The following is a 72,089-nucleotide window of genomic DNA, read 5'->3' on the forward strand; positions in this document are numbered from 1 at the left end:
AATACCTAATACAAAAAGCTGAACTTTCAAATTATTGATCTTTTTGAAGAAATATTAAGTTTAGGATTAGGTTCTAAGAATAAGAAGGGAGGGTGAGAATTTCATCCTCCAATAATTAGAGATGAACCAGAGGAGAAAGAACGGTTAGGAACAATCGTCTCTCTTGAAAATTTTAAATTTTTAGATAATTTAGATATTTCTTTTGTATTTTTCTTTTGATAATTTATTTTTATTTCCTAAAACTTTATAAGTTTATCTCTTTAAAATTTTATAAATTCACTTTCTAACATAAATTATTGTTTTCATCTTTGTGACTGTCATGAATAGCTTGAAAAATAGGCGAGTGTATTTTTTTCTCGACAAATAAATTTTTTATAATAAATTTAAGCAGCCATGAACAAATAGAATATATCGTCAAAAACCTCCTAAGTCTAAGAGGAGAAAAAGAGTACATCCTACCTAACAATGCAAGGAGGACCCAAAAATGAACTATACCAAATAAAATTTCATCCAAGTTGACCACACCTCAGTGAAACAAAAACTCTTTAGTATCAAGAGCCCCCACCAAAATGCAAAACATAAACCAAACAAACTACTCAACAGTCCACTGCAAAATAAATTCCAAAACTATTAAGAATCTATCGAAAATATCAATAAACTAAAAGGCAAACAGTAGCCAAAAGAGCAGATCACCAGAAATAGTAGCCAAAGAATTATCACCATGCTTTGAAAAAAGTAGATCTACGCAACCCATCGATTGCGAGGTCATCTGCAACTAAATTTGCGAGTGCATTCTCATGTACTCACGTTGTTTTCGTATCTAAAAGGGCATGAAATTAACCTCCCCTAAAGATAAAAGTGTTATAGACTATGCTTTGGACACCATGTGATGAAATAAGGCATGTCTAATATTACTTGATGGTCAATTTCAATGATTTAAGAATGCATTAATGTTCAAGATACAAAGATTATATGCTTGATATTAAGTAATGCCATTTTTCGGCTAACTTGATTTGTTAAGATCATCTTTTTCAGCTATATAAAAGCCTTGAGATGTCTTATCGTCTTAAAGCTTCTGGAGGGTCAAAACTGGTTGTTGTTGAAAGAAGTTTTCATGGAGGTATGCTACTGGTCGAAATCCTTTAAAGTGTCAGAAAGAACAATATGGGTGGACATGTTCGGTATTCCTCTATGTTGTTGGAACTATATAAGTTCTAAAAGAATAGCTGAGTCATAGGGATCACTAGTGGCGATGGGAGAAAATGTAGATCAATCTCAAGGGTGCAAAAAGGTGATCATGTTGATCTTTACAAATCAGTTGAAGGTAATTGAGGAAATAATCGATATTCAAGTGAGCAAAGATAGTTATGTTGTACGTGTTCATGAAGTTAATTCCTTAAGAGTCATACATGCCTCTCAGAAAAAGAACGCAGTCTGTAAAAATAATTCAGTGGAGGGAGTTAGCTCATCGGGGAGGTCACCGTTTTTGTACCAGATAGAGGTGACGGTGAACATAAGCGACAATCTCGTTGATTTTGATGAAGGCATTAATGCAGTTTTTGGGAAAATCTTAGAGAATATTTATGATGGTTCATATTCTAGAGAGGATTTTAGATCCTATGGGGAAAATTAGTGGGTTGTAGCTTAGAGAATAATTATGTCTTTCCAGTTTCCTATATTAATGTAGGCATTAGAAGAACTTAAATCTATGGGTTTTGTACAAGATGACTTAAACAGATTAGATGTTCAGCAAAAGAATGTAATGGGCCGGATTTGAAATGAAGTTCATAATAGTCCGATTATGGTGGAAGGGGATAGGGCTCGATCGATTAAGAAAAAAAAAACTTAACCATATTAGAGGAAAAACGATTCTCAGCAGGATGAGGAAATCGGGGTGTTTGAGTCTAATGAGTTCGAAGAAAGGTCTGAAGGGAGCTATGTTCTAGAGTTACCTGAGCTGCAAAATAGAAAAAAAACCCTGGCAAAATAAGAAAATTTGGATCTCTTATGCAATTTCAAAGAGCATCACTAATAGAATCAGAGAAGAAAAAAGTCGATCGAGCTTGAAAGAGAAACAAGAACGTGGTATATGACCTGGAACAATCGAAACTCGAAGATAAATTCAGTATTGGATTCAGATCTTCATGCAAGATGGTTTGAGGGGTATGAAAAAAGCTACAGAAGTAATTTCTCTGGGGAAGGCATTGGGTATTAGATTTAGTGGGAATAACCAGGAGGTGGAGAGACAGATTGCAGCTCTTGAGGTGGCTAACAAGTCTAAAAATAATCAAGGTATGATCGCATGTAAACAAGAGTCAATATGAGAACCATCTCATGGAACATTAGGGGTTGGAGGTCAGATGTGAAAGTTTGGGCGGTGAGGAAATTACTCAGAATGCAAAGTGTAGAGATGTTCCTACAAGAAACAAAGTTGGAATTTATAGATGAAGGTGTGGTAAGTAAAATGTGGTATGATGATGAATTTGATTGTTTAATATCAAATGCAGCGAGTAGGTCAGGATGCTTGGTTTCAATCCGGGATAAGAATAAATTCAAAAGGGAGAAGTGTCAAATGAACTCCAACTTCATTCTCGCGTCAAATGAACTCCAACTTCATTCTCGCTTCTAGAAAATGGTTGGTCGAAGGATTGATTTAGTTTGTATCAATATATATGCCCCTTACGATACTTATACCTAATTAACATTGTGGGAGGAGTTCCCCTAATCAACGTGATCAGGTGCAATAACGAGAGAAGAGGTTGTAAGAATTTGATGTCAGGTATGATCAAACTCAATTCATTTATAGATACATGTAATCTTATGAAAGTTCCCCTAGTTGGAAGCAGATTTACCTGGATTGGCCCGAATAACAGAAATAGTCTTGATAGATTTATAATGGCTAACTCTAGTGTGGATTGGGGGCCACACCCTTTCAAATTGATATATTCATGGCTATCTAAGGAAGAGTGTGTATCAATACGATATAAAAGGTGATGGAGAATGCTTGCATTTGTGTTGACAATCACCCAACAAAGCTAAAGAGAGTGAAGGTAGCTTTGAAAAGAAGGAATTTTTGTGTCTTGTGACGATTATAATAAAAGAGTAGAGGGTTTAATAAAGCACATCAATGATTTGAAAGATTTAGGGAACTCTAATAACATTAACTCAGTGAAGTTGGAGAACTTAAAAGGTGCAAAATACATCTATGGGATACTTTAAAAGCACAAGAAGATCTTTGAAGGCAAAAGGCGAGAATAACCTGGTTAAAAGAAGAGGACAGGAACTCGTACTTCTTTCACAAAGTAGTCAAATATCGAGAAAAAAGACGGTATTCCATAGGGTAAATCTAGGAGAAAAAGGCATTGATCACCCCCGTAGACTGAAGCAAAAAGTTTTCAGCTATTTTTCCAACCATTTCAGTAGTAAATTAAGGCGTTTGAATGTGATTTTTGAGTTGAGTTTCAATCTATTATTAGTGAATAAAGAGAAAGGTTTGGAGAAGCCTTTTTGAGTTTTGACGACTCGAGAGTCTCGGGTCCAGATGGTTTTAACATCACTTTCTAGAAAAAGTGCTGAAACATTGAAAAATCGATCTTTTTAAAGTCTTTAAGGATTTTTTCAGCAACGGGTAGATACAGGGTAACGTTAATTTGTCCTTCATCGCTCTTATCCCTGAATCAAAGAGTCCTAATGATATCTCTAAGTACATGTTGATCAGTTTGGTATACAAAATACTTGTAAAAGTATTATCATGAAGACTTAGAAGGTCGTGGTGAAGTTGCTTAGTGATACTCAATGTGCGTTTCTCAGCGGAAGCTAAATTTCTGATAGATTACTTTTTTTTTCTGTCACAAATTGTTTTTGACGTTTATATATAAAGTTATTTATAATTTATATTTAGTGACAATTTGTAGTCATTAAATAATACAAAATTTCGTTATTAATCATTTTTATCGTCACTAATAATATATAATTTTATCACAATATTTTACTAAAAAATTTAATTTTTATAATTATAAATACAAAATTGTAAAATTTAAATAAAGGTAAAACTTGTCATAAATTACAATAAAAAGACAAAACTTCACATAAATTACAATAAATCCCCATATTTTTACAAATCACAATAAATCCCCATATTTTTACAGATTACAATAAAACGAACTCCACCCTTATCCCTTCAAACAACAACCATAACATCTAACTCCCCACGCACAGCCAACATCAAGCCATAGATTTCTCGGACACCACCTCGCAGCCTTATCACAACAGGGTTTTTCACCCGCCAAATAAATTAAGCCTAAATGAAATTATTTTTTCTGAAATCTCAGTTTGTGGTGAAGTATCACCCGCCAAATAAGTAGCATATGAAGCCCACGTTGGATATACAAGCATGGAACTATAATATCCACCAAGAGGTATCATAAAATCCTGTGGTGGTAGCATCTGAAATGGTTATATCTCCATCTGAAACGGTTGCATAATGTAAACCGGTGTAGACGATGGTTGCTGTGATGGTTCTAGTGCTGTAGCTGAGGATGAATCGGAAGTGCTTGCTCTCCATCCACGAGTCAAGGAACGATGATGCTGTGATGGTGGACGATTTTCTCCACGTTAATGAATACTCCCACCTCGTGCTTACTCGGAAAGTAGGAACAACTTCCCATTCGTCTTGAGCCATTGATAATAGTTATCCGCAACCAAATAATGATCCACATAAATCGACTCCCTATGATGAATACGTCTACGTCGATCCTTCAAAATCATTACCCACTCGATATGTTTCATTAGCCAGTTAACTTCTTTTTTTCCCTGTCTATCGATGTTATGCAAATTGTCGAGATTCCTATGTGCTTTAGGAATAGATTTTACGAAACCAAATTGACAGAGCACGTAATCAGTGGGATGCCACTCGATAATAGCATAACATATCAGAGGGACCACCTCCATCCATACATCTAATGGGCCACTCAAGTGAGGTGGGATGCAATGCCTCGTTTCTTCAGTAGCATAAGGAGTCCATTGAAACTAAAAGAAATATATATAATTCTTATCAAAATAATAATTTAATTATATAACGATAATTAAAGGTTAGTAATCAAATTTAAATACATACCAGTGTACCGACCTTTTGATAAATGAGTAGCTGAATTTCTTCCAATTCGTCTGGTATAACACGATGATCTTTCCTTATACATGACCACCTATTCAGTGTAAAAAAATTCATTATATACTCAAAAAATTATTTATATACGAACTCATTATTGAAATTACCTCAACAATAAAGGGAAGACTAACAAGTTTTTCACGACCATACATAAAAAGGGCATGTGATACCACGCCCATGATTACAGAAGAAGGACTTATTCGCCGATACCATTTTTTTTATAATCAGTTGCTCGACACATTTCTTTATACATATATGCCAAAACTGCAAAACCTCAACTAAATGAGCCAACAACTCAAAAATTTGTGAGGTGACGCAATCACATACAATGAACTTAGTTGCGAGATTTATCGGGCATCAAGATCCCTCCTATGAGTTGTAATATGCAAGGTTGGGAAAATATTTTAACCTGTTCCTCGGAAAAATTATCGCTTAATTGCCAACAAATTTAGCCGACCATGATTACGGTATTCGACCACAGTTGAAATTAGGTGGGATACCTCCAAGATACTACTTGCACAAGGAATTCCAATCACCATCCGCCACACCAGAAATGACATCCCCATCTACCAGAAGCCCTAGATATAAGGAAACATCCTCCAGCGTAATAGTGCACTCCCCACACGGTAGATAGAATATGTGTGTCTCTGGTCTCCACCTCTCAACCAGTACAGAAATAAGGTTAGATTCAAGGTTACAATGCCCTTCAAATCTAGTTATGTAATTGATTACAGTCTCGGCTAAATACAGCCAGACATGATTCAATATCTCTAACTTAGCATTACAAATAAATTGATATAATATACGATAACTCCCCTAATTAAATAAATAGTTTCAATAGTAGTTTTCGTCTGAGTGACGTTTATTTTATATACGTTAATAATATTATATTATTAATATTATTATTTACAAAGCCCAAAGGCCTAAGTTACAAGCTCAAATTGTAGGCTCGGTTACAACCCAACTTGGGCTAGGTCCAGATTTGGTTTACAATTGATTCAGGCCCAGCAACCAGTTCCAGCCAATTCTAGCAGGCCTGCGAGAAGCCCATCAATAGTTAGGGTTTCCACCAGCTTCTTCAACACCGCCGCTCTTCATCAGCCGATCGATCCGAGGAAGATCCAAGGGCCAAAAATCATCCAGCAGGAACCCTAGGGTATCATTACCACCCTATGGCCTATTCCGGCCACCGCCTCCACTACTCCAACCAGACATTTCCACGACGATGCCACCTTTCCAGAGCTCTCTCGAAGATTCCAAAGGATAAACAAGAACCGCACAACTCACTACATAAGGTGAGTCACCACCGTAGGTCATGTGACTCACCGGATTTCCTCATCATTACAGAGAATCTCCATGGGCTATATAAACCCTGACCCTGTAAGGAAATGAGATATAAAGCAACAACAACAAACATAGAGAGAGCAAGCAACCAACCATAGAAACGAGAGACAAAGAGCATATCCACAGTAAACAACGAAAGAAAAAGGGAAGATGAGTCTTACCACCATTGTCGGAGCACCCACGCGCCTCTACGCGCAGCCGAGGGGTCGAACCACCGAAGGTATTTCCTTAGATCTACAAGATTATAGGGTTTTTTTAGAAGAAACTAAAGCCAAATTTGGCTTTAGGGTGCTCGGATATGCATTTTAGTAGAGTTTGTATTTTCTGACCACCGTGGGTGGTGGCCGCCGGTGGCGGAAAATGGCGGTGAACAGCTGCCGGTTGGTGACCAATCTTCCTCAGGCGAGGGTTTTTAGAGAGAATTGAGAGGATTATCTCATTTAGAGAGAGAAGAAGAAGAGAAAATGAGAGAGGTGAGGCCCTTTTGGGCCGAATATTAGGCATTTATACACTCTCTCGAACGACGTCGTTTTAGGGGAGGGTATCTTTGTAATTTATGCATGGGTAAACTACATCCGTAGCTACTCCAGATTTATAAACCTTTGGTTTTGGTCTCGAAATCAGGTTTTTCATACCTTTTAATTTTGTTTTCATATTTTACCTATTTTTATTTTAGTCATTAAATATATATATGTATATTTAGAATAAATGACATGCTTTGTCCCTTAAATATTATTAAATTCCATTTTAGTCTCGTATTAGTAAATTAGGGTAAATTACATAATTAGTACATTAGTTTAGTATTATTTTTAATTAGGTTAATTAATTTTATCATTTTGTGTTTTAATCATTAATTGATTATTATTATTAATATTTATACTTTAGAATTATTATTTTACATAATTTATAATTTAATCTATATAATTAATATTTTATAATAAGATTAATAATATTTATATTAGATATTTAGTAATTTTTTATAATAAGTCATTAAATTTAATTTTAAAAGTTTATCATTTATTGCAAAGACATTAATTAATAAATATCGGTACCAATTTTGGGCGTTATGGGGGTGCTAATCCTTCCCCATACGTAACCGACTCCCGAACTCATTTTTCTGGTAAGCAGACCCGAGTTGTATTATTTTAATATTATTCTTAGGAATTTTATTAGAATAATATGACATTTTGGTGACCAATCTCACCAAATTAAAAGATTGGTGGCGACTCTATAATTTAGTGTTTCATCTGATTCAAGGAAGATAAACACTTACTTTTTCGAGACTAGTTACACACTTTAAGGTGTACTATTTGCACTCTCCATCGATGGGCAGAGAAACGTCTCGATAGCTTGGCAACTCTGCTGGGGATTAAAAAAAAAACTTAGTCGAGCCACCAATTTATTAATTAGTTATCTTTACAGTAAATAATAAATTTGTTTTATGTTTGTTATAATTATTTTTATTATTTTAATAATTTTTGTTTTTATGTGTGTACAGATTTAATTTTGGGTCTTTAGAATAGAATAATAGGTTGTACATTATTTTATCCTTTTTATGCTTTTCCTCACCCACTGTGCACTGCATTTATGACATGAGCTAAAACCCCACTCTTATCATGTTTAAGTGAATGAGAAACTACTCCCTCGTGTGGTTTTCACCTCTGTATGGGATAGGGGACCATTCTTTGAGCTCACACCTTATGTTCCTCGTGTGGTTTTCACCTCCGTATGGACATAAGGAAGTGTGTTCATTCGAATTGAACATGATCCGAAAGTCTGTAATAGACCAGGATTGAGGGCTTGGCAGTCCAAGAGGACACCAACAAAGGAAAATTCGTTGACCCTTTTACACTAGAGCGAAAACCCAACATATAATAAAACCTATAACTGGAGTCTAGGTATAACCTAACCCAGATGAGTCTTGAAAGGTTAGCACATAAGGAAAAGTATGTTGAGTCTTTTATTTATTTAATATTATTTATATTCTGAATAAATGCATGCGAACTAGAAATCATGTGGTTAGGTGATTTTTCCAAACAAAGCATGGAACTAGAAAACATAAGGGTATGATGTATAGGATCTTTTCATTAGTTGGTACTAATCAATTTTCTTATTCTTATTCTGAAGATACCTATATTAATTGTTTTGTTTGAATTTTCATAATCATGGCATGATCAAGGGTGTGAATTCAATAGTGATTATCATAATCAAAGGTTTTCATTATGGACAAAGGGTTTCATGATCAAGTGAATTGCAAAGTAGCTAAAGAAGGGTATCTTGAGTGAGCTTTTAAAATAATGGAGGGGTATGCACATAAAAATCTTGGTAGATTAGCACCAAAAGCTTTTTATGGTAAGAGCATCAATAGAAGCAGTCACAAGGTAGAAAGTTTTTATAAAGCTCAAGCCCGTTTTTGGAAATACAAAAACAAGAAATTGAGCACATAGGTCGAAGCCATACTTAATGATTTTCGAAAAGTCAGTCAAACCTTTAAAGATGTTGGACTAGGAAATGTCCCAAAAGAATGGATAGCAGGAATCATTAAACTGAAGAGTGATACTGAGTATTGGAAAAGGATACATGAGGATCAAGCAAAGAAGTTTTTCTGTGACCTACAAATCGCTGAAGAAATATACAATGCAACCATCACCAATTTGGAAAAATGTCAAGCTGAAAACCATATATTGAAGAAGGATATAGCTAACATGGAAACTTCATATCTGATTCATCAATGAGAAATTAATGCTGAATTGCAAGCCAATATAACCCAGAACCACATATTGATAAAAATGGTGGGTGATTATGGAGATCTGGTACAAGAACTTCTTGAACACAAGGGCTCTCTTATGAGGGAAAATATGCAATTTTGTCTAATAATTCATAAGATGGCAGGTAAGATTCAAGAAAAAAAAAAGATGACATAAAGAAAGCTGCCGCCCAAGCAAGCAAGATAGCTCATAAGTTGGTAAACTTAGCCGGTTTCATAAGGGAACTGAAGCAAGTTGACAATCTGATTTTGGAGCATAAATGGAAATTAACTTGGCTTTTTAAGTAAATAGAGAAATTAGGGGGAAACTATCCCTTATATGTAATGATCTTTTGATGTACTAAAAAATCTTTTATGTTAAATGGAAGTTGTTTTAAGATGATCACTCTTGAATTACATCCTTTTATACATACATACATATTTATATTTACATTCATGTTCTGCATAGCATGATAACAGGTGTCAATCACAAAGACTTAAGAGTAATCAGTAAATGATTTTGAAATCAGGAATTCTAAAAGCACATCCAAGAATCAAGATAGGTCTTTAAAAGATTGAAAGCAATAAATGGAATATTTGCTTGAGTTGGAAAGATTGAAAGAACACAAGAACAACTTATAGGAATCCAACGAGAAATGCTTAAAGAAACAAGAACGTTCCAAGCTGAGTCCAGGGAACAGATGACCAAGATAAAAAGTATGAAGCTTACTCTACTATATGGGGAGGAAATGTTAGAAGAACCTATTGAGCGTGAGAAAATGAAAGTCTTGGGAAAAAGTCTGGATTTTAATGATGCTATAATAATCGATGACCAAGAACCTATCAAGGAACTCAAAAATCCAATTCATCTTCACGAATCAGGAAATATAACAGAAGACATGGAAATTGAAGTTGGTTCAAAGAAGAGAAATATGGAACAAGTCCCATTGAAAAATGATAAAAAAGGCAAGAAGGAAAAGAGGATAACACATCTCATTCTAATTCCAATCTCATATTCATAGTTGTTACCCTTTATCTTTGAAAGTGGTCTTGTGACACCATTCCTCATAGTACTTATTTACATCCAAATTGAAAAAATGTCAAGAATCCATGCAAGTATCATTCTGGAGATTTCGGTCATCCTACAGAAAATTGCATAATGTTGAAATTAAAAGTTCAAGACCTTATGACAGAAGGGTTGTTATGTTTCAAAAATAGGAAACCTAAGCTCCCTGGAACTTATAGCTGATTGAAAAGGAAAAATCTCCAAATCACCGTTTCTCTCAGGAAAGCAAACATTTTCAAGAAAGCAATAATATCAAGAGAATTTCTATCATGTTTTCCTTCGGTCTCATGCAGCAAGTTATATGCCAAATTACATGAAGCCCAACTTATTGGCCCATGTTTAGCTAAACCTTTAATACCTCCTTGCCCAAGATGGTATAATAAAAAAGGTATTTTGTGAGTATCATGGTGGAATTCAAGGACACTCCATCGAAAATTGTGGTAACTTCAAACGGCGAGTTCAAAACTTGTTAACTCATGGATTTATAGAAGTGGATGCCAACAGTCAATCCATTTTGATCAGATATCTGGGAGTCAACCCCCATAATAAAGTTGATAGTGTCAAAACAAATAGAGGACAAGGCAAAGCCAAGGCAGATGAAGTATGTATGACTGATTTAACTCTAGATACTTCTCTAAAGCTAAAAGATGATGCAAAAATGAGAAATGAAAAAGGAAAAGGAAAGGTAATTCGAGACAGGCCTAAAGGTTTAAAAAGAAATGAGGCGGATACAACCTTGGAGACACCTATGTCAAGTTTTCCGAAATCAAGAGAAACAGGGGGCAATTTAAAGAATTTAGTGAATGCTACTCTAATCACAGCTGCAAGGAGCATTCATAACCAAGATTCAATTATCATCACCAAAGAGATTTGTTCTGAAATTCAAATTGAACCCAATTGCCAGTCAAGAAAGATGGTGATAGGATTTGATCAAGAAATAGCTCAGGAAAAATAAGAGATTTGTGTATCTAAAAGCTCATCCAAAGAAGCTACCCAATAAATGATCAAGAAATGGGGTACAAGTATAGACAAAGATCCTAATCTAATTATATACTCGATATACAATGAATAATGAGGCAGTGGAAGTTGTTATCTACCACTATTATACCTTTCATTTTGTAGTATCTTGTTTGAACATGTTTTTGTTTCTTTTAAGGTTATGAGCATTGAATCAATTTTGCAATCTTGCAGTTCTTTGAATATCATTAGATTAAAAGCTCTTTACAATTATAGTTATACATCTTTGACAAAAGTATCAAGATTGAATACCAGAAAAATAGGACCCTGACCTTACCTCAGAAGAAATGCATCCCAAACATTACCTTGTTTCAAATATTAAAGAGCCTTCTCCAATGCAAGGAATTTAACAAAGGCTTACAACGTGGGGCATCTTTTATAACATTACAAAACTGACTAGATTACCTTTCTATTGATGAGATTCGACGATGAAACTTTTTCTCATCTGAGTTAGCTGCTTGGGAATTGAAGTTTGGTAATGAGATTTTATTTTCCACCAAACACATAGACTATAATAGGTTCTCTGTAAAAAGTAAAAGTCATATATGTAGTAAAGATGTCCCTCTAAGGAAATTGGTTAATAGCCCTTGCTTTATGGATAAGTTTCAATTAGCCCAGTGAAGGCTAATTTCAATAAAGCTGAATTGAGCTAGCCAAAATGGCAAAAGAAGAAGTTGTTATAAAAAGTGAAATAAATACCTGTTATAGTCTACTTCACATATGTGCACACAAAAATTTCATTTTTAGACCAATAGTTTCACACTGCTTTGGATAGAATCAAGGATTTCAGAGAATTGAAATGGAGGTATTCTAGAAGGTCTAGTAACTGTGATACTAGTTGTGTTATTTTGTACGCATCCAGTTCAAGATACCAAGTGAAGAAAGTGAGCTATATGACAATGTTCACAAAGAGCAAGAGAGGAGTGACATCTTCACTAAGATGTAACCATAGACAATGGGGAGGCCAACCTGAAAATAACCTCTCAATCTTGATACTTGTCAAAGAACTATAACTCTAAAATAGTGAAAGTTGTTGATTCTTTTGATATTCTTTGAATTCATGCTTATGATATGATTTTATTTTGAAGATGTAAGGTGCAATATTTTTCAAAATTCTTTCATTCTTTGATAAAAAGGGAGGAAGAACATTTGTAAACAAGATTTTCTCAAATGAAGAAGGATCTTGAATCAAGTTGATGTATATTCTACCCCTACTATAAAAAAAAGGAATAAGCAAGGCCAAAATGATGAAACATTTCACATTATTGAAAGCAAGTGGCCTGAGAAACCAAAATTTGGGGAATTGGACTTATAATGTTTCTTCATGACAATCAGTCGAAAAAAGATGATCGCCTTATTCGAAAGAAAGGCATATATATTAGATCACTAATAAAAATGCAAACATACAACCAGTAAGGAAGAATGATTACCTCATTCAAAGATGCACATGTCTCGGACATTTCTGTTAGAAAAATTGGCCACTTCTTAAGCTATGACAACATGAAGAGAATCCCTCAAGTTGTTTAACAACATTGTTGTTTAGTAACACAGGAATGAGAGCAATCAAGATCAAGAGATTTGGGCACGAATCAAGTCATGAGTATCCACGATGGGGTAGTATCAATGTTGGACCTTGTAAGGATCATGAGATTCAAATCAAATGGACATTGAGAGTAAGCCTTACAACTTAGCATGTTCAGATATCTTGAAGGCTCACATCCACATAAAAAGGTTGGGGTATGATGAAGGCCTATTTCAATCAGAAATAATCCATGTGGGGGCATGCTGAAGGCCCATTTCAGGTAAAAATGATCTAACAGGGTATTTTTTACGATCATATTAGTATGAAAATGTTGGGACGTCTTGAAGGCTCATATCACCATGAAATAATGTTGGAACATTTAATGCTTGGGCATGCTAAAAACTCATATCAGACATAAATAATCCATAAGAAACATTTGTGAAAGCTCATATCAGACATAAATGATCCATGTGGGGCATTTTGAAGGATCACATTTACAAGAAACAAATGATGGGGGCATACTGAGGGCCTATATCGTCTGAAAAATAAAGGTATTTGATTTGAGCAAATATTTCTAATGAAACAGAAGGGTATGAAGAATAAAAATGGTGAAACAATGATAATAGAATAGACTATACATCACTGTTTTATCCATCATACGATTACATTATCCCCATAGGAGTCACAAGAAATGATGAATGTGTTGTCAAATGTTCATTGATATGATACTAACAAGTTAAAGCATCTCATTTGTATTCTTAATGAAGTATCATTGTGACATCATACAAAAGCTTTGAACATCATGCAAAGAGTTCCTTGGTTGAGAAATCTAGACAAAAACCACAGGAAATGATGAATGTGTTGTCAAATGTTTTACGAACCAGTGATTATGATGTTGAACCAATGTTGCGATCATATAGTTAATTTAAGATGAAGTTTGCCTTCAAACCCAAGGTTAGAGATGCGAAATGGTGAAGATTTCCTTTCCACAAAAGAACGTTGGAACTTTAACAACACAAAACTAGTGGAACCAACTAAGATTGAATGATGAGTAGTTATTAAACATCGTGACATAATATGGTTTAAAAAAAACCTTGTTCGAGATCTGATTAGATGTAGAGACATGAAAGGAATTAGGATAAATCCTTCTTGTGATGTGTTTCAAGAATCAAATCAGAGAAGACGTGGCTGATATCCTGATTAATCTCTACTAAGTTTAGCATATATATCTACTTTCTGCAAGAATAATAGATTCTTTCTGCAAGAATGATAGATTCTTTATGCAAGAATGATAGATTCTCTTTTAAAGGATGATAGATTCTCTTTTCAAAGATGATAGAAATTGGATTTCTATGCAAGTTCAGACAGCTGGCGTTATCAAGAACAAAGTGGGGCAACAAGATCATAATTCTGAATATGGCAAGAGTTCCATAAATGAAACAATTCTTAGGATAAAAAAGGACACAAAGATACAAGTTGACCAGATGGTTATTCAGAAATACAAAGGAAAGATCAAAATGAAAGAAGATCAAAATTTGGGGCCAAAATAAGATTAAGTCAACATTTTGCATTCATAAAAACATCATTTGCATAAAAGAGCATGCATTACATTGATACATTTTATTTCATTTGCATAAATACATTTTCATAAAGATGCATAGACAAAATACCTTATGAGTATGAGGTAGAATTTAAATCCCAAGTACAGAAAGCATGTTTTGAAAGACAAATATCTGAAGAATAAATGGACGTAATCCATAGAGGAACTATTACTTTGAGGCATGCCCAACCAATGAGTTATTGAAAAATCTCAAGCAAGATGATTCTGTTCAAGTCAAATCAAACTTCACGGAAGAGTAGTGGAAGCAAATTCAACCTCAAGTCTGATCTTCACGAGAAGAGTAGTAAAATTAGATTCTTATCAAGTCAATCATTTTCAGCCTTCACAAAAAAGTAGTGGAGCAAGGACGAGATCGAAATTCGCTATCCATGGAAGAGTAGTGGAAAGAATTTTTCAGCAAAGTATGAAACCTTCACGGAAGATTAGTGAAGTAATCTAATTTTGAGTCTGATCTTCACGGAAGAGTAGTAAAACAGATTCTGTTCGAGTAATGCAAATTCAGCCTTCACAAAAGAGTAGTGAAGTAAATCGTTTGTAAGTCATCCTCAGCCTTCACAGAAGAGTAGTGAAGCAGGAGCAAGATCAGATTGAAATTCGCTCTCCCCGAAAGAGTAGTGGAACGAATTCCCAGCAAAGCAAGAAGTTCACTCGACGAAATTTTTGTCTTTTGATCTTTGCTTTATTCTTGTTTACACAAAAATAAGTAAAGAGGGGCAGTTGTCGACAGTAGTTTTCGTCCGAGTGACGTTTATTTATATACGTTAATAATATTATATTATTAATATTGTTATTTACAAAGTCCGAAGGCCCAAGTTACAAGCTCAAATTGTAGGCCCGATTACAACCCAACTCGAGCTAGGTCCAGATTTGGTTTACAATTGATTCAGGCCTAGCAACCAGTTCTAGCCCAATTCCAGTAGGCCTGCGAGAAGTCCATCAACAGCTAGGGTTTCCACCAGCTTCTTCAACGCCGCCGCTCTTCCTCAGCCGTTCGATCCGAGGCAGATCCAAGGGCCAGAAATTATCCAGCAGGAACCCATCATTACCACCCTAGGGCCTATTCCTACCACCGCCTCCACTGCTCCATCCAGACATTGTCACGACGTTGCAACCTCTCTATAGCTCTCTCGAAGATTCCAGAGGATGAACCAGAACCGCACAACTCACTGCCTAGGGTGAGTCACCACCGTAGGTTCGATGACTCACCGGATTTCCTCATCATTACAGAGGATCTCCAAGGGCTATATAAACCCCAACCCTGCAAGGAAAGGAGATACGAAGCAACATCAACAAACACATAGAGAGAGCAAGCGAGCAACCATAAAAACGAGAGGATTCTCTCGTTTAGAGAGAGAAGAAGAAGAGAAAATGATAGAGGTGAAGCCCTTTTGGGCCAAATATTGGGCATTTATACCCTCTCCCGAACGATATCGTTTTGGGAGGGTATCTTTGTAATTTATGCGTGGGTAAACTATATCCGTAGCCACTCCAGATTTGTAAACCTTTCATTTTGGTCCCGAAATTAGGTTTTTCGTACCTTTTAATTTTGTTTTCATATTTTAACTATTTTAATTTTAGTCATTAAATATATATACACGTATATTTAGAATAAATGACATGTTTAGTCCCTTAAATATTATTAAATTCCATTTTAGTCTCGTATTAGTAAATTATGGTAAATTACATAATTAGTACATTAGTTTAGTATTATTTTTGACTAGGTTAATTAATTTTATCATTTTATGTTTTAATCATTAATTGATTATTATTAATATTTATACTTTAGAATTATTATTTTACGTAATTTATAATTTAATCTATATAGTTAATATTTTATAATAAGATTAATAATATTTATATTAGATATTTAGTAATTTTTTATAATAAGTTATTACATTTAATTTTAAAAGTTTATCATTTATTGCAAAGACACTAATTAATAAATACTAGTACCAATTTTGGGTATTATTGGGGTGCTAATCCTTCCTCATACGTAACCGGCTCCCGAACTCATTTTTCTGGTAAGCAGACCCGAGTTGTATTATGTTAATATTATTCTTAGGAATTTTATTAGAATAATATGACATTTTGGTGACTAATCTCACCAAATTAAAAGATTGGTGGCGACTCTACAATTTGGTGTTTCATCTGATTCAAGGAAGATAAACACTTACTTTTTCGAGTCTAATTACACACTTTAAGGTGTACTATTTGCACTCTCCGTCACCGGGCAGAGAAACGTCTCGACAAATAGTATACAATTAAAATATAAAATAATACTAAATAAATAAATAAATAAATAAAACATTCATCATAATTAACATAACACAATCTAAATTTGTTATCGTATCGGCAAAATGACTCGAGATATGATTCATATCTAAACCCAGTAACCCGCCTTCCATTTTATAATCGTAAAACATAAAAAATAGTACATTAAAATATAATAAAATAATAAATTATTTAATGATTATAATAAAATAAAAAATTATATTCTAAAAACAATAACAGAACTCACTTGAAGCTTTTTAGAAGGAATGATAAAAGGAAGAATGAGAGTGTTTTTTTTTGTGTGGTTTGAGAGTTGTACGAGGGGTATTTATAGGGGAGGAGTAGGTGCTCATTAAGGGAGAGCGATGAACGGTTGGGGGTATTCATGGAAGACGCGAATGGTGATCCGCGCCTTTCGTCGTGTGTCAGGTTTCCCACGAAGACGAGGATGGTGATCCATGTTTTACCCGCGTGGTGTCAGCTCGGACGAAAACTCAGGGAAGGCGCATTTGATGATCGGCGCCTTCTGTCCATGTCAGCAAATAGGTGTTAGATCAGTCAAATTGAATCAATGGGTGCCTGACAGGAAATTATTGGTTGTTTGGGTATTTTTGTGTAAATACGCCGTGAGTTAAGGAGGGAACCATGATGTTTTAAAGGGTAAGTCATGGAGTTAAGCCTCGAGCTTCTTGGAGTTCTCAAATTCGGAAATTTTTATTTATTCATTTTACAACATGTGAAATTTAAAATTCTTTCAATTTATTCCATTAAAGTTTCAATTTCAGTTAAACTATTACAAATTGTTTCTCAAACTTCTTACCTTGAATCGGGGTGTGACATAATACATATTTCTTAAGGTACTTGATCGGCCGATTAAATCTTGATGATCTGAGAGATAGTTTCTGAAATGACTATCGTAGATCTAGAACATTTTAGATATTTTTAGCGAAGTTGAGCCTCAAATTTAGGTCCAGGGCAAGAAAAGGTTTTTTAAGAAAAATGTTCTCGATCGGGCTGTGGAATCTTAACAAATATGGATTGTTATATTTAAAGATTTTCTTTAGAATTCATGTGTCGCGACAGGTGATGCCACTGGTATTTTTAATTTTTTATATTAAAAATTTAAAATATTAAACAATGTAAATTTCAAAAAATATATAATTAAAAATTACTAAAAATTAAATTATTTTTAAAATAATTAACTGAAAAGAAATTTATTAAATATATATAAAAATATTATAATTTTATTTTAAAATATTAAAATTATAAATATATAAAATATTAAAAAATCTAAAATGTTATGATAAGGCTGCTTTGGAATGGTGTTCTCCTACAGTGGGCTTAGTCAAGTTTTATGTGGACGGGGCAGCAAAACAAGGAGCAGCAAGGTGGGATAGGGTGTTGAGAATAACTTCGGATGATGTTAGAGCATTATTTTCGGGTCCAATTGTTGATCTTAGACCCCAGTATGCAGAACTCCTCGCTATCAAGACTACCTTGCTTGCATTCAAAGAGGCGGACTAGGTAGGGAAAACGTCCTTAACAGTAGAGTCAGGTTGTCAAGTAGTGGATTGTCTTTCCCTTAATGAGGCCGTGGAGATGGTGGAACATTTTTGACGAGGTTGATAGGTTGTCTCGAGAAATTTCTTCGTTGTAGTTTTCTTATGTTTCGAGAACTCAAAATAGTATGGTCAATCACTTAGCAAAAGCTGAACTATTGAGGTCTGATTTGTTTAAAGCTTGGTGGTAAGTTTTGTGGTTTTGTAATTATAAGGTTTTCTTCGCCTGTGTATTGTATTTCTTGGTTTTGAGTATTTGGTTATTGCTTTGGTGTGTTTGGTTTTATTTTTTTGGCGTGTTGTTCGAGTTTAGAGTGTTTCACTTTGTTATATTATCCATCTAGTCGTGTACTTTTTCCACTAAATAAGTTTACAAAGATTTTTAACGAGCCACTCAACGTAGGTTTAAGTATGAATAAATAACATTGCTGAGAAAAACAATCTAATGCTTTCGGGGATATATGAAATGCCATAATGATGTTTGCAATATGTAAACATGTAATAAATATAAAAATATTTGTTAAATTGACGATATGAACCTGCTGAATAGAAGAAGATTGAATAAAATGATTATCTATCTCAATAAGCTAGTGGAACTTGATAGGTATAATTGGAATCTCATAGAGTCCCATAATTTATACTTTTATTTTGTTGAAAAATGGATTCTTGGGAATTTTAGGTATATTTTTAATAGATAAAGGTGAAGAGCAAAATCATAAAAATTATAGTTTTATATTCTATTCATGAGAATTTTATAACGATATATCGTATGCTTAAATTGACTGAGTTATAAATGAGAATTTAATGGTCAAAATAAACTAATGAGAAGCCTACAACTATACAACATTGAACTAACTTGAAAGTTATAGAATGTGCAAGATAAGATTCTTCCTTGCCCGTAAGTGGTGCGAATTAGGGATGACAAACGGGCGGGTCAGGTGCAGGTATCCCATCCCCCATCCTCATACCCACCTAATATTTTTCAATCCACCACCCGTCCACCACCCATGATGGGTACAAATTTTCAAATCCACACCCGCCCACGCGGGTACATTTTCAAATCCATCCCCGCACCCACTACCCACTAGCGACGTACCCATCTAGACCCGCCTAGCAGCAAACTAATGGGATGTTGGAGTTGGTTCCTAGACAGTTCGTGATAGGGTAGCAATGCATGCTTCAATTTGTCAGAGGAGTGGCTCTACGAATGTTTTGGAGACAGATTGTAGGGAGCATGTAGTCGCAGAGCTGGATTGTTGAGTTGCTTTCGATGTTAATGCTCATAGTGCGCCTAATATGGGTTTTGAGGGGCTAAAGAACATGGAAACTGTTGCTTTTGATGTTAATGCATATAGTACGGCTAATTTGTGTTTGAATGAGCAACATGGGCTAAAGAACATGGAAAGTGACGTGGTTAGTGGGATTATGAGTTTAATCAAAGGGTCGAATATTTCCCTAATTAAAGACTAAATATCCTTAATATTTGGTTAAATTATATGTTATATATTATACAATATTAAAATTTTTAATTAGTCCCTAAAATTACACCTAAATTCATAATGATCCAAAATTTAATAGATATTTAGTTGGGCGGGCGGATGCGGGGCGGGCTGATACGGGGCGGGTAATGTCTCAAACCCATTACCCGCCCACCACCCACGACGGGTGCCACTTTATAAATCCACACCCGCCCACTATCCGCTAAAATTATACCCATGCCAGCTCCAATTGGAGTGGATACGGTGCAGAATCCACGAAAATGTATCCGTTTACCATCCCTAGTGCGAATCTGTGTAAGTTTAAACTTGATGAGAGTGTGTGATTTGAAATATTCGAATTAATTGATCTCTTATAGCCTACAACTATTTTAGCCCAATACAAAGATATAATTTTTCTTCCACAAATAAGATCATATATTTTAAAATTTTATTTAAAATTAAAAATGATTAAATTAAATAGTTTAATTCATGCATCACTTTAAGTAATTATTACCTTAATTCACAAGACAAGATTATTATATATTAATATTTTCTTGATTCTCAAACGAGAATATTATGCACCAATGAAAGATATTCACCATTTCATTATTTAAAATTTTCAACAATTCTTCATTGTGAATCTCTTATTTGAATAGTGTAAAACAACAAGGTGAACATACAATAGAAAATATTCTCTACTTGTAAAAATAGTTGTAGTGATAGACAAAGACGAGGTTATAGTTCGCTGATCATTACAGTCGTGTTACTGTTGCGCATTACAGTCGTGTTACTTTTTTACATATCTCAGTGTCGTATGTTGAAATATAGTATACCAACATTCTCAATCTGAAATATAGTTAGATTTTTAAAGTAAAGTTTAAAAGCTTCGAAGCCAATAAAATTGTATGAATCAAAATTTATTATTAGTAGTTAATTCATCAAATCAATAACAATCTTTACAATATATAGCCAAAGAAAATTTCTCAAAACAAATTTAATCCCTCTCTGTTTTAAGGCAAATCCCGAAAGCCAAAACTTATATTCAATGTCAGTACGTCTCACTCCTGCTGTATATGCTGGTGGACTTAGTCCTCGCATCCTGTTGGAATGACTCTGATTCATAATTCCCCTGGTGCTGATGTTTAGCCTGCATCGGCATCACCTGCGGATACTCCGAAACTCTCCATACCTTCACTGACTTATCGAGGCTCCCGCTGTACACGATCCATCGCTCCTCCTTTTTCGATTCGTGATCCTTTTCCACTGCTAAGCACTTCACTGGCCCTGTATGCCCTGTTAGCACCGCAAGGCTTGTGTGTACCTTACCATCCCTACGCCAAATACATATAGTCTTATCGGCTGAACCACTAATCAACAAGTTTCCGGCTGCTTCAAGACATAGAACCGCCAGCTTGTGCCCTTTAAGTTCCCCTCCCTGGGAGAATTCCTTCATATTATCCCGGTACGTGATCACGCCATCGCTGGAGCCACAGTACAATGCTGGACTTGCAGAGGTGATGATTGCTAATGCTGTTACCGCACATTCTTGTTGTATAATCGTTTGAGCCAGGGTATGCTTCGTTCCTTTCCGAAGCAGTTCCCTTTTCCACAATTTAACCGTCCCGTCCGCCGAACCGGTGAAAAGCATTTCACCCGAGCTAGCAATTACCGAGTTAACGGCGTCATTGTGTGCATTAACCGATTCGAGGCATTTAGAATCTGAAATTCTCCAAACCTTAAAGGTTCGGTCCCATGAGGCCGAATAAAGAAATCCTTGTTCCTCGTTCAAGCTCAAACAGGACACTGCGTCCGAGTGTTTTATCCATAGCGCTCGTTTGCTTCTCACTTCGATGTAATTGCTCGGTTTAAAAGAACTTTTGAGGATATCTTTCAGCGTTGGCAATGTTCCAGCTCGTTTATGAATGGAAGGGTTCTTAATCGAGACCTTCCAAACACGAATCTTCCCATCTTGATGGCCAGTGAAAATCTTTTCACCTGAGATCACAATGGCCTTAACCAATCCACTGTTGGATTTGAAGCCGGAGAATTCCTTAAGATTCTTCCACACTCGAATGTTCTTGCTATCGGAGCCGGTGTAAAGGAGCTCATCCCTGGCTGCCAAGGAATATATATGTCCCTCTTCACGCATAAGAGAGCCAATGAGACTATTAGCCGGAACCTGACCATTGCCATCGAAAGGGTCCCATGAAGGTTTGTCAGTAGGTGCGGTGTGGTTCCATGGTGACATGGTTAAGGGCGAAGAATCGCAACTCAATCGGTTGGATTCGATAAAGGGAGGACAATTAGACGATGTATTGCTGTAAGCAAGCAACGAATCGTCTGATGCAGTCATAGGAGCAGTGACGGCCATGCTGGGGTCCGAATCCTTCATGTCCCCGAACTGGGACTTACCACCAATACTATCGGACTCTTCGAACATTGTGTTGGTTCCCTCCCTCTTCCGTCTCTCCATCTTCGTCCCGAAATATGAATACAGTAAATCAAGCTGACAAAAGAGCCAAAAAGCTAAAGCAAAATTCCAAGTAAATAGAAAAAATATCAGAAGAAGAAGCGAAGGGCTCGGAGACGAGATGCAAATGATTGAAATTGTATTGAATTCATACACTCAAATGGTTGGAGCAAGGGACGAACGCCAACTCCAACTCCAAAGCCCTTTGATCGTACCTTTTGCTTTTCTTAAACATCAATTATTACTAAATGACAGACGACAAATTTAGGGGTACATGGCAACTATAGAAATGGCGATATTGTTGGGCACAAAAATGGTATAGGTCCATGGGATTCCGAGTCAATCGCCCGCCAATGACGTGAATTTGGGGGTTGTTATTCGTAAAGTGGTTGGTTTAACTTTGATTTCTATTTTAGATTCAAATTTGACGATTTTTTTATAGAGAGAAGAAAACGTAAAAATTGGAAAATCGTTTGCACAAATAAGTTCATGGCTGTCTTATATCACATATGTTGTATAAAAAATATATTAAAATAGTTAAGGATTTTATAAAGAACACATGTGCCAAATCAAATTTATTAAGGATAAATTTATCTTAATGTAGCTTTTTTTTTAATAGTTCCCCTTTAAGGAAGAGGGAAGGAAAATTTTACTCCTATCCAGTATTAAACTCACAACCTAAAGAAGAAAATAAATATTAATTGAGAGCATTTAATCATCTATTCTAAGAAATGACCATCCAGCTCAGTTGGTAGAGCACAAGGTTCTTAATCTTGAGGTCGTGGGATCGAGTCTCACGGAGGACATTTCATAATTCAGAGGTCTCTTACGGAAGCTGCTCTCAACTTGGTGTTGGGGGTAGCCTACTATCTTACCTCCCCCTTACCCCATACATATGGGAAAAAGGGACAACCATTTAATCATCTATTCTAAATATTTTTGATGTAGCATTTTAAACGCAAAGTTAGGAGAAATATTTTCATGCATGGAACAGTATTCACAAAGTTATCATTATAGCAAAATGTGTTTATAGCGGCGTTTTTAGAACAAACGCCACAAAACACTTAAACTTTAGTTGCGTTTTTGTAAAAACGCCGCTAAAGACTATACTTTAGTGTCGTTTTTATGCAAACACCGCTAAAGAATGTACTTTAGTGACGTTATTAGAACAAACGCTGCTAAAGACTAGTACTTTAGTGGCGTTCTTATACAAACGCCGCTATATACTCGTACTTTAGTGGAGTTTTTAGAATAAACGCTGCTATAGACTAGTACTTTAGTGGCGTTTTTATACAAACACCGCCAAAGACTGTACTTTAGTGGCGTTTTTTATACAAACGCCGCTATAGACTAGTACTTTAGTGGCGTTTTTTAGAACAAACGCCGCTATAGACTCGTACTTTAGTGGCGTTTGTATACAGACGCCGTTAAAGACTCATAACTTTAATGGCATTTTTGTAAAAAATACCGCTATAGACTCGTACTTTAGTGGCGTTTTTGTTTACAAACGCCGCAAATTTACAATTTTTAAATCCCACACCCCTTTAACCCTATTTCATTTTTCTCATTTCACCTATTTTTCCCACTTCACCTATTTTTTTCATTCTCTTGCTCGAACTTTCTCTATGTTTCTTTTTTACTCTAGAAAACTTAGGTTTATGCCTTTCCTTTTCTTGCACTCTTTTTAAATCATTTCGTGGCCCTAATTGCGTTCTTAGTTTATTTGATTTCATGTGGGTTCGATATGTTTAGTTTAAGCTTTGGAGGAAAATCGATCGGTTCGTTCAATGTTTTTGTTCTTGTTATTTCTAGGGTTTCTCCTTTTTCTAATGATTATAATTTTTACTTCCTTTTTTATGGTTTTTTTTTTGTTTTATGTTACTATCTGCTGACATTTTGTCTTTGGGAGAGAAGTAGGTCTTGTGCCAAATTTGCAAGTTGTATTGGTTAGAGATGAGACGGGTCCAGCGAATTCGGAAAACTCATTGGATTTCAAGTTGACTGATTGTGAGCAAGAGGCCGAGCATATTACCATCGCTCCACGCACCAACACCAAGATGTTGAACCAATGGTGCTCTTTGCTCTTCAGGTTTTTGTTTTTGAAAAGCTTGCCTTCTAAAACCCTATTTAGTTTATTTTACTTGAAGATTTTATGGTGCTTGAGAAAGCAGAATCGAAATATCTATTCTATTATATTCTATCGTCTTCTTTGCTCATTTAATTTTTTACTTTCTAAAACCTCAACTAAGCCCTAACGTCGTCGTCTTCTTCTAACCCCAAAAAATAATTTTTCAAATTTCTTTAGTGATTCTCATTTTTGGGTAAAATTTGATTTTCAAGGATTTTTTCACTGTCAGAGCACTGGGTTTTCGTTCTGCGAAAAGCACTAGTATTTCATTTTTTTCATACATAATTGTATGGGCATTGAACCCTTTCGAGTTGTTTTTGTAGTAATGTTTTCATTACAAGAGCTTCAGGGAGTAATGGCCTTCGGGGAATAATCAAGGGCTCTTGCATCTTGTGTTTTTGCAATGCAGATGCAAATTTTCATCAAATTTATTAGTATTGAGGGGGTTTATGATTGTTCTTGATAAAAGAGTAGAAAATTTGTATGAATGTGGATTGGAAGTTATATTTGTTGCTTATGAAATTTGCATGCTAGCTTTTAGATTTAAATGCAAAGAGATAGTCTCCACATTGCATTTACTTGCTTGTTAGTATCATTTTTCTCTTATCTGTATGATTAAAGATAAGATATTTCTGTTGAAGTTTAACTCATTCACCCTCTTATTTTATTTTTGTTTTCTTTTTGGGTTTACTTCAGATCACCCAAGCTAACTGTGTTTCCAAAGTCTCCAATGAGTGCTTTAAAATGCAATTCATCACAAGCTAAGAGTCAGGGTAGAGTAACTAGAAAGTAAGTTTAGTTTTGAGTTTTTGTATTGTGTTTACACATTTGATATTCACTCTACTGATTATAGTTGAGGTGGTCACGTTTGGCATTATCTTTTTGTTGATACTGTATATGAATTAATATCCTTCATACTGCTTTTGAAGGGATATGAGGATGCATAAATTGGTATTTGAGGAAGATGGGTTGCCAGACGGGACTGAATTAGGATATTCTGTTTGCAGACAGGTTTGTGTGAATATGCTTAAACGTAAGATTTATCTATTTCAACTATGCCCACTAAGTGGTTATTTGATGTGTTACAGAAAAGGCTTGTTGGTTATAAAAGGGGATTTGGAATATTGTGCACCTGCAACAATTCAGAGGTACCATTTTCTCTTCGTTTTCCCAATGACTTTGTTGCATCATAAATTCTCGAATTTTTTGTTTTTGTTGTTTTATAAGAGCACAGATAAGCCCCTCACAGTTTGAAGCTCATGCTGGTTTTTCTAGTCGTCGCAAGCCGTAAGTTTCTGCTCAGTCTTAGTTGTCAAAACCTTGTTGTTTTTGGTCTTTTTTTATCTTGTAATTGTTATAATAATGACTTATAATAATGACTTGGTGCATTTAGTGTATGTATCTATGAACATAAGTGTTATTTTGACATTTCCTTTGTTTACAGTTTTCAAAACATTTACACATCAAATGAGGTATAATAATTGATACATGTCCGAGGGCTTTTCACGCATGTTAGTTTTCAACTTTATTCTTGGGTTTTCTCTTCATCGGTAGCTTTTCAGGATTCACTTGTTTGTATAATAATTAATGTGTTGGATGCATTTAAGCAATGGCCGTAAAGAAAGTAACTCTCACCTAATTGACTTCCAATGTTGTCTCTGTTTTTTAGGGAATGGCAAACCATATTCTAAATTCTAAACTTATTTGGTTTTTCCCCTCATGAACTTCTAAATTTTGTGAAATTGTAACTAGTCTTACATAGAATCTTTTGCCTCAAATTGAGACTTTTGCCTTTTGCTCTTGGTTGGCCATAATGCATTTCTTAACTGAAGGCTCTGGTGAAGGCAAAATAGTTTTCTAATGTCATTTTCCAGTTGTTTTATTACCTATGTGTTTAATGATATTTTTTTTTATTGCAAAGTGAAACTGATTATTTGTGGATGCAATAATTCTATGGAGTGATTTATGTGTGAACATAACTTGCTTTTGGTTTCAGGAGTGTTTTTTCCTCCTTTCCCCTTTACCCTATCTCTTTGACTTACGACTGAACTTAATTTGGAGAGTTGAGAGTTAGTTACTATCTTGTACCCTTTTTGGGACTTATTTTTACATAGTTATGATCTCCTTGTGCTTTTGGTCATTTAGAATGATTTGTGCATTTTGTAACATTTTTCATTACACGTATTTTGAACCAATGGAATTTTGGGAAATGCAGTTTTCTTGCTTTCTCCATACAAACAGATTGTGAAATATCCCTACCACGCAAATGTCATTTTAGTTGTTAGTTTGTAATCAGTACGGATTCGTGTTGGGCTCATGCTCTTTTTAATGGCTGCAGAGTGTATATCCCTACCACGCGTTCCAACTGGTACTTGGCATTGTAGATATTGCCAGAATACCTTCCAAAAGGAAAATTTTGTGCAACATAATGCCAATGCTGTCACTGCAGGAAGAGTTGCTGGAATTGATCCAATAGAACAGATAAGCAAGAGATTCATTCAAATTATCAAAACTCCAGAAGGAGCAATGAAGACTAAATACTAGTAAACAATATTTTTTTAATTGAAGGTGAAAGAACCTAGACTAAATTCTTGAGAACAATGTCAAACTACATTACATTTAATTTTAATGTTTATAAATTTTAATTTATTTTGTTAAGTATTTTTCTGCATAACTTGTGTTGTTAATTAGATAAATCTACATGATATTAAATTTAGGTGATGTAGAGCAGAAATAAAATATGCAAAATCAACTAATCTTAGCTAAAGAAAGGTAATTAGCGGCGTTTATTTAAAAAAACGCCGTTATAGATCTGACATTTTACGGCGTTTGTTCCAAAAAATGCCGCTATAGATCTGACATTTTGTGGCGTTTGTTCCAAAAATGCCGCTATATATATGACATTTTACGGCGTTTGTTCCAAAAACGCCGCTATAGATCTTACCCTTTACGGCGTTTGTTCCAAAAAAACGCCGCTATAGATATCGACCTTTTGCGGCGTTTGTTACAAAAATGCTAATATAGGTATCGACCTTTTGTGACATTTTTTACAAAAATGTCGCTATAGATCTTGACATATTGCGGCATTTTTTGTTCTCAAACGCAACGAACTTTAGCGGAGCTGGTATTGCTGGCGCTTTTTGCGACGTTTTTTTCTATCGTCGCAAGTTCTTTTAGCGGCGCTTAAAAATGCCACTATAGGACTAAAAAAACGCCGCCAAATCTCTGTTTTGTTGTAGTGTATGTTAGAGTTAAAAAAGGGGATTTTTTTTAGAGTTTAACTTGATAGCAAAGTTGGCATTCATGCGTATCTTTGGGGTGACACTAAACACATTGTGTTTTATATTGTTTATCTTGATAGACAGGAATTTTTGATTCGTGGGGGTGATAATAGTTGAAAAATAAAATAAAAATTGATTTTTGACAGATTAACGGATTGTAAATAAGTTGAGGTCTATAGTTGTACAGTTTTTTTAAGATAGATTTTCGGCTACTCTTTGGTGTTTGAGATCGTCGATAGTTTGTCTCCTTGAATACAACAAATAGATGACTAGCGTACAGTAGCACAACTATAGAGATCACGAACTATACTCTTGTCTACGTCTAGAACCGAAAACTACAGAAGAAGAAAAGATATTTTTTAAGTTGTGTTTAACCTAGAATGTTTGCACGGTATTTATAAATTTCTCATATGAGAATAATTAAAAATAACATATTTTGAAATTAAAGTAATTAACGAGTTTTTGAATCAATTCGAAAGTAATCAATTAAAACCGTGTTTAATCAAATATATATTCGTAAATTGTAAGACATTACTATATCAATATTCGAATTTATGGAAATCATAAAATATCCTTTTAATTAGGAATATTTAAAAAGATGTCACATTTAAGGAAAAATAATAATTCATAGTGTGTAAAATATCTACAAGCCTCCAGAGGGCCTAATCGGTCTAGACATTCGTGTCAAACACATCGTGCGGGTACGCCCCCAACCTCGATAGGTTCAACAAACTTGGATTTGCACCCTCACCTACGCCTACGCGAGGCACAACTTCAACCCAAGTCATTGAATTACTAGCATGTAGGTTGGTGTACATAAAAACTTCTCATATTTATTATCCAACCAATATAGGATATGAGTTTTTCCATTTTTCTTACACAATTCACAAGTACCCTACTTTGAGCATTAATTTCTCATTTATCACTCAATTATTTTGAGCATATGAAATATCATTGTAAAGATCTCATGGAGTAGAATATGAATCAATAAATTCATCATTCAAATATCCACCTTTACCTACTGAAATATGGCTTAAAGTTTTTAATTTATCATAATTTTTCCAACAATCCATCACATAAATGAAATTGATAATTTTATCAAAACATTTAGACTCGATGTAGTGATAGAATCTACAACCGATAGTTGTATTGGATAGGAAGATGTCCTCCTTTGAACATTCCCTCATGATAATATATTTACTTTACTAGCTAACCAGGAGACGTGATGTCCTTGAACTATTCTACCGTTTGTCTAAACCATGATATACTTCACACAACTGTATTTCTAACAAGTATATTAGTTCTCATGGGTATGTTCATAAAGTCGTGAACATCGTCTAGTTTTGCAAGAGTTTGAAAGAACTCTACCTTATAGTCTCCTTGAAACGACCTAACTTTACTCTCACATGAATGACTTATGTTGCTCAGCTCACCGAAGCACACAATGATCATTAAAAGCTTTACTTAACATATATCACTTTGATCACTATTTACATTATAAGTAAGGATATGGGATTAGAAACTCTCATAATTATCGCACACAATTTATGCAACTAGGTTGTCCTTTTGAACTTAGATCTTGAGATCTCCTCTTAATTAGGTAAGATTTTCCTTATCATAACACCTTTAATTTTCATGGTCTTTAGTCTTATTCATTTAGATATTTTCTAAACTTGATCTCAATTTAACCCTTTAATTAGTGGATCTATTATGTTATCCTTTAATCTTACAAAATCAATAGAGATAACTCCATTTAAGATTAATTGTCTAATGATATTATGTCGACGATGCATATGTCTTGATTTACCTTTATACATGCAATTTTGTACTCTAATAATTGTTTCCTGGTTGTCATAGTATATGCATCTTGTGGGCACAAGTTTCAGCTATTCAAGTATATCCTCAAAAAAAAAATATTGAAGTTACTCTATTTCTTCTCCATATCTGTGTAGAGTTATAAACTCATATTCCATTGCAGATCTAGTTATATTCATTTGTCTTGAGAATTTCCATGACACAGCTCCTTCTTCCAAAATGAATACATATCCACATATATCTTTAGTGTCTTGAATATCGAATATCTAATTGTCATTGAAGTATCTTTCTAAGATAGTAGGATCTTTGAAATAAAGTAGTTCATAATCTTGAGTATATCTAAGATATTTCAATACTCTAACTGTTACTTTCCAATGGTTTTTCCCTAGATTGTTTGTGAATATACATAGACTACTCACAATGGAAGTGATGTATGGTCTAGTACAGCTCATGAGATACATTAAACTACATATGATATTTTCATATTTCACTTGATGAGCATGTTCACCTTAATTTTTAGACAAATGTGAACAAGAACCTGTTCAACTTATGGTTGTACTAATCATTCTTGTTAAATTTCTCAAGAATCTTTTCTGCATAGTGTGACTAAGTCAATGTAAGACCTTGTGAGCTTTTAATTTGGATGCTCAAAATTGTAACGACCAATCTCATATCTTTCATGTATAATCTTAAATTTAACATGTCTTTGTTACGATTACCACTTCATTGATGCTTCCAACAATGAGTATGTCATCGATATATAAACATAGAATTATATATCCAATGTTTGTAGTTTTGACATATACATATTTTTTACTCATTTATCTTGAAGTTGTTTATCATCATGACATTATCTACCATTATTTTGGTATTTTTTTAAGTTCATACAAATACTTCACCAATCTACAGACTTTCCTTTCTTGACTTAAGATTACATATCTCTCAGGTTGTTCATGTAGATTTCTTCATCAAGATCTCCATTTAGAAAAGTTTTTTTAACATCTATTTCAAGTACTTCTATATTTTGCAAAACGACAATTACATGTGTTATTCTTATGGTTGTTATTCTTGATACATGAGAGCACGTATTAAAGTAATTAAGGCATTCCTTTTTTGGCAACCTTTTAAAACTAAACTGACCTTGTACTTATCGATTATTCCATCTACTTTTATTTTCTATTTCCAAATCTATTTAAAATTAAGCGGTTTAATTTTTAGAGGAAGATCCACTAATTATCATGGATTATTTTGCATGATGGAATCAATTTCACTTTTAATAGCTTCATTCCATAAAGTGCCTTCAGAAGATCATATAGTATATCTATACATTTGAGGCTCAGTCTCCAACATAAAGATTAAGAAATATAATCCAAATGAACTTTCCACTTTTAGTCGTTTGCTCCTTTTTGACTATATTTTAGTTTAATGCTCTTGTTGATCATTTGGACTACCTTCATTGTCAGTCTTTGAAGCTTATTTTATTGAAGTTTAATCAATCTCCCTAGATTTATAAGAGAAATGGTGCATTCTTTGATTTCATTATCGTGTTCTTATGAATATTTGGTTTCTTTGATTCATACATAAGAAATCAATATGCATTGATATGTTTTGTATAGCCAATGAAATATAATCTACAGTTGTAGGACCCATTTTAATTTGCTTTGGTAATAGAAACATTACCTTGGCAAGACCCTTTCATATTTTCAAGTGTTTTTAGGAAGGTTTTTGACATTTATATAACTCATATGGTGTCTTGTCCTTTTGCATTTGAGGAATCTTATTTAGAGATAATTAGTTGAACAAACAACTTTGCCCCATATGTTTTGTGATAACCTATAGCATCTTAAAAAAATATTAATCGTTTCTAGAGTTTAATTTTTTCGCTTGGCTACTCCATTTGATGGAAGAGAATATGGCGGTGTTGTGTTACTCTGTTGCCAATTTTGTATTGTGAACAATATTCACCAAATGGTTCAACGTATTTAACACTATAATCACTTCTCACCATCTTAATCCTTTTATTAACTTGGTTTTTAACTCCATGTTTATAGAGTACAAATTTCTCTATAGTTTCATCTATGCTCTTAAGCAAATACGTGTAACTGCTTTTTGCTGCCCTCTAAGAAGGTAATAAAATATTTATTCGCTCTAGTTTGAAAATTTTCAAGTCATATATGTCGCTATGTATTAAGTCAATCGGTTCAATGTTTCTTTCAACAGTTTGAAAAGAATACCTTGTTGATTTGTCTCAACACATGTTTAACATTTAGGATTATAATTAATATGAAACGAATGGATGTGTTCCAAGTTAATTAATATATGTATAATACAATAATTAACATGTACAAGTCTATCATGCCAAAAATTAAATGACTCGAGTATATAAATGGAAGAAGAAATGATATTTTTACTCATGCTTTTGGCTTTTACATAGATAATATTGAGTTCCCACATATCATTTAAAACATATCCTTTATCCACAAATATTTTGCTCTTAGACAAAATTAACTTCTAGGATTCAAACGCCATTTTAAAACCATATGTGAGGCATACATAACACATTTTGCATCTTTAGTTATTTGCTAGAAGTCATCTTAAAATTCTAATATATATATATATATATATATATATATTGACCCAACTTGATATTTACTTGACTTGTAAGTTGTAAACTTTTAATTGACAACTGATAATATAATATGACAACTAACAAAATAAATTTTCTAACAAAATAAATTTTCATCATCTAAAGTACATGATTAATTATCATCAGATTAATAAATTTATTTTTTATAATGAAATATATAAATATATTCAAAACTTTAACTAAATTAATAATTTATGATTGATAAATATATTAAAATTAATTATTCACCTTTTAAGACACATAATTAACTATGACCATTAGAATAATAAGTTTAATTATGATCATTAGATTAACAAAATTTACTCTTTATATTTATAAATTGTAATAAATAAATCGTTTATATTTTTGTACCACTAATTATAACAATTTGAAATTATTAATTCTTTTATTCAAATTCTTTTTGATAAATAATTTATTCGATAATCAGTAATTTTATTAGATTATACATTACAATATATAAAATAATTTTAAAATATTAATAAGTGTGAAGTATTATTTATGATGTAGGCAGCTTTGAGATAATAGAATATTTCAATTTTAAAATTTCACTCAAATTTGAAAAACTAGCGATAGAAGAGAGAAGAGAAAATATTTCAATTTAAAATTTCATTAAAAATTAAAATCTAGGGAGAGAATAGAGAATGCTTTTATTTTAAAAATTCACTAAAAATTTAAAAGTAAGAGTGAAGAGAGATGAATGAATGTTTCTATGTTTAGATTTTACTAAAATTTTATGTGTATAATTATATTAAATCAAATTTTATACTTTATATGTTATATTATACTTTAACATTTAATCAAAGTTTATAAGTAAATTTCAACTTTCTAACTTAAATTGATCTTTATATATTTTAAATTTTTGTAATTTAATCTAATAATTTTAACATGGTTATATTTTTATTCAATTTAGTCTTTAAAATTATATTTTTATCCGTTATGTTTATTTTTATTTTTTATAATTTTTTTCCAAACTCGATAAATTATATCATTAACTCTAAATTCTATAAATTTTAATATGCTTATTTTTGGTTTGTCTTCATTGTCAGTCTTTGAAGTTTGTTTTATTGAACTTTAATCAACCTCCCTAGATTTATAAGAGAATATATTTTTAAAGAATGATGCATTCTTTGATTCAATTATCGTGTTCTTATGTATCTCAGGTTTCTTTGATTCATACATAAGAAATCTATGTTCGGTACAAACAATGAAATACAATCTACAGTTTTAGGACATATTTTAATTTGCTTGGGTAATAGAATTATTATCTTAGCAAGACACTTCCATATTTTCAAGTGTTTGTAGGAATGTTTTTGACATTTATATAACTCATATGGTGTATTGTCATTTTTCTTTCGAGGAATCTTATTTAGAAGATAATTTGGTGAATAAAAAATTTCCCCTATATGTTTTGTGATAACCTAGAGCTTCCCAACAAAATATTTATCATTTCTAGAGTTTAAATTTTCCGCTTGGGTACTCCAATTGATGTAGGAGAATATGGTGGTGTTACTTTGTCACCAATTCTGTATTGTGAACAATATTCACTAATGGTTCAATGTGTTTACCACCACAATCACTTCTCACCATCTTAATCCTTTTACTAAGTTGGTTTTCGACTCCACGTTTATAGAGTACAAATTTCTCTATAGTTTCATCTTTGCTTTTAAGCAAATACACGTAATAATACTTTGTAATATCCTCTATGAAGGTAAGAAAATATTTATTCTCTTCTATTGTTTGAAAAATTTTTCAAGTCATATATGTTGCTATTCAATAAGTCAAGCGGTTCAATCATTCTTTCAACAGTTTGAAAATAAAACCTTGTTAATTTTGTCTCAACACATGTTTTACATCTAGGATTATAATTAATATGAAATGAATGATGTGTTCCAAGTAAATTATTCTACATATAGTATCATAATTAACATGTCCAAGTCTATCATGCCAAAAATTAAATGACTCAAGTATATAAACGGAAGAAGAAACAATATTTTTATTCATGCTCTTGGCTTTTACATAGATATCATTGAGTTTCCACATATCATTTAATACATATCCTCTACCCACAAATATTCTACTCTTAGACAAAACTAGCTTATGGGATTCAAACACCGTTTTAAAGTCGTGAACATTTTTCTATACGTTTGGCATATATAACACATTTTGCAGCTTTAGTTCTTTCCTATAGGTCATCTTCAAGACCACATTGTCCTTCCCCTTGATCTTGGAAGTCGCAACATTGCCAATGTAGAGTTTGCCCTGTAGACACTCATTTAATTCGGGACTCGTTTAGAAAACGGTTTGAAAAACATATATATATATATATATATATATTATAAAAAATTGGTTTTTGAAAAAGTATATATATTATATAGTTTTAAAACATTTTGAAAAAATATATATAATATATAGTTTTTGAAAACATTTTGAAAACGTATATATATAATATATAGTTTTAAAAATATTTTGAAAACATATATATATTATATAGTTTTTTAAAACATTTTGAAAACATATATAATATATAGTTTTTAAAACATTTTGAATATATATATATAGTTTTTAAAAACATTTTGAAAGTATATATATAATATATGTTTTTTAAAAACATTTTGAAAATATATATAATATATGATTTTTAAAACATTTTGAAAAATATATAATATATAGTTTTGAAAACTTTTTTAATATATATATATATAATATATATAGTTTTAAAATATTTTTAAAATATAAATATATATTATTTTTATTTATTTTATTTTATTAACTTTATTTTTTTTGGTCCAGGTTCCAATGCGTCCAAATGGGCAGGAGCCCAAGTCAAGGTTCGGGTCTAGAACGGGGCCTGACCCAGTCCCAAAAGGAAACTAGGGTTTCCAATGATAGTCAAACGCGTAGCCGATTGAGGACCGTTAGATCTGACCCTCTGATCTAACTGTCCATATTTCACTAGAGGTGCCTAACGGGCGTTTCAACGGCGCCGAGATTTTCAGCCAAGGAAATCGGGACTGACCCATCCTGAAATCCTTGGCTAACAACGAGCATTAACCATGATAATCGAAAACAACCACCGGTAGAGGGGATATAAATACCTCCACCGAGCCACCAAGGAACATCAACGATTGAACCACTAAATCAACATCAAGAATCTAAGAATATAAACAAAACACAATAGAAGCAATCGATAATGGAGTTGAACACGAAAAAACATGGAAGGAACAGAAATCAAGCACAACAGAAAACAAAAAAGAAATCAAAGCAAAGAAAAAGAAACCAAAACCAAAAGCCAAGTAAAGAAAATGCAACTCATCGGAGAGACCATGGTACCGGAAAACAAAACTTTTTCCTCCAAAAAGGTAAAAATTGGAACTTTCTTTGTAGATCTACGCCAGTGTGGTAACTTTTTGGGCAATCGGGTTTGGATTGGCATTGAGGGTGTTGTGAAGAGCATTTTTAGTAGGTTTTGATTTTTTCCGGCTGCCGCGAGTGGCGGTCAGTGGCGTTTGGTAGGTGGTTGGTCACCAGAGTGGTGGTCGGGTTTCGACCAGATGAGAGAGAGAATGAGAGAGAGAATGAGAGAGTTAGAGAGAAGGGAGATGATGTGAGAAATGAGAAATGAGAAATGAGGGGAATGATAATCTTTTTTGTGATTTGGGGGGTATTTATAGGTGGACCACTGTGTAATTAACCAATAGTTAAATTATTTTTGCACTCCTTGTACTTTTGAAGTGTAATTTATTTTGGTCATATGTTTCAATTTTACTTCTAAATTTTCAATTTATTCAATTTAATCCCTATTTATACTTTTTATATTTTGTGAATTAACCCCCTAATTTTGTTTTTTCTCTCTCGCAGTTCATTTTTAGCATTAATTTCAGTCCATAAATTCCAATCTAATTCAATTTGATCATTTTATTTATTTATTTATGTTTCGGTTTTTTGTTAATATTTATTTTCTTAACATTTTTCTATGTTTATTTTTTTAAAATTTAACCTTTTTTTCTTTTTTCATTTTTTATTTTCCTTATTTTTCATTTTACTCAATTTTATGTGTCTTTATTTATCTATTTTATTTATTTTATTATTATTATTATTATATTAATATTTTTTGTAACATCCCAAATCAAAGTTAGTGACTAAAATATAAATTTTGGAAACTTTATGCTCAATTTCGAAACAAGTTAAAAGTTTAAGGACTTAAATAGAAAAATTTCAATGTTAGATTGAATGGTAATTGTGGAAAGTTTGAAGGGTATAATGGTAATTTCATAAGAAAGATTTTTATTTCTCCTTTATATAGGAGATGGCACGCGGAAAGGGAGGAAAGAAAATAGAAAAGTTTGAAGACTTTGGTTCAACCTTCTTCTTCTTCTCTTCCCGTAAGCTCCATGGTAAAGGTAAGTTTAATTTCAACTAGTTAATTCTTGATTTTTAAGCTTAGTTTTGATTCTTAGGGTGATAAGAAACATTATTTAGAGATTAGAGCATGTTGAAACTCCAAAATGGATGAGTTATGAAGGATTAAATATGAAGGTTTTTAAGTGAATTATTGAAATAGAAGGAGTTAATATATTTTAAAGATGAATTTGACTTGTCAATGGTTAAATTAAAAGATATGAAGTGTTAGAAGTGGATTTAGAACTTGTTACAAATTTGATGTAATTCTTGAATTAATATGGAAGATAGGATTTTGAGATTTAAGAGGTGATAAATAAGTGCTAATGAGTTTAAGTATGAGTAGATGAGTAAAGTCTATGTAAAGGGATGAAATATGAAGTGTTTGGAGTTGAAATAAAGTAAATTTCATGCTTGAAATGTAATTCTGGGCTGGTGTGTATCGGTACACATTCAACATATACCGATACATCAAGGGAAAATTTTCAGAAATTATTTAGTGTGTATCGATGCACAGGAAGTGTGTATTGATGCACCCCTTAAAATAAAAACATCAAATGTAATTTGTGTATCGATGCATAGTTAGTGTATCGATAAACATGTTAAGGAATGTACCGATCACTATAGAGTGTATCGATACCTACCTTAAATAAGATGAAATCAACCTATCTTTTAGTTGAAGGTGAGTGCATACTAGATAGTGTATTATGTGTAATGGAAATGAGACTTGCGACAAGTCTATTTCCTATAGTAGAATGCATGAATTCATTAATATGAGCATATATTTTACATGATACATGTGTATTATTGATTGTTGCATATGTTAAATGATATGTGTGAATACATGTTTATATGATATATGTTAAATGTCCATGATATATGTACACATGATAATATGATATAATTTAAACTATGTAATATGATACATTACTATGAGATAAGTAAAGGAATGTATATATGATAAAGGTTATGCATGAGATATTTGAGAAGAGGTAAATTTGATTATGTGAAAAAGAATACAAACACATATTAAGCGTTGTTATATGTGATAAATGAATGATATGAAAAGTGACATGAACTACGTGAAAAGAAGCGACATGATTACATGTACATGTGAAAGAAGTTATGAGTTTATAAGAATATGTGATATGTTTATGTGAATATGGGAAATGATAAATAATAATGCCCATGTTATATGTCATGAGGGCTAGAGGTATAGTTGACATGCCAAGAGTTGAGGGATTAACAGTGGTCCTTCGGGACATAGTGGTCATTCAGGACAAATATTTAGTGCCCCTAGTGGGAATTATACGAGCTGTGGTGACAGCATAGTGCACAACCTCTATGTACTCACATACGTGTAGTTCTCAGAAGTGTACATGGGCTAAACAAAGAAATAACAATAAACATATTATCTGAGAGGTATATGCTTTTGGGATATGAATTGTATTACATGATTTATATGATTATATATGTGTATTGTTATGTAATTCTGTACTTGGATATGAGTGTATTGATTGCATGTATTAAATATGTTATATTATATATGTTAGAAACTATGATTGTTTGATATGTTGAATTATAAGAAAATAAAATGAACTTATTTGATATGTTACAAATAATTACATGAGAAATGTTGTGAACTCCATAAGTATAATATGTAATGAGGTAGTGAACTATGGGATTATATGAATAGAATAATTATGATTGTATTGTGAGAATATATATTGTGTGAGTGAAATAGTATAACGAAAATATAATAGAATAGAGATCAAATAAATAGTATATCAAATAAGAAACATGTACAGAAAAAAGTATAAGAATATATAAAATAAGTTGTATAGGAAGGACTATATGTTTCAATAAAATCATAATCTAAATCATGTTAAGTTCTTAGTTAATATGAAAGATAGTACAAAGATCTAGGAAAAGAAGTTATATGGAAATATTATAGGAATTAAATTATGATAAATTAATGAAATATAGGTGTTTATGTGACAAATTATATGAAAAAATTAATTAATAAAATATAAGGAATTAATATACAAGAATATGACATAGAACATGTAATAAGAATCTATGGGTCCTATGATCAATATGGACATGGGGAAAATAAGGGATAAGACATGTGACTTGAGGATAGAAATTATATGATTAAGAACTATATAGAAGAAAGAATTCAATTAATAATAGGAAAATGGGATATAAGATGAGTGGGGTAAATATAAGGATTATATGAACATGAAATAGTATATAAGCGTATATTATATGATGTATATGTATATGTACGTTCATTATGTGAAAGTGTATATAAGGTTGCTTGTTATGATAATAGGAAACATGCATTCATTGTTAGGAGTCATGATTATCTTATAAGTTTTATATGTCTTACTAAGTCATAGACTTAGCGTGTGAATGTTTCACACGTAGGTATCGGGAAGCAAATAGAGAAGAGAAGCAGCGATAGTCAAGGTAAGACAGGTCAGCCTCTCATTTTCTATGATCAGATCAGAAAAGAGTTGAAATTATATGTATTTTGTTTATGTAATATATGAGTTGGCATGTAAAAAGAGTTGTATCTTACGTAAGCTCTGATCAGGCTTGTAATGTTTTGATCTTAATGATGTAAATATAGTTTTTGGTGTTAATAAAAGTTTAAATTTACTATAATTTTTATAAATGTATGAGCTTTGAAAAGTCAATGTGACACGTCGGATTTGTATCCGGGTCATGTATGGGTTGGGGTTGTTACATTTAATGGTATCAGAGCTAAAGTTTAACTGATTCTAGGCTTAAACTAAAGTCAAATGAGTTTTAAAAATGCGTACATGCCAACTCAAAGTGAAGATTTCTGATCTGATTGTGTAAGGAGTATGATGTCTTGCTAATAGAATAAGATTAGTATAATATAGTAGAAATCCGATTATGAGAATTCCTAAAGAAAAGTAAGAGGTTGACCTAATGGTGATAGCAATTCACTTGCCCTGGCCAGGCAGGATGAAGAGCATATACCTCAGGGAATGCCTTTGTAAAATTAAAAATTATGTTCAGAAGATTGAAAGTGCAATCGAATAGTGTTAGAAGATCTTCACTATTCTAAAGTAGATAATTTATATGAGGTAGTCTTGTTACTATGCATATGAGTTAAACTATAGTGCATAAATATTATCACAAGAATGATAGAAGATTTAGTGATGTGGTTATTATTCTAGAAAAGTCTGAGAATAAGTATTCAGTGATAAGTTTATCAGATGTTTAAAGCCAGAGTTCATGAATTTGAAACAAGGGAAAATTTTAATGTGTCTGGATAAGAGTGTGGTTTGATAAGTTGAATGAATAGTAGTCAGCTAATTTGAAGGAAAATAATGTAGATATGGTTAAGATGAAGTTGGAATATTGAGTGTGAACCAAGGAAATTGCATGGTGTATGGAAAATGATGTGAAATTGATAAGTTAAGTCAACCAAGTATGGTGAGGATAAGATAGAGTATGGTGGTTAGGTGTTACTACAAGAACGTTAAAAAATTAAGCGATGTGGATAGAATTTGCATAAGAATTCAAAAACAAGTGCTTTAGTGATAAGTTTATAAGATAAATGAAACTCGAGTTTATTAGTTTGAAATAAGAGAATAGTATTGGGTATAAGTGAGAATGTAGATATGATAAGGGGTTTGCATCATAGATTGAAAGAGTTGGCGTTAGTTAAAGTTATGTGATGGGAAGTATATTAGAGTTAAAAGATTTAAAGATAATATCAGGTTAAGTTAATCGAATATGAAGTGAATATATGGTTGTATATTCTAATCATAGAATGGTGAGGTAGTAAAGAAGATAAGGATTTGTATGTTTGAAGAAAAGATAAAGTTAAGTTAATCAAGTATGATGTGGATCTGGATGTGGTTGTGTATTCTGATCATATAGATATAATGTAGGCAAGGAAATAAGTATTGGTATGTTTTAAAAGAGGGTTTTAAAAGAGGAAATACAAGTACAAGAGAGGACAAAGAATGAGGTTCTGTATGAGTAAGTTGATTATCAAAGTTATGAGGAGGTGATAAAGATCGATAATCAGAGATGAGTATAAGTGATAAGAAAGGAGTATGTGAACATGAAAGAAAAGATATGATTTGAGTATAAGGAGATTTTGATTTTTTAATGAATAAAGGAATAATGAAATAAAAAGGAATGAGTTCAAAGGATTAAATATGATAAAGGTTATATAGAAGTGTAGATGATAAGCTCGATATAGAAGTAAGAAAAATGTGCAATGTGATGTGAAAAGATTATTTGATTTCGTAAAGTATATATTTAATCACAGTTGAAGAAGATTTAAGGTTGTGTTTTTGGTCAAATGGTGATGAAATAAGAGTTTGTCTATTGTTATAAGGTAATTAGGGATGAATTTATGATGTTGAGTGATGAAAATGAAAGTTATTATCTATGTGATTAGTAACATTATATGGATTTTAGAAAGGTCATAGGAAAATGAAGAATCAAAGGAAAGAAAAGACAGAAATGGATTGAGGTTATGGTTACTGTTTATATGACAAGCGACAATAGATGAATGTATAAAGGAAAAATGTAGTTGAAGAACTAGAAAAAGTAAAGATTAAGTAAAGGAAGTAACATGAGAACATTAGAAGATATGTTCTTATCAAGGTGTACAATGAAAATTCGAGGACGAATTTTCTTAAAAGGAGGGGAGATTTGTAATATCCCAAATCAGAACTAGTGACTAAAATATAAATTTTGGAAACTTTGTGCTCAATTTTGAAACAAGTTAAAAGTTTAAGGACTTAAATAGAAAAATTTCAGTGTTTGATTGAATGGTAATTGTGGAAAATTTGAAGGGTATAATGGTAATTTCATAAGAAAGATTTTTATTTCTCCTTTATATAGGAGATGGCACGTGGAAAGGGAGGAAAGAAAATAGAAAAGTCTGGAGACTTTGGTTCAGCCTTCTTCTTACTTCCCGTAAACTCCATGACAAAGGTAAGTTTAATTTCAGTTGGTTAATTCTTGAGTTTTAAGCTTAGTTTTGATTCTTCGGGTGATAAGAACGATTATTTAGAAATTAAAGCATGTTGAAACTCCAAAATGGATGAGCTATGAATGATTAAATATGAAGAGTTTTTAAGTGAATTATTGAAATAGAAGGAGTTAATATATTTTGAAGTTGAATTTGACTCGTCAATGGTTAAATTAAAAGATAAGAAGTGTTAGAAGTGGATTTAGAACATGTTGCAAATTTGATGTAATTCTTGAATTAAATATAGAAGATAGGATTTTGAGATTTAAGAGGTGATAAATAAGTGTTAATGAGTTTAAGTATGAGTAGATGAGTTAAGTCTATGTGAAGGAATGAAATATGAAGTGGTTGGAGTTGAAATAAAGTAAATTTCATGCTTGAAATGTAATTTGTGTATCGATGTATAGTTAGTATATCGATACACATGTTAAGGAATGTACCGATACACTACAGAGTGTATCGATGCCTACCTTAAATAAGATGAAATCAACCTTTCTTTTAGTTGAAGGAATAAAAAGATTAGAATCTATCAATTGGAATACTGATATGGATCCATGTATAAATATGTAGATATCGAGTACGAACAAGTTCCGGAACGATCATCAAGTTAAGATTCGATTGAAAGAAAGGGAATTATAAAGTGGATAGGAACTTAGTGAGGCCAAGGTGAGTGCATATTAGACAGTGTATTATGTTTAATGGAAATGAGACTTGCGACAAGTCTATTTCCTATAGTAGAATGCATGAATTCATTAATATGAGCATATATTTGACATGATACATGTGTATTATTGATTGTTGCATATGTTAAATGATATGTGTGAATACATGTTTATATGATATATGTTAAATGTCCATGATATATGTACATATGATAATATGATATAATTTAAATTATGTAATATGATACATTACTATGAGATAAGTGAAGGAATGTATATATGATCGAGGTTATGCATGAGATATTTGAGAAGAGGTAAATTTGATTATGTGAAAAAGAATACAAACACATATTAAGCCATGTTATATGTGATAAATGAATGATATGAAAAGTGACATGAACTACGTGAAAAGAAGCTACATGATTACATGTACATGTGAAAGAAGTTATGAGTTTATAAGAATATATGATATGTTTATGTGAATATGGGAAATGATAAATAATAATGCCCATGTTATATGTCATGAGGGCTAGAGGTATAGTTGGCATGCCAAGAGTTGAGGGATTAACAGTGGTCCTTCGAGACATAGTGGTCATTCAGGACAAATATTCAGTTCCCCTAGTGGGAATTATACGAGCTGTGGTGATAACATAGTGCACAACCTCTATGTACTCACATACATGTAGTTCTCAGAAGTGTACATGGGCTAAACAAAGAAATAATAATAAACATATTATCTCGGAGGTATATGTTTTTGGGATATGAATTGTATTACATGGTTTATATGATGATATATGTGTATTGTTATGTAATTGTGTACTTGGATATGATTGTATTGATTACATGTATTAAATATGCTATAGTATCTATGTTGGAAACTATGATTGTTTGATATGTTGAATTATAAGAGAATAAAATGAACTTATATGATATGTTATAAATAATTACATGAGAAATGTTGTGAACTCCATAAGTATATGTAATGAGGTAGTGAACTATGGGATTATATGAATAGAATATTTATGATTGTATTGTGAGAATATATATTGTATGATTGAAATAGTATAACGAAAATATAATATAATAGAGATAAAATAAATAGTATATCAAATAGGAAACATGTACAGAAAGAAGTATACGAATATATAAAATAAGTTGTATAGGAAGGACTATATGTTTCAATAAAATCATAATCTAAAACCTGTTAAGTTCTTAGTTAATATGAAATATAGTACAAGGATCTAGGAAATGAAGTTATATGGAAATATTATAGGAATTAAATTATGATAAATTAATGAAATATAGGTGTTTATGTGACAAATTATATGAAAAAAAATTAATTAATAAAATATAAGGAATTAATATACAAGAATATGACATAAAACATGTAACAAAAATCTATGGGTCCTATGATCAATATGGACATAGGGAAAATAAGAGATAAGACATGTGACTTGAGGATAAAAATTATATGATTAAGAACTATATAGAAGAAATAATTCAATTAATAACAGGAAAATGGGATATAAGATGAGTGGGGTAAATATAAAGATTATATGAACTTGAAATAGTATATAATCGTATATTATATGATGTATATGTATGTGTAGGTTCATTATGTGAAAATGTTTATAAGGTTGCTTGATATGATAATAGGGAACATGCATTCATTGTTAGGAGTCATGATTACCTTATAAGTTTTATATGCCTTACTAAGTCATAGACTTAGCGTGTGAATGTTTCACACGTAAGTCTCATGAAGTAAATAGAGAAGAGAATCAACGATAGTCAAGGCAAGACAAGTCATTCTCTCCTTTCCTATAATCAGATGAGAAAAGAGTTGGAATTATATGTATTTTGTTTATGTAATATAAGAGTTGGCACGTAAAAAGAGTCGTATCTTACGTAAGCTCTGATCAAGCTTGTAATGTTTTGATATTAATAATGTAAATATAGTTTTGGTGTTAATAAAAGTTTAAATTTACTATGATTTTTATAAATGTATGAGCTTTCAAAAGTCAATGTGACACCTCGAATTCGTATCCGGGTCAGGTACAGGTTGGGGGTGTTACATTTTTCTTCTTCTTTTTTAATATTTTTTATTTTACAATCTAACAATATTCTTGACTCTTTAGAGGAATTTCAATCGAAGGCAAGTAATTTGAATCGGGTTTTAATTTTTAATTCTCGTAATTAAGACAATCGACAAATTAAAATGGTACCGAAAGGGTGGTTCAAGGGTGCTAATCCTTCTCTGACTGTAACCGACTCCCGAACCTGACATATTTCTGGTAAACTTAGATCATGTAAGATGGTGTCCGATCAACCTAAATATTATTTTTAAAATGATCGGTGCCGGCTCTAACATTTTATTCAAGTTGAAGCCCAATTACGAGCCCACCCGAAAGACGGTTGTGACACCCCCATTGTCGTACGATATCAACTTTGAAAATGAGTCTTTGTCACAATAAATATGACGTGTGGCTCTAGTGTCAAGCCACCATTCTCTTGGGTTAAAGTCAAACAGGTTGAATTCATATATCACAACACATAGACCCAAGTCCTCCATAAGGATGTAAAAATTGACCTGACCCGTAAAATTGATTGAAGTTGACTGAAGTCAAAACCGTTTGTGATAAGAGGTGGTGGTGAAGTTCGAACTGGTGTAAACCTGAATATGAATTGGATTTGCAAATTCTAGATTTGCACTCGAATTGTACCCAACCTGAGAATGACCAAAACTGAATAGAACTGATAATATGCTAACCAAACTAGTCCTACATCCGAACTGATGTGAACTTGGACCCAAGATTATTTAACCTATTAAATAATTGATATTATCCGACCTATTATCAATCTGACATGTTATGAACTTGGCATATAATTGACTTAACCTATAAATGATATGAATTGTTATTGAATTGATTTGAGGTTTACCTAACTTTGTATTTACTTGACTTGTAAGTTACGATTGATTATGAGATTTTCAATCTATAATATTATAATATGACAAACTACATCTTCACAGTTAAAAGTACATGATAAACTATGATTATCAAATTAATGTGTTTACTTTTTATATTATGATTTGTAATCTATAAATATACTCAAAAGTTATATTAAATTAATAACTTATGATTACTTAAATTAATAAAAATAATTCTACACAATTTAAAACAAATTATTAATCATGATAATTAGATTCATAAGTTTAACTATGATCATTCGATTAATAAATTTATTTTCTATATTAATTATGATCACTAGATTAACAAATTTTCTTTCTATATTAATTATGATCATTAGGTTAAAAAATATAATTATAACTAATAAATTAATTTTATTAAATGATTTAAATATTAATTATTAATTTATTAGATTATACAAAATAATTTTAAATATCAATAAGTATAAATCATTATTATGATGTAATAATTGGTTAATAATCTAACTTAAAATTTTAATATATATATATATATATATTGACCCATCTAAATATTTACTTGACTTGTAAGTTGTAAACTTTTAATTGACAACTGATATTATAATATGAAAACTAACAAAATAAATTTTCATCATCTAAAGTACATGATTAATCATGATCATTAAATTAATACATTTATTTTTTACAATGTTATATATAAATATATTCAAAATTGTAACTAAATTAATAATTTATGATTGACAATTATATTGAAAAATTATTATTCATCTTTTAAGGCAAATAATTAACTATGACCATTAGAATAATAAGTTTGATTATGATCATTAGATTAAAAAAATACTTTTCTATATTTATAAATGGTAATAAATAAATCATTATATTTTTATACACTAATTATAACACTTTTAAATTATTAATTATTTTATTCAAATTATTATTGTTAAATGATTTATTTATTGATTATTAATTTTATTAGATTAGATATTATAATATATAAAATGATTTTAAACTATCAATAAATATAAACTATTATTAATGATGTAGGTAGAGTCGAGATAAGAGGATATTTCAATTTCAAAATTTCACTCAAATTTTAAAAATTGGGGATGGAAGAAAAAAGAGAGAATATATTTAATTTAAAATTACCAGAGCAGCAGAGCTGCTACAAGAGACATTTACAAACAACTAAATCATCCCCAAATTTAGGCACATTCGCCTATTTACAGCATCTACCCTATTAATGTGGCACCTATACAGCTTAGTTCTAACCTCTTCCCTTGTATTATTTACAATTGAATCAGCTGAACGAATCACTCCTCTAAAACTCATGTGATTACGTTCCTCCCATATAGAGTAAACAAACCCAGTCCAAGCAAGCTTAAGGATATGAACTAAGAGAGATTTACCTTTAAAGTGTTAAACCATCCAGCAAACATCATCATCCCAGCATCTGATGCTGCAGTTCACAAGCATGCATAACAGCACGCCATATCTCATAGGCAAAGGGGCATTCTAGAAATAGGTGATTACGAGATTCATGACCTACTCCACACAGCCCATACACACTGTTGTCAATCACAATTCCAAATTGGCCTAATCTGTCTTTAGTAGGCAGTCTGTCGAGAAATAGCATCCAAGCTACAAGAGAGAATTTAGGAACATGAGCAGGAAACCAGATGAGTCTATACCATGCAACCTTTTCTCTTTTATCACGGATGCTATCCCAAATCCACCTACCTTTGATCTGAGATAAGCAAGCCAATAGACTGAACAAACTTCTAGCCTCTTCCCTCAGCTTAATCAATTTGCTAAGAATCCAGTTGAAATGAGGTTTACTAACAACGATCCAATAGTCAACAATCTTAAAACTGTAGGCTTTAATCCAAGCAAAGTTTATACTTTATATGTTATATTATACTTTAACATTTAATCAATTTTTATAAGTAAATTTATGCTTTTTTAACTTAAATTGATCTTTATTTATTTTAAGTTTTTGTAATTTATTCTAATTATTTTAATATGCTTATATTTTTATTCAATTTAGTCCTTAAAATTATATTTTTATTTGTAATCTTTTTTTTATCTTTAATTTAGTCTTAACTCGATAAATTATATCATTAACTCTAAATTCTATAAATTTTATCATAATCCCAAATTCTATAAATTTTTATTCAAAATTGACACATGTACATATGTATGTATTATTAATGTATGTATATATTTATGCACATTTTGATGCATACATACATACATACATACATACATACATACATACATACATACATACATGACATACATACATACATACATACATACATACATACATACATACATACATACACTACAACATACATACATACATACTACATACATACATACATACATACATACAGACATACTCATACATACAACATACATACATACATACATACATACATACATACATACATACATACATACATACATACATACATACATACATACATACATACATACATACATACATACATGTTCTATATGAAGACATATATACATACATTACGTAATATATGCATACATTATACATACATACATTATACATACATACATATATACATGCATTACTATATCTTTATAATATTTTCTAAAAAAATATTGATTAAGACGTTAAACTTTTGTTCATCAAATTTTAAAATGAATGCAATTTAGTCTAATTTGATATTAATTTCATCTTTATATTTTACAATTGTTTCAATTTGATCCATGTGTGTTGTTTAATTTATTTAAATTTTATTTTTATTCAATTTAGTCCTTAAAGTTATATTTTTATCCTAAATTAACCCATAATTATTTCTATTTTTAATTTATTCAAAACCATATACAATTATAAATTATAATTCGGTGTTCATGAAACACGAAAAATAATTAGCAAAAAATGACCCAACCTGAAGATCTGACCTGAATTTTATTTGTTAATGTTGTGACCCGATCTGAATGAGATCTGACCTGAAGTCTATCTGAACCTGAATTAACCTGATATTTAACTGCTCGAACTCAAACCATTTTGAACTAAACTGATATCAATCTGAATTGAAATTCTGATTTTAAACCAACTTAAAAATGACCCAAACTAATTTGCTCAGACTCGACCCGATTTGAGTCAAACAATTAAATTGACTTGACATAACTTGTATATGATTTGACCTGACCTGACATGATCTAACCTGAAACCTGAACGATTACTTGATTTCACATCCTTACTCCTCTACGTCCTTGTCAATTCCTTCCACATCATTTGCCTCGTGAGTTGAATTTCTCTGGATTTCTATATTTAGAGGACTTATGGCTCATCTTTCTTGGAAATTTCACCTTTAAGTCCCAACTTCGACCTATTATTAAGTTGTTTTCCCTTGTTGAAGTCCTTGACTTCTATCACGTTTGTCATAGTCCCTTTGAAGGGTTTTGTTTTTATCCTGTTGGCATTAGCTCTATTATCCTCTTCTATTCAAACTCTAACAAACAATTCTCACTTGAAGTTTCTCCACTTGATTTACTACTAGTTTGTAATCAACCATAGTATACAGTGAATCCTGTAAACTATTAAGGATATAGTTCTATCATATGATATTAGAGTGCTTCCAAGCTTCAACAATATTGAAGACGGTAACGTTTTCTACCTCTCATTCTTCTTTTCCCTCTTTAAAAACTGAAGGATCTTCCTTCGAGAACTTAGCAAAACTCATTATGGTCTGATAGAACATCTTGTGTTGTCATGACTCAAAATTATATCCACAAAATTTTATTAAATTCTCATTGTTGTTAATTACCATTGTCGGTTGTCTCATATTCATGGTTTTGCTAAAAACATAATCAAAATTAGTAATTATTCTAATAAATAAAAAATCAATTCTTGTTTATTTTCGATTTTCTTACCAAATAGAATCAACTTTCTGAAACAAAATCAGTAACCAATGTATTGTAACAATAATTTCTGCTAAACAAATTTGTCTACTTCGAGATTCAAGCAAACCCTTTAAAATGCCAGTATAAATCCCTAAAATATATTTATTTGTTGTTTCTTTCAAATTAAAGAAATATAGAAGATAAAATCTTTCTTAATATTGTTACAAGTATAAAAACGCAATATGAAAAGAAAATCCCAAATATTTTATTAATAACTAAAGAGAACATTTGAGAAATAAAACTCAATTTCTAACAGATTAACGGATTGGAAACAAGTTGAGGCTTGTAGCCACACGATTTTCTTAAGACAATTTTTTGGTCATTCCTTGGAGTTTGAGATTGTCGATCGCCTGTCTCAAAGAATATAACAACTAGATTATCAACGTACAACAACACAAAAGTAAAAATCACAAACTATACTCTTGTCTGTGCCTATCAATGAAATCTATAGGGGAAGAAAATATTTTTTTAAGTTATGTTTAAACTATAAGGTATGCACCGTATTTATAAAACTTATCATATGACAATAATTGAAAATAATATATTTTGAAATTAAGGTCATTAATGAGAATCTGAATAAATTCAGAAGTAATATATTAATATTGTATTTAATCGAATATATATTCATTAACTACAAGACATAACCATATTAATATCTAATTTAAGGAAATTATAAAATATATTTTCTTTCTTTCTTTTTTTCTTTTTTTACTAGAGCTAGTTTCAAGCACCTCTAATATCTCTTTTGCAAAAATATATGTTTTCTATAACATTTACTGAAGAAGTGAGATTTTCAGTTCAAAAATTTCTAAGGTCTCCAAGTATTAAGAACATACACTTAATTTGTAAAAAAGTTTCTTTGGATCCTAATCCTAATAAGAATCTACAAAATTCCCATGACATTTCACAATTTAATTATTCATCATCGAGCATCATCAAAATTTCATTTAAAAACTTCATTAACCTAACATCATTATACTTGCAACCTTATATATGCAACATCCTAAATGCAATAAACAATATAAACATCAATGCAAACAAAATGCAAACAAATACAATAGAAAACATGTAACTATGCACAACAAAAATAAATGACACAATATAAACAACGCAAATGAACAACACACCCTCAAACTAAATAGGTGCATTATCCTCAATGAATGCAACAAGGAAAATAAAAAACAAAATTGGGAAAGGAGATCAAATACTACCCCAGCGTTGGGCGAAGTTGGGTGGGTCTTCTTTGATGTTGTCTTATTTTTTAGCTGCATTTTTTTTGCTTACTGGTAGATGGTGTTGTAGCAATAACTATTCGTAACTGTAGCTGATGTTGTGAAGCAAATACAACATTGTTGGTCGATGGTGCGATGATCAATGTAGAAACATAACTTGAAAATGAAAGAAAAATATATCAAAAGAAAATTGATAAAGAAAATAATAAAAATAATAAAAATAACAAAATATAAAAATAAAAATAATTACTAAAATTAAATAAATGAACTATTTTGGCATGAGTTCATAGAACCAAATCAAAGTTATGTGTTGAGGTATATTGTCACCATAGATTTTCATCATTTTCCCATTAAACTTTCTCCAACCTTTATCTAATGGTTCTTGCTCCTTTCTCCATTAAACTTTCTCCAACCTTTATCTAATGGTTCTTGCTCCTTTCTTTCGATAATGTTAACAACTTAGCTTTTAGCATTGTCATCACATTGCAATGAATTTAAAATATTGAATGCAATACAATATACTTGTCATTTAGACATATTGTAAGCTCTACCTTATGGACATCAATTAATGTTCGTGTTGTAGAAAGAAAATGTATGTCTAATATTATTGGCACATCCTTGTCGGCTACATAGTCCAAGACAATGAAGTGTGCTGGAAAAATGAATTTGTCCAATTTTACTAGCACATTGTCTATTTTGCCTTTAGGACAAGAAATAGATCAGTCAACAAATTGTAATGTAACAGTAATGGATGTTGCTTTATCAATTCCAAATTTCCTAAAAATAGAAAAAGGAATTATATTAATCCTAGAACCTAAATCACAAAATGCTCCAGAAATGTATTTGTTAGGATTTGAAGAGGCTCAATTGAACATCCGAAAATGTGCAAAGGGGTTTAATTGATAAAAATATGATTAAAGAGTAAGGAGAACAAAAGATAGAAAAATTTGTCACAAGGATTTAAAGTAGTTCAACTTATCAACCAAGTCTACATCCATTACCTTAACTCATCACTAAGGATTTTCTAACAAATTGACTAATTTGTTCTTTCTTTATCAAGGACAAAGAGATAACCTTTACAACTCCCTATCTTTTGAATTTACTAATATAGAACCAAAAATCCCTTTACAAAAGGTAAAAAGAAGTAAACAAATAAACCTCTCAAAGGTAGGGTGTTTACAAGAATTTAGCTCACACAAACACAATATTTACAAGAGAAATGAAAATAAGAATGAAAAACTCTTCTCTTGTGTTTGATTGCTTGGATAGGTGTTTCTAACCATTCTTCAAGTGTCCTCGACTTGTTTTTATATGTTGGAATATTGTTGTGGCCGTTTCTAGTCGTTAGGAGTGTTTTGGAGCCATTGGGGATCAAATTTCGTGCAAAATAAAGCTGCCCAGAACAGAGGGTATCGTTACTCTTAAAGGGAGTATCGGTACTACCTTTGTTATATTTAAATCAAAAAGCTGTTACTAGCCGTTGGGGCATGATAATATCGATACTATGCCTATGCTATCGATATTAGTATATAGAGTAGTATCGGTACCCAATTGGGTATCGATACCATCTTTGCATTCTGGAATTTGAGCATTGTTGGTAGTATCGATATTACCTAGTGAGTATCAATACTTCCCTTACCTTCGGCATTGGTACCATATGAACAATATCGGTATTGTTCATTAGGTATCGATACTGTAAGAACAATATCGGTACTACTTTTCCAGAAAATTGTTTGTGCTCAATTCCAAGCTTTAAGGACTTTGAATTATTTTTGAAAACTTTGAACAAATTTAATTCAAGTCCAAAAACATTTTGCCTTAAATTTTTATATCAAAATATAGTTCAACAATCTCCCTTTTTTGATATAACAAAACATTGAAAAATTGTTTTTGACAAAACTCCCCCTTAATAAAATATTTAATGAAAATGATACCAATTGTTGGAAAATGTATGAAAAAGTTCAACTCCCCCTTTTTCATTAAGAATTTGATTTTTTTTCAAACCATACTTCTCCCCCTTTTTGTTAGATAAAAAAGAATTCAACTTTAAAGTTCAAAAATAACTTTGGAGAGTAAGTGGTAATTTTTACATTAAAAGCCATTTGAAAAATCAAAGCTCCCCATCAAAAAGTGCATTCCAAACAAAATTGACTTTAAAAACTTGACACTTAAACAAAATTGAATTTCAACAAAGAATAACAAACATGTTAGTAGTACATGAAATTCAATATATCCAAGTCTAAAATACTTTATGCAATACCAATTATTGAAATTAAGTACATGTGCATAAGTTTCAAATGTTATGCATTTGAAAATTTTGATATCAATTGTTAGAGAGATATCTTTAACATTTAAAAAACATGCATAAACATTTAAATTTAGGACAAAAACTTAAAAAAATTGAAATCGAAATATTTTGAAAATTTGATATCAATTGTTAGACAGATATCATTTGCATTGAAAATCAATTTTGACCAAAATTCATTATGATGAACTAAAAACAATTATGAAAAATCATTAAAACTTTAAAATGTTCATCATAACACCTTTTTCACCTACATGAGATGAAAAACGTCAAATCATTTAAAATCAAAACACATGCATGCTTAAATCAAAATGAGCATCCAAATAATCAAAATCAAAAGCATTAAGCTTGAGGTTACCCATTCATTTTCAAGTGTGTCTAGAGCATTTGAATATCTTCACTTTCATCACCATTGCTCCCACACACCTATAAGAGATATTTAATTGGATTTTGGTAACCAAATTTCTTTGGATCCTTGGACGTTAGTTTCAATGCCCTTTTTCCCTTAGGAACCCATACTTGTCTAACTTTAAAAGATTTTCGTTTCTTTATGGGACAAGTATGTTCCAAATGACCATAAAAATAACAATGTGAGCATTTTGTCTTTTTTAAACATAATGAGTTGTTTTGAGAAGTTAATTCTTTTTCTTTTCTTAAGCTCTCAAGCTTAACTTTCAAATCAAAATTTTCTTTTTCTAAATCATTGATTTTGAATTTTGAAAGCTCTAAATCATTTTTCAAAATTTCATTTTGATTTTCAAAATCAACTTTGGCTTTCAAAATCAAATCATTTTCAACTTTAAATTTTGAAATCAATGTCTTATATTTGGAATCCATGGTCTCAAATTCCAAATACAACTCATTATAAGCATCTTGTAACTCATTAAAAAAATTGAATTTAAATCATTAGAGTTAGAAGATACCATTGAATCTCCTTCGATGGCCATGAGACATAAGTTGGCTACTTCATCTTTATCATTGGAGTCAACTTCATCACTCCAAGCTGCCACAAATGCATTTTTCTTGCTTGATACCTTCTTCTTTAGGAGAGGATATTCATACTTGACATGCCCCGTTCTTTGACAATTGAAGCACACTGGGGGACCCTTATTCTTGGTTGATTCATGATTCACTTCCTTGGAAGACATGAATATCTTGAACTTTTTGAAGAGCTTGGTCATCTCTTCTTCTTCATCCACCTCTTCACTTGAATCTTGATAGCTCTTATTGGTGGACTTGAAGGTAATGCCTACCTCCTTCTTTTTCTTGTTTTTCTTCTCTTCATTTTCTTTCTCTTCCTTCACCATCAACTCATGAGTAATAAGAGAACCAATCAACTCCTCGAGAGTGAGAGAGTTAAAATCTCTAGCTTCGATAATTGTCGTCTTCTTCGATTGCCAAGATTTTGGAAGAGAGTAGATCATCTTCCTCACAAGCTTCTCATTGGAGATAACTTCTCTAAATCCCTTGAGACCATTGACAATCACAGAAAATCTATTCGTCATAGCTTTGATGTCTTCATCGGGTTTCATCTTGAAATTCTCGTAGCTATGGTTGAGAAGACTTATCTTGGTTTCCCTCACTTCATTGATTCCTTCATGAGTAACTTGGAGATTATCCCATATCTCCTTATCATTGGAACAAGAGGAGACTCTTCTATATTCATCCAGGCCTAATGCATAAAAGAGAATGTGAATAGCCTTAGCATTGAGTTGTAACTTATTCTTCTCTCCATCACTCCAATAATCCATCTCACCTGTTCGAATGGTGTAGCTTTTCATGATAGAGTTCCAAGCTCCTAGATCGTTGGCTTGAATGAAGAGCATCATCCTATTATTCCAATAGGCATATTTTGCTTCATTGAAGTAGGATGTCTTGTTGACCGGTTGTGAATCTTCAATATAGTAGGCATCAGAGGTTGAAGCCATTTTGTTATCAGTTGTATCGGGAATCGGTAGAGCTTCTTTGAGGATCGTCTCAAGGTGGTTAAACCTTCTAATGAGTTAAGCTCTGATACCAATTGTTAGGATTTGAAGAGGCTCAATTGAACAACTAAAAATGTGCAAAGGGGTTTAATTGATAAAAATGTGATTAGGGAATAAGGAGAACAAAAGATGGAAAAATTTAGCACTAGGATTTAAAATGGTCTGACTTATCAACCAAGTCTACATCCACTAGCTTAGCTCCTCACTAAGGATTTTCTAACAAGTTCACTAATTTATCTTATTTTTCAAGGACAAAGAGATAACCTTTACAACTCCTTATCTTTTGAATTTGCTAAGATGGAACCAAAAATCCCTTTACAAAAGGTAAAAAGAAGTAAACAAATAAACCTCTCAAAGGTAGTGTGTTTACAAGAATTTAGCTCACACAAACACAATATTTATAAAAGAAATGAAAATAAGAAAAAAAACTCTTCTCTTGTGTTTGATTGCTTGGATTGGTGTTTCTAAGCCTTCTTCAAGTGTCTTAAACTTGTTTTTATATGTTGGAATGTTGTTGTGGTCTTTTCTAGTCATTGGGAGTGTTTGGAGCCGTTGGGGATCAAATTTCGTGCAGAATAAAGTTGCCAAGAACAGAGGGTATTAGTACTCCTTAAGGGATTATCGATACTACCTTTTTCAATTAACTGTTACTAGTTGTTGGGGCCTGATGGTATCAATACTGTGCCTATTAAATCGATACTACTATACAGAGTAGTATCGATATCCATTTGGGTATCGGTACCATTTTTGCATTTTGGAATTTAAGCATTGCTGGTAGTATCGATACTACCTAGTGAGAATTGATACTTCCCTTACCTTTGGTATCGGTACCATATGAACAATATCGATACTACTTTTCCAGAAAATTGTTTTGTACTCAATTCTAAGTTTTAAGGACTTTGAATTATTTTTGGAAACTTTGAACAAATTCAATTAAATTCCAAAAACATTTTTCCTTAAATTGTTATATCAAAATATATTTCAACAGTATTGATTTCCAATAGTGCAAGGAATAGTAAATCTCCATGAATCCTTTAACTTTGGTGGCAATCTGCTCATGATTATGGATCTACACCCTTTAGTAAGTGCAATAATTTCGAACTTGCTATGTTTCTTGGAAAACACTTCTTTTATGAACTTGGATTAGTTAAACATTTGTTCTAATGCATCAATTAATGAGATATTGATCCTCAATTGCCTCAAAACATAAAAAACTTCTTGGATTGTTGGTCTTTCTTGGTGGTTTAGAATCGATGTGTGGTCTTTCTTTGAGTTGTAACAGTAATTATAGTGACATTGCTGGTGGTAATGGCTTAGATTTTCTACTTTAGTCAGCATTCTTTTCTGTAACATCAATATTGTGACTCAATCACCTCTTCAAGTTCCTTGCCTTTGGGTTGTAGGTTAGGTCTCTCGTTATTTTTATTTTTTTGTGCTCATCATTCTTCCCTAGTTAAAGTCCCCTTCTCATTGTGATGGCTTTACAATATTGGTTACAATGTGCTTTTATATTCACCTTAGAAACTCCAATGTCACTTGACAATGCTTTTTGGTGTTTGATGTTTAACGCATTGGCTAATTGTTCAACTTGATTCTCTAATGCTCTTAGTGATGTCGACTGACTTTGGATGATAACATCATTTCTTGACAATGGCGGATCCATAAATATTTTTAAGGGTGAGAACATATATATTTACAATATAATTTTTTTTGAATGAGGTAGTTATAAAAAAAATTCAAGGTGGACACCATCAATAGAATATATCACTAATCGAAGAAAATTTAGATTTCAGGGTAGACACCATTAATAAAATAAGTGACTAATAGAAAAAAATCAGATTTTAGGGTGGGCACGTGCATACCCTCCGCCCTTAATGGATCCGCCATTGTTTCTTGATATGTATTCCTTTAGTAGAAACCCAAGTGTCAATAATGTGCTAGCTTGGTTGGAAGTTTGCCCTTAATAATTATGTTGATTTTTGCATTGTTATGGTTATATTTCTTGATGATGTGACCAGTGATATGGTAGCATCGATTGCTACTATTCATATTGTTGATGTGAATGTACTATGGTTGTGTATTCTCAAATTTTGAATTCAATGCTATATTAAGTTAACTACATTATGACTTTCCCGTGATAGATCAATACGATTCTCGAAGTTTAGATTATAGGTGCAAGCATTGTTATTCCAATTTTAGTTTCTCATAGAATACAGAGAATTGGAATTTTATGCATATTCCTCAAAATTATAATGGTCACCACAGTAAACACAAGTAATAATAGATGTTGATTTGACTTCATGCATAACTCCAGGTTGTTGCGTCTTAATCATCATCTCAGTCAATGTTGTCACATGGATAATCAATGCATTCAGAGCATCATTGTCCATTGTAGCAACATATCTCCCTGACATAACCCTTGTATTAGGATATTAATAATCATTTTTGGAGATCAACTCAAGGATGTTATAGGCTTCATTGTGAGACTTTTCCAACAACGCTCCATTGGCTGATGTGTCCACAATCAATCGAAGTTGTATGTTAATATCATTATAAAATATCTTCATTTGTTTCTAATGTTAAAAATCATGCATTAAGCATTTACGCAACAATTCTTTAAATCTCTCCCCAAGCTTCATAGAAATTTTCATCCTCAAATTGCTTGAAAGATGTAATGTCATTTCTCAATATAGCATTCATGTTGGGAGGATTAAATCGCGACAAGAACTTTTGGGCAAGTTCATTCCACAATGCTATAACTCTAGTTGGGAATGAGTTAACCCATGCCTTTGGCTTTGTCACGAAGACAATAAGGAAATAATTTGGGCTTCAAAGCTTCCTCGGTAACTCCTTACTGAACAAAATTATTACACACTTCCAAGAATGCTCGTAGGTGTGCTCTTGGATCCTCTATAAATATCTCACTGTATTGTCTCATCGATTACAAATTTTAGAATATCATTTGTTTTAACTCAAACTGTGCAGCATAGATAGTAGGTTACATAATGCTAAAATTAAGATCATCCAATGTCGGCACAACATGGTACTTGATAGGGCTATTGCGGTCATCAATGTTGTAATAATTTTGCGGCATTGTAATATTTTATAAAGGTAGAGCACCATAGTGAGCCATGGTTGGTTGTTGTTAATGTTGTTGCCTCTCTCGGTGGATAGTTTGCTTGATTTCTAGATCAAACAATTCTAAGTCCTAGTTATTGGTATGTGTTATGCACCAACAACGCTATGCTAAAGCTACCTACACAAAAAAAAAACAAATTAAAAAAAAGAAAATAACTCTAAAAGTAATGACACAATCCCTCTCTCGGTGGATAGTTTGCTTGATTTATAGATCAAACAATTCTAAGTCCTAGTTGTTGGTAAGTGTTATGCACCAACAACGTTATGCTAAAGCTACCTACACAAAAAATAAAACAAATTAAAAAATAATAACTCTAAAAGTAATGACAGAGTCCCCCATAACGACTCTAAAAACTTAATGCTACAATTATTGCTATGACATTTAACATAAGTGCATGTATCATATTCAAGTAGTAAAATTGGACACAACAAGTATGTCAGATGTCAAACCCATATAGACTGATGATTAAAATCAGATTTGTTGATAGAAAAGTATTAAAATATGTATAAGTGTTGTTGTGAACAATGTTGTAACAAAGATACTGAAAAATAGAATAAAGTGGTCGGGATTACAACATACTTATATTAAGCCATGGATTTATTCAGGCAAAAGATTATGAGATGTAAAACAATAACATGCAATTTACAATATTGTAGCAACACTATTGATGTGTCTAGCATTAACCTAGTATGTTACTCCTCTTTTGAAGGTATTCACCAAACAACTTACAAAGACAAAATATATCTATATAGCAATCCAAACAAGCTTACTAAGAATGCTACGACAAAATAGTAAGCAAAAATATCTTTTATGCTAAATGTTACTCTCACAAAAACCAATGTTATGCATAATGCAATACATCTCTTGAAGCATTAATGGATAGTTTATATTTCTACAAACAAGCCAAACAAATAAAGCTTAAGCAACACCAATCAATGCTACTAAGGCAAAGCAAATAAACATGAAATTCATCAAATATATTCAAATATAATATCTAAGTTTAACATCCCAACATAAAGTAAGAGTATTTCCTCTTAAACAAATAAAATCTCCCTTTTTAAGTCGATTCTAAGTTAATAAGAAGATGCCAAAATCAATCGTCAACCACCGTTGTCACAACTATCGCTGCTTCACCTCTAAATGTTGATCACCCCGATGGATTCAAGCCTCCATGGCTGATGAGGAAAGAAAAAAATAAAATAGATATTAGGAAAGTTTGAAGAAAGGTGTGAAAAGTGTGAAGAGGGTAATTTTTATAACCCTAAAGGTCAAAACATCCTTCAACATGAAAAATATGATTTTCCTTTATTTTTCAACCATTTTACAACTGGAACAGAAAACTATCCGATTCTAGAAAAATCTATAACTGTCTATTGAGTCACTAGTTACTATAGAAACAACTCAATAATTCAGTCTAGCATCAACTCACAACAATCCCTACAGCATCAGATGTTGTCACAACATCAAGATATCATTTTACATCAAAATCATTAAATTCAGCACAAGAATTAATAATTTATGCTAAATATACAAATGATGTAAAATATGCTAAAATAAACCTAAAATGATCCTAAAGATGCTAAAGTTCAAGCTAAACCTAAGTAAAAATGTCTTAAATAATAACTCTTTTGGAGATTTACCATTGCTCATTGATTTTATTTTAAGAAGTTGTTTGGTCCATGAAATGTAAGATTATCATTAGAAATAAGATTATCAAAATGTTATATTATTTAACACAATAATAAGAATGTTGTATTATCTTATTCGGTTTGTTTAACATGAATATAAAATTATAGTGTTTAGTTGAAAGAATATAAGTTAAGAAAAATGCATGTTTCACCAAATTTTTGTTGAGATTTATGTTAACAAGTTTTTTCAAAAATGGAAATGTGCTAACATTATTTGTTTTGAATTAATCACTGATATTCGATCTATTGACCGACTAATTCAGATCATGTACTGTAGAGGCGAGGGCGACCCTCCCAACCCAGTTTGCTCCATTCACAAATGCCATGATTTGAACTTCTGACCTTGCTTAAGGGACCTAATGCCTCATCCGACTAAACCAACTAATTATTGGTAATGTGCTGGCATTATTAATACTAAAAAAAGTCCCATTGAAAAAGTGTTCCAAAAACACACAAATCAAAGAAAAAATATAACCTAAACCATATTCATTGTGTAAGCCAGCTCAACGCAACTAAAAAATCTAAAGCAAAATGTATATAAAAGGACAACAAACAAAAATAATAAATTAACAATAAAAACCATTGGCCATTTCATTTTTCCTAGAAAAGATTTCCATTGAAGCGCCTTAAGGCCATCTCTAGCCCTCATCTCTACTCTACAACATATTTATCTCTACTCTAAAGATGAAACAATAATTCATCTCCAGCACTAACTCTAAATTACCACCAACTCTACTTTATTCACAATATTTAACTATTATAATATTAATTTTGCAAATATAAAATAAAACATATATATTTCTAATAAATATCAAGATAAAAAGTATAAATTAAACATTCATAAATAACATTGCGAAAATACAGAGAAAATTGGAGAATTAAGGTATCTTCCTTCTACAATTGGAGAATTAAGATCTTGCAATTTAATCTACTTGAATTTATTATATTATGTTTAATTTTTATTTTATTGTGTAGAAATTACAATAAAAAACATAAAAGATAGAATAAAGAGAAAATAATGTAATAAAGAAAATGAAAAGAAAAAGAAAGTAAAAAATAACAAAAACCAAAAATCAGAAAAATAACAAAAAAAATGTAGTTGGAGCACTATCTCTACTCCAAAGTGACGATGGGCTGGAGCACTATCTCTAATACAAAGTGGAGATTTTCTTTACTCCAACGATACGATGGAGATGGCCTCAGAGAAGATAATAAAAACCTTTGATCGAACCTTTTATGCTCTCCTTCCTCTCACCTAACACAATCTATGGTGGATGAATTAACCTCAAGTCGTCGGCCACCTAAATCATTGTCTTTCACGGTTCTTCTTCAACCCAAAAGTGATCTGTCGAACCAACATAATTTTCCATCACTAAGCAGTGCGCCGCCTTGTTTCCATCTCTCGAGAAGAAAAGGAAACGACATGCATGCATCAATTCCGCTTTCTTCTAGGCCTCTCAAATCCAAGCACTAATTTCTGATGAGTCACGATCCTTGGAGGCTAATTTCTACATTACCTTATGAGAGTCTTCTTCAACTAAGACATCCTAGAAGCCCATGTTCATAGCAAATTGAAGAGCGTGAATAGCCGCCATCGCCTCTGCTGCGAAAACAGAGGTAACTCGACCCAGTCTTCGTCTACAAGCTCCTAAAACTGCTCCATTTTCATCTATTAAAACTGTGCCTGACAATCCATTCTGTAATAATACGAGAAAACTGGCATCAAAATTTGCTTTCACCGACGGAGGAGGGGGCAGACCAATACATAGTCGCCCGGGACATAGGGGACGCCCGTTCGAGTCTATGCCTTGCTATATTCAACGCAGTGGGATTTCAAAAAGGTAACTAGTTCCCTCGTAGTTGTGGCTTTCCCTTCATGTAATATCTTGTACCCAAAGTTATGGCCAAAAGACTGAAACATACTCAAAACGACCCCAATGAGGAACATGTCACAATCAATTCCCGCCTTTGTGCTGATCTGCCAATTCATGGTATCTCATCGTCATCAAGGTGCAATCTGACAGCTCAGCATCATCTGTCTCGGATCCCCCGCATCAGAAAACAACTCATCGTAAAAATAAGGATAGCCTGTAAAAAAGATTTGATAAACACCTCCTTACCTCCCTACGATAATAACTGAGTAATCCAACTATGTATCCATGAGGCTAATATTTCTTTTAAATGCGTGAAAGCCTTCCTCTTACTTCGTCCCATTACTACTCGTAATCCTAAATATTTCTGAAGATTTAATTAGCTTGATACATTTAAAATTCTGCGGACATCATCCCGATTCTCATTTATCACATTCAAACTAAAGAATAGTCCACTTTTGTCAAAATCAATGATTCTCATTTATCACATTCAAACTAAAGAATAGTCCACTTTTGTCAAAATCAATTTTCTACCCTGAACTCAATCCATGTTGAAAACGGTGCACATGGCACCGAAAAACATTAAATTGCTTTGTCAAAGGGGCACCGAAAGGTGCAGAATATATATATATATATATATATATATATATATATATTATGGTAAAATCATTTTGTCATTTTAATTTAGGCTATTTACAAATTAGTCCTTAAGCTTCAACTATAAATACTCTAGTTCATTTAGCTTCAAAATCATCCCAAAGCATTATAGCTTTCTTTCAATACTAGAGAATTTAGAGAGTTTCTTGAGAGTTTTCTCCTTTTTATCAAGAGAGAATTATAATTATTTTCTCCTTGGTAGATCGAGAGAAGTTGTAATTCCTATTTTTTTCATAGTGAAATTTTTCTACCGTTGCTCGTGGTTTTTACCCTATATTATTTAGGGGTTTTCCACGTAAATTTTGTATCTTCTTTATCTTCATTTTTATTTTCTCAAATTATCAGTTGTGATTTTACTTTATCTAATAGCCGTCTTCCGTAACAATTGGTATCAGAGTCAGATTTGAGTGTGTAATATCTGTTTATTGTCTTTGTGGTTGCCACCAAAAGGTGGATCCTCCAACATAAGAAAGTAAGAAGGTATTATCCATTCTTTGAAGGTTCCAGAGAACTATTCATGATAGTGAAATAGTGGAAGCTATCCGTAATAGAAGCTATGGCAACGAAATTTGATATTGAAAAATTCAATGGGAGAAATTTCTCATTATGGAAATTGAAGATGAAGGTCATCCTGAGGAAAGACGGTTGTCTAGCAGCTATCAGTGAAAGGCCGATAGATTTCAAAGATGACAATAAATGGATCGAAATGGACAAGAATGGTGTGATAAACTTTCATCTAGCATTAGCAGATGAAGTATTGTCAAGCATCAAGGAGAAGAAGACAGCTAAGGAGATATGAGATCATATCACCAAATTGTACGAGGCCACATCGCTGCACAATAAAATTTTCCTTAAGAGGAAATTGTACACTCTCCGGATGCCAAAATCTACTTCAGTGACGGAGCACTTAAACACATTGAACACGTTATTTTCTCAGCTTACATCCTTAAGATGTACAATAGGAGAACAAGAACGTGTTGAACTTCTACTTCAAAGTCTACCTGATTCGTATGATCAACTCATCATCAACTTGACAAACAGTAATGTCACCAGTCTAGTCTTCTATGACGTTGCAGCTGCTGTTCTACAAGAAGAAAATTGGCGCAAGAACAAGGAAAACAGACAAGTAAATCTATAACAAGCAGAAGTGTTGACAACGATGAGAGGGAGATCAATAAAACGTGGCCAAAACAGCAGTCACAAACATGATAGATCGAAGTCGAGAAGAAAGAAGAATTTAAAGTGCTACAACTGTGAAAAGAATGGTCACTTGAAGAAGGATTGTTGGAGTCTAAATAAAAACTCCAATCCACAAGGCAATACCATAAACACTTCAGATGATGGAGATGCTCTATGCTGTGAAACGTCAACCACCGTGGAAGGTAGAAAAAGATTTGTAGATATATGAATCATTGATTCGGGAGAAACATATCACATGACCTCAAGAAGAGAATGGTTCCATCTGTATGAACCTGTCTCAGGAGGATCTATGTATAGTTACAATGATCATGCCTTAGAGATCATTGGCGTGGGAACCATCAAATTGAAGATGTATGATGGAACAATTAAAGTTGTTCGAGATGTGCGACACGTGAAAGGCCTGAAGAAAAATTTATTATCCTACGGATTTTTGGATAGTAATGCAAGCAAGATTGAAACACAAAAAGGAATCATGAAGGTGTTCCGTGGAGCGCTTGTGGTGCTGAAAGGCGAAAAGATAGCAACAAACTTGTACATGCTGAAGGGAGAGACTGTGCTAGAAGCAGAAGCCTTTGTTTCCTCAATTAGTTTAGATTCTGCAATGCTATGGCATCGGAAACTTGGACACATGTCAAAACAATGAATGAAAGTCCTTGTGGAGTAAAAGCTACTTTCAGGCTTAACAAAGGTATCACTTACTTTGTGTGATCATTTCATAACAAGTAAGCAGCATCGGTTGAAATTCAACACATCAAATTCTAAAGGAAAAATATTCTAGAATTGGTTCACTCTGACATATGGCAAGCACCAATTACATCCCTAGGCGGAGCAAAATACTTTGTCTAATTTATTGATGACTACTCCAAAAGATGTTGGGTGTACCCTATTAAAAGGAAGTTAGACGTGTTTTCAACTTTCAAAAACCTAAAAGCGTGGGTGGAACTTGATTCTGGAAATAAGATCAAGTGTTTCAGAACAGATAATGGAGGAGAATACATTAGCGAAGAATTTGATAACTTTTATAGGAAAGAAGGCATCAAAAGATAATTCACAGTAGCAAATACTCCTCAAAAAAATGGAGTGGCAGAGCGGATGAACAGAACCTTATTAGAAAGAAAAAGAGCAATGTTGAGGGATGCAGACCTAGAAAAATCATTTTGGGCAGAAGCAGTCAATACCGCCTGTTGTTTGGTGAATCGAACTCCATCAACTGCAATAAAGTTGAAGACACCAATGGAGATGTGGACTGGTAAACCAGTTGATTATTCAAACCTCCATGTATTTGGAAGCATTGTGTACGTGATGTATAACTCCCAAGAATTTCAAAGCTGGATCTAAAATCCAGGAAATGCAAATTCTTGGGGTATGCTGATGGTGAAAGGGGTATCACTTATGAGATCCTATTGTCCGTAAAGTGATCATCAGCGGGGATGTTATCTTTGTAGAAGATAAACTAAAAAGAAAAGAATACGATGATAGCACTAAAAATTCAGAGACTACATAGATACATGTGGAAAATGAGGTTGAACAAGGAGATTCTTCTGAAGCAGAACCAGCACATGATGAACAAGAATCAGAGAGTTTTGAATCTCCAACAACTCGTCAATCAGATCATGTGAGAAGATGTCCCAATTGGCACTCAGATTATGTTATAGAAGGAAATATTTCATACTTCCTTTTAACAGAGGATGGTGAGCCATCAACATACCAGGAGGCAATAAATAGCTCAGATGTTTCACTATGGATGATGGCGATGCAAGAGGAAATTGAAGCCCTTCATAAAAATAATACATGGGACCTTTGCCATTACCACAAGGAAGGAAGTCAATTGGTAACAAATGGGTCTTCAAAATCAAGCTAAATGGTGACGATCAAGTTGAGAGGTATCGTGCAAGACTGGTGATCAAAGGATATGCTAGAAAAGAAGGTATTGATTTCAATGAAATCTTTTCTCCTATGGTTCGACTAACAACAGTTTGAGTAGTCTTGGCAATGCGTGCTACATTGAATTTACATCTAGAACAGCTAGATGTTAAAACATCTTTTCTTCATGTAAATCTTGAAGAAGAGATTTATATGCTCCAGCCTGAAGGTTTTAAAGAAAAAAAGAACAAGAACTTGGTTTACAGGTTGAACAAATCTTTGTACGGTCTAAAGCAGGCACTGAGGTGTTGGTATAAGAGATTTGATTCCTTCATTATGTGCCTTGGATACAACAGACTTAATGCAGACCCTTATGCTTATTTCAAGAGTTCTGGTGATAACGATTTTGTTATATTGTTGTTGTATGTGGATGACATGTTGGTTGCAGGACCCAACAAAGATCGTATTGAAGAATTGAAGGAACAACTGGCTAGGGAATTTGAAATGAAGGACTTGGGATCAGCAAACAAGATTTTAGGGATGCAAATTCACCGAGACCGAAGTAATAAGAAGATTTGGCTTTCACAAAAGAATTACTTGAAGAAGATCTTGTCACGATTCAGCATGCAAGATTGTAAGGCAATTTCTACCCCTCTTCCTATTAACTTCAAATTATCCTCCAGTATGAGTCCTAGCAGTGAAGAAGAGAGGATATAGATGTCTCGAGTGTCGTATGTATCAGTAGTGGGAAGTTTAATGTTCGCTATGATATGCACAAGACCAGACATTACACAAGCAGTGGGAGTGGTTAGTCGGTACATGGCAAATCCAGGCAAAGAGCGTTGTAATACAATAAAGAGGATCCTGAGATACATCAAAGGAACCTCAAATATTGCATTATGTTACAGAGGATCAAACTTACTTATCAATGGGTATGTTGATTCTGACTATGCAGGGGATTTGGATAAAAGTAAATATACTACAAGATATTTGTTCAAAATTGCTGGTGGAGCTGTAAGCTGGGTTTCAAAATTACAGTCAGTTGTGGCTACATCCACAACAGAGGCAGAATATGTAGCAACTACAGAAGCCAGTAAAGAAGCAATTTGGTTGAAGATGCTATTGGATGAGCTTGGGCACAATCAATAGTATGTCTCTATGTTTTGTGACAGTCAAAGCGCCTTGCATCTAGCAAGGAATCCAGCATTTCATTCAAGTACAAAGAACATACGAGTTCAGTACGATTTCATTCGTGAAAAAGTGGAAGAAGGGACGATATATATGCAGAAGATCCATACCAAAGACAACATAGCATATTTCATGACGAATGCGATCAATGATGATAAATTTGCTCGGTGTCGATCCTCTTGTGGCCTGTCAGAGACGTAAGCAACATGAAGGTACAAGGTAGAAAGAATGGTGTGAAGATATGATTGTTCCAAACAAATCTTCAAGTGGGAGATTGTTTAAAAACGGTGCACATGGCACCGAAAAACATTAAATTGCTTTGTCAAAGGGGGACACCGAAAGGTGCAGAAAATATATATATATATATATATATTTGATGGTAAAATCATTTTTAGTCATTGTAATTTAGGGTATTTACAAATTAGTCCTTAAGCTTCAACTATAAATACCCTAGCACATTTAGCTTCAAAACTATCCCAAAGCATTCTAGCTTTCTTCTAATACTAGAGAATTTAGAGAGTTTCTTGAGAGTTTTCTCCTTTTTATCAAGAGAGAATTATAATTGTTTTCTCCTTGTTAGATCGAGAAAAGTTGTAATTCCTATTTTCTTATAGTGAAATTCTTCTATCGTTGCCCGTGGTTGGTATAAGAGATTTGATTCCTTCATTATGTGCCTTGGATACAACAGACTTAATGCAGACCCTTATGCTTATTTCAAGAGGTCTGGTGATAACGATTTTGTTATATTGTTGTTGTATGTGGATGACATGTTGGTTGCAGGACCCAACAAAGATCATATTGAAGAATTGAAGGAATAACTGGCTAGGGAATTTGAAATGAAGGACTTGGGATCAACAAACAAGATTCTAGGGATGCAAATTCACCGAGACTGAAGTAATAGGAAGATTTGGCTTTCATAAAAGAATTACTTGAAGAAGATCTTGTCACGATTCAACATGCAAGATTGTAAGGCAATTTCTACCCCTCTTCCTATTAACTTAAAATTATCCTTCAGTATGAGTCCTAGCAGTGAAGAAGAGAGGATGAAGATGTCTCGAGTGTCGTATGCATCAGCAGTGGGAAGTTTAATGTTCGCTATGATATGCACAAGACCAGACATTGCACAAGAGGTGGGAGTGGTTAGTCGGTACATGGAAAATCCAGGCAAAGAGCGTTGGAATACAATAAAGAGGATCCTGAGATACATCAAAGGGATCTCAAATGTTGCATTATGTTACAGAGGATCAAACTTACTTATCAATGGGTATATTGATTCTGACTATGCAGGGGATTTGGATAAAAGCAAATCTACTACAGGATATGTGTTCAAAATTGCTGGTGGAGCTGTAAGCTGGGTTTCAAAATTGCAGTCAGTTGTGGCTACATCCACAAGAGAGGCAGAATATGTAGCAGCTACACAAGCTAGTAAATAAGCAATTTGGTTATAGATGCTATTGGATGAGCTTGGGCACAATCAAGAGTATGTCTCTATGTTTTGTGACAGTCAAAGCGCCTTGCATCTAGCAAGGAATCCAGCATTTCATTCAAGTACAAAGCACATACGAGTTCAGTACCATTTCATTCGTGAAAAAGTGGAAGAAGGGACGGTAGATATGCAGAAGATCCATACCAAAGACAACATAGCAGATTTCATGACGAATGTGATCAATGATGATAAATTTACTCGGTGTTGATCCCCTTGTGGCCTGTCAGAGACGTAAGCAACATGAATGTACAAGGTAGAAAGAATGGTGTGAAGATATGATTGTTCCAATCAAATCTTTAAGTGGGAGATTGTTGAAAAACGGTGCACATGGCACTGAAAAGCATTAAATTGCTTTGTCAAAGGGGGGCATCGAAAGGTGCAGAAAATATATATATATATATATATATTTTATGGTAAAATCATTTTTAGTCATTGTAATTTAGGGTATTTACAAATTAGTCCTTAAGCTTCAACTATAAATACCCTAGCTCATTTAGCTTCAAAACCATCCCAAAGCATTCTAGCTTTCTTCCAATACTAGAGAATTTAGAGAGTTTCTTGAGAGTTCTCTCCTTTTTATCAATAGAGAATTATAATTGTTTTCTCCTTGTTAGATCGAGAAAAGTTGTAATTCCTATTTTCTCATAGTGAAATTCTTATATCGTTTCCCGTGGTTTTTACCCTATATTATTTAGGGATTTTCCACGTAAATTTTGTGTCTTCTTTATCTTCTTTTTTATTTTCTCAAATTATTGTCAACACACATTTTTGTCCTACTAGGATTCAAACTCCTAAAAATAGGATAAAATTTTGCTAGGATTCAAACTCCTAAAAATATGATAGATTTCTACTAAGATTTAAATTCCTAAAGATAGGATCCACAAGCACTATAAATTACACACAAAACATAGAGGAAAGCACGGGAAGATACAAAGGCAAAACTATTGTAAAGGATTCGAAAAGGAAATAAAAGGTAGCTTTTCTATTTTTAAGTATTTGGTGTATATATAGCTTATTTATTTTATTATACTTTGATATATATATATATATATATATTTATTTTTTTCCTTTTTCAAATATTACTATATATTATTAATTTATTATTTTTTTTTATCTTATTTATTTTATTTATTTTATTTTTCCTTTGTATCTTATTTGTTTTCTTTACCTTGTTTATCTAACACATTTCTCGATTTTTTAAAGGATATTTTCAAATCAATCAAGGGTAAGTAATTAAGATCGAAACTTTACCTTTTAATTTAACTTGTTATTTTTCTTAATTAAGACAACTGGAAATTACGTAGTACCGAAAGGGCGGTTCAAGGGTGCTAATCCTTCCTTGACCGTAACTGACTCCCGAGCCCGACATATTTCTGGTAAGACGCAGATCAGGTAAGAAATAGGGTATCTGATCAACCCATTTATTTTTAAATAAATGATCGGTGGTGACTCCAATTCACATTTTTCTAAGTCGAAGCCTAATTCCGGGGCCCAACTGAAAGACGGTTGCGACAGCTTGGCGACTCCGCTGGGGACACAGGTAAGTGAGTCAGGCTAAGGCAATTTCCAGTTATCTTTTTAATGAAAAGGGTAAGTTTAAATTTTAAGGTAACATTTCGATCCTTATTACTTACTTTTGATTATATTTTCGAGTAAATAGTTGTACTGACCGTTTTTTAATGATTTCAGCCCTTAAAGATTTTTCATCCAAAGGCTCTATACCCGAGCTCTGAACCCGTTTTAAGTGGGGGTGAAAGCGACGCCTTCGTGTGAATTTATTCATCGTATGGACCTAGCAAGTAACCTTCGGGATTCATATACCTTATGCCTTCGTGTGAATTTATTCTCCGTATGGGCATAAGGGAATGTTTTCCTCTCGAGTTTAACTTAGTCCACAAAAGCCTGTGATGGGTTTAGGACTAAGGGTCTGGTAAGCCCAAGGGGGCACCGGCAAGGAGAACTCGAGTACCTTTTTTTTAGAACCTAAACCCGGAGACTAAAAGGAGTTAGGGCCCACCCCAAAACCTCATTTTAAACCCTAGGATGCCGAAATTATTTTTTGCTTTACTTTCTGTTCAAAACATGTGAACTAGAAATTTATGCGGTTAGGACTTGTTCAAAATCAACTTGCGGGATAGAGATCATGTCCGGGTAGGAATAATAAGCATGTGGGGTAGATATCATGTGGGGTAGGACTTTTATTTTCATGATTGCTTTGATTATTATCTTTACCTTACTAACTCTTTTCATTTTTTCCTCTCTTTTATTTTATTTCCATCATCTGCATCATTCAAAAGAGGTGTTGATCCACCAAAAAAAACGTGTTCGTTAACTATAAATAATCTACATTAATGGACAAAGGTGTTGTAATACAAGAGACTAAGAACCCCGAGGTACGACTATGGTCCGAGAAGACTCAGAAAGAAAAGGGAGACAACCTTCAACAAAGCTATGTGTCAGAGCTGGTTAGCTACGCATCTATCAGCCTAAAATAGAACAATGTGCAGGAGCTTCAAGATATCTGGGATAGTTGAAAGAATGATCGGAAACAGAAGTTCAGCCAACGGTACGGTGACATTGCACTTTTACTTCACGTTAGGATTGATGAGCCCTTGATTAAAGCCATGGTCCAATTCTGGAACCCGGGATACAGTTGTTTCACTTTTAACTGGGAGGACATGGTGCCTACTATCGAAGAATACACCACACTGCTACACTGTGAAAACATCAAACCTAGGGAGAGTCTACGTTAAGCACACCAAAAGTCAGCCTTTCAAGAGTACACTGGCCAGAGTCACGGGAGTAGACGAGAAATGAGTAATTGATCAGACTCAGCGCTGAGGCAGAGGATAAAAGAACTTGAGGCTGAGCGTTATCAGTGGAAGCTGGATGCCGATTCTCAAAAAGATAAAGCAGACAAACTGGAAAAGGAACAGAAAAGAGTCTGTTTTGAGCTCGAAGACTTAAGAAAGGGGTATCAAGATGCTGTCAAAGATAACTCCAAGTTGAAAATGTCCTCCGAGTACTGGAAAGACGAAGCTCACAGCCTGAAAAGAAAGTTTGAGGGGCCTGATGAGAGAGCCTGGAAGGAAAAGATGAAGATTGCTCAGAGGCGCTTAGCAGACAGTCAACATCAAAACCAACGCTTGAGAATCCAGATGACTGATCTGAGAAACAGCATGAGAGATGGCAAAAATAGGTGGGTTAGAAGCTATCATAGATGAATTCAAAAAGCAAGCAGCTGAGCTTCAGATAGTGCCCTTTGATGGAGGTCTACAGTGGCGTTTCCGTTGGGAGCAAGCACAACAAAGGGTGAAGGCAAGAGACGCAGCCATCCGAGACTTCCTAGATCAAGGACAGAAGGTAGCCTGTCATCTTCATGGCCTGGCAAGGGAAGCCGGAGTGGTTCGACAAGGTATTCAACCATAACGGATGAAGTCAGAAGACTTGTCAATCTACTCTAGAAGCTATTCGGGTTTAGAGGATTTAATCCGAGTGTACCTTTGATTATTTTTGTCTCTTACAAGATAAGATTTTTTGTCTGAATAAGATTATTTATAATAATGAACACTTTTTTGGATCGTGCCTCTAAGCTGCATACATCATGCATTGCATATTTTGCATTCTATAACTCATGTTTATTTCTATATTTTCCATGTTTTTACATTCGTATTAACAAACAGAACATGTCTCATAAAGTGAAAGAGAAAACTTCAAGTCTACCACTACAGACATTAAATATGCATCATCCATATAATACCTGAGCAAAGAAGAGACAAATGGAGGCCAGAATGGAAAAACTCGAGGAGAACATGACGAGACTGCAAAAAGAATTGGAAGACAAGTTGGCTCAAAATAGTCAAAGCACCCTGGAGTCCATAAAGAAGAACCAGGAGTCATTGGTCGATCAAATTGTGGCCAAGTTATCTGGATTACAGCAAGCTAGTGTAGTAGAGGGAGGTTCCTCCGGAGGGGTAATCATTCACCAGCCCCACAGGTGGTTATCTCACCCGAGATCATACCAACACCCACAGAGAACTCTTCTGCTGTCAAAAGAAAAGCACCAAGGATGCTAGAAGATCGAATGAAGTTGGTCCAGGGGGATCATGACTATTATGGAGTGGACGCAAGAGAGCTGAGCTTAGTTCCATATTTGGTGCTTCCGCCAAAATTTAAAGTTCCTGAGTTTGAAAATTTCGATGGAAACAGCTGCCCATCTTCCCATATCACTATGTTCTGTCGGAAGATGACAGGATATGGAGGGAATGACCAACTCATGATCCACTGCTTTCAGGAGAGCCTGTCCGGTTCTGCTATCCGTTGGTACAACCAGCTCAGCCGAACTCATATCAAAACATGGAAAGACTT

General features: G+C 32.8%; 1 protein-coding gene and 1 non-coding gene across 2 annotated transcripts; one reads left to right on the forward strand and one right to left on the reverse strand.

The window, feature by feature from the left end:
* Positions 1–20,836: 20,836 nt before the first annotated feature.
* Positions 20,837–22,293, reverse strand: LOC120191201 (protein JINGUBANG-like). The gene has a single exon (XM_039194169.1). It carries the CDS (start codon positions 22,262–22,264, stop codon positions 20,840–20,842), a length of 1,425 nt encoding a protein of 474 aa, XP_039050100.1. The 5' UTR covers positions 22,265–22,293; the 3' UTR covers positions 20,837–20,839.
* Positions 22,294–57,212: 34,919 nt separating this feature from the next.
* On the forward strand, positions 57,213–57,320 carry LOC120191346. Its single transcript, XR_005522687.1, has one exon. It is a non-coding gene; the product is annotated as a small nucleolar RNA R71 (small nucleolar RNA).
* The last annotated feature ends 14,769 nt before the right edge of the window (positions 57,321–72,089 follow it).

This window comes from Hibiscus syriacus, unplaced genomic scaffold, assembly GCF_006381635.1.
Source record: "Hibiscus syriacus cultivar Baekdansim isolate YM2019G1 unplaced genomic scaffold, ASM638163v2 tig00116965_pilon, whole genome shotgun sequence".
Taxonomy (NCBI): Eukaryota; Viridiplantae; Streptophyta; class Magnoliopsida; order Malvales; family Malvaceae; genus Hibiscus; species Hibiscus syriacus.

What these genes read in the sequence shown, in the direction of transcription:
- LOC120191201 (XM_039194169.1), bottom strand. Translation starts at nt 22,264, where the DNA reads ATGGAGAGACGGAAGAGGGAGGGAACCAACACAATGTTCGAAGAGTCC.